General features: G+C 41.7%; 2 protein-coding genes across 2 annotated transcripts; one reads left to right on the forward strand and one right to left on the reverse strand.

Annotated features, from left to right (window-relative positions):
* Positions 1 to 14,719: 14,719 nt before the first annotated feature.
* LOC122652637 (haloacid dehalogenase-like hydrolase domain-containing protein 3) lies at positions 14,720 to 42,676 on the forward strand. Its single transcript, XM_043846429.1, has 4 exons — positions 14,720 to 14,828; positions 41,071 to 41,488; positions 41,590 to 41,796; positions 42,252 to 42,676. Exons 2-4 carry the CDS (start codon positions 41,231 to 41,233, stop codon positions 42,564 to 42,566), a joined length of 780 nt encoding a protein of 259 aa, XP_043702364.1. The 5' UTR covers positions 14,720 to 14,828; positions 41,071 to 41,230; the 3' UTR covers positions 42,567 to 42,676.
* A 24,867-nt stretch (positions 42,677 to 67,543) lies between these two features.
* Positions 67,544 to 69,434, reverse strand: LOC122650464. Its single transcript, XM_043843879.1, has one exon. It carries the CDS (start codon positions 69,425 to 69,427, stop codon positions 67,544 to 67,546), a length of 1,884 nt encoding a protein of 627 aa, XP_043699814.1. The 5' UTR covers positions 69,428 to 69,434.
* Between the last annotated feature and the right edge of the window lie 2,655 nt (positions 69,435 to 72,089).

Below are 72,089 nucleotides of genomic sequence, written 5' to 3' on the forward strand. Positions count from 1 at the left end.
TTTTTCTTGAGAATTTTGTAATAAAACTGATTTTGCATTTAATGATTGATCCCAAATTCAAGTAACAGAGTGTGATTCTTCGATTTATTATCTATTCAATTTCTTTCTCCAAATGTTTGTACTTGATGCTTTAAAATGATAGATATGACAAAAAATGGGTTCACTAAAGAACATTTATATTTTCTTCATTGCAATGGCAACAACTCTATACACCATGTTTCTATTTGGTGGTCATATGTACTTACTTGACCGAAAAGAAAAAACTTGCTGAATTAAGAAAAAAACACTGGGTATTAATCATGACCTAAACAAATTATTGAAGTGGTTCATAAATTAAACCTAGTTATCATTTGGGAAGAAGAGTCAATAAATATCTATGACAACTTATCAAAAAACAAAAAGAATCTGATTTCTAGACCATTAAAATGCAATCGCACAAGATAACCAAAATATGGGATCGAAAAAACAACAAGCAAGACAATCGCAAACATGTCATGGGTAGTAATGAACTACCAAACCAAGTTGATAATGGGACTTATCATTGGGCAGTAATGGACTATCAGACCAATTGGTCCCATAACATATCATGGGATACGTATGTTGTGCATTCGGAGGAACGGCTTCGCAATCTTCAGTGGTACGCTGCTCGTGAATGAGACCCACCAAGAAACTCCACATGGAATTGAAGAGGAGCATCTTATTGTTTTATTTGGATTCAATGTATTATTCAGGGATCAAGTACTTTATAATTATATGAACTAATTATAAATTTATAATACCACTTTAGTGTCTGTATCGTATCAGCGCGTACATTAATAAACTTAGGTCAATAACCATAAGAACCATTTTCAGTGATTTTTTGGTGAATGTAATTCATAGATTGTGTTTAAAATATGAAAAATGGGCAATCTGCAAAAAATCAGACTTAAAAAACCTTATTTTGTGGTCGAAACCTTGGTTTTCCCATCAGTGGGGAAAAATCCAAGGTTTCAACCGAGATATGGTCAAAACCGAGACGAACTCGATTTATGGCTGATCGAAACCTTGTCGAAACCCAAGTTTTAGAACATTGGGTTTAACGTAATGAAACACACCATAACACCTAGCTTAGAGTAAGGTTAAATGTTAAAAGGGAATGTTCAAACTGAGAAGATTGCCCCTAAAGAGCGATAGCACAAGATGAGTGCATGAAATTGGATTTAAATGTCAAAGTATGATTTAACAACATCAAATACATCCAAAAATGAAACTTTTTTTTATGGAGATGTTGTGTTAATGCTTTAGCTGTAAATCAGTTACTTTTTATTAGATCAATCACCCATAACGCTAAATGCCCCATTTGTCTGTTGGATGAGGAATCCATTGTGCATGCTTTGTTTCGGCGCTCTTTTGCCTCTTCATGTTGGTTGGCTTCCCCTTTCCGTTTGGACACATCTTCCTTTCAAGGTAATGATTTTAAATATTGGATTTGCTTCTTGTTTGATAAGTATAGGGATGTTCCAGACCAACGCGACTGTTATATCCAATGGTCATCTCTTCTTTGACAAATCTAGAAAACCCAAAATAAGGTAGTAATTAACTTTGAAAATCTGAACCTTGCTGCCACCATCAAAGCTTTTAATCATACTGTAAAAGAAGGTAGACTGGGTATAAGCCGATTTCTTAATCCTTATTTGCCCGATAATAATCCTTCTTCTTACTACTTGTCTTTTGACTTCAGTCTGCCTGTTTCTTCTCCAACTTTTGTACTGGCTTTCACTGATGGGGCATGGAACAAAAAGTCAATGAAAGGTGGAAGGGGGGTAATTCTGTTCGATGGAGTTAAGAGTTTCATTGCGGCTAAATGCAAGGCTGGTTCGAATATCTCAGCAGCGTCTATGGAGGTAGAAAGTGTTTGTGATGCTTTACTACTAGCTAGCAGCCTGAAAAACCTGGTTTTATTCTCAGATTGCCAGGCCCTTGTCAACTCTCTTAACGGGATCCCATCCTCCCTTGATTGGGCTGCTCTCTCCATTGTGGAGGACATTTTATCTATTTCCTCAAGCTTTATAAACTTTGAGTTTCGTTTTATCCCTAGATCTTTGAATAAGGAATGTCATTTCCTTGCAACAGGAGCTTCTAAATTTGTTTTATCTAGAACCTGGTGGTCTAATCTACCTTCTTTTCTTGTAAATATGACTTTTCTCAGCGGGAGATCCTCCGCTGATTTTCTTTAATATAAGTTTAGTCTCTTGTCCAAAAAAAAAAAAAATACATGCTAATAACTTATTGAAAATGCTCACGGGGATCACACAATGAAAAATGTTAAAATTACTAAAATGCCATTGCTAGGCCAGGAATGCAAGCATGCATGGGTATGAGCCTATGATCCAAGAAAACCATTCAAAATGATTCCTGAGATTTTTTTTTGGTAATCGATTCCTAAGAATTTGAAATACTAAAATGGAGGATATTAAGGTCATAAAATTGAATCTAAATTGAATCATTGTAAAATAACCAAAATGCCCCTATAGGGCATCAATGCATGGGATATGCCAAGAACCCTATCAAGATGTAGTTTTTGCTTTGAAACATGGTTATAGATGTTAAAACATGAAAATAAAGTAATAAAACTCCTCCCAGAACTTGGGCAAAAAGACTGAGTGTAAAATGACCAAAATATCCATAAAGAGTAAAATGGTAAATATGTAAAAAACATACACTTTGGGAATCAAGGAAAAATATTTAAAATGTCCACATGTGATTTTAAACACATCCTAGTACTGAAATATGCAAAGTTCTAATGATGGAAGACCCAATTTATCCTATACTTAGCAAGATTACCAAAATGCCTTCAAAGGATAAAAATGCACTTTATGAAAAGGATCTTGAATGCGCATGCACGCATGTGAAAATTTTATAAAAATGTGCATAATCACCTCTCTTTCTAATATACATCATATGTAGAGGGAAAAGTGATTACCTACCTCAAACACATCATGATATGTACATTATGGCATGTATACCCTACTTATGAAAAGTAAATAAGTAAATAAAGAATCACATGACATGATTTGGAGTTATATTAGTATGGCAAACAGTAAATCATAACATAATACATGATCATAAACAGAAAACATGCTTTTTTCTAATTTTTTTTTTGGATTTTTTGGAATTAAAATTGATAAATGACATATATGTCTTAAAGGGATGGGGAACATACAAAATATGACATAAACACATAATTAGAGGCAAACTAAGCTTAAAATGCTAAGAAACAGTAAACGGTATACTATATATATATATATATATATATCTTTTTTTGTACTTTTGAGTGCAAAAGACCAAAATGGTAAATTCTTATTTGGTTTGAACGATTTTTAAAGCTTTTATTTTTTAAAACAAATCCCAGATAAATATATTAAAGCATGCTCTATCAAATATACCCAAAAGACTGAACCGATTTTGGATTTTTGAACCCTTATTTTCAAAATTACTAAAATGCCTTTGGGGGTAAATATGTCACAACATAAAAAATTTGGACTTCAGTATTTTCAGAAAACATCAAAGATACAATGTACCATCATCACGTATTATTTTTTCAGATTTTTTTTGGACACTAGTATTTTTAAGGTAAAACACTAGTTAAGTACCGACATAAAAGAAAAATGTAAAATAAATATAAAAATAAACCAAAAAAAAAAAAACCGAAATTTACCCTCGATGGGAGGCTCTCAGATCAATGTGTGCATGTCCCATTTTCTGGAATTCATTGTCGGGGTCACCGAATCGTAGCTCAAGTGACAAAGATCCAAACGGCAAGATGTATATCGTAGGGGTATTTGGGGAATTTTTAAAAAAATCAAAGAAAGGGAGTATGAAGGTGGTGTAAATTGCATTTGAAAGAGTGGATGAAGAACTCCAAGCGTGCACATTTCATATCCAATGGCCAACCTCTTATCCCTCACCTGAGAGGGTTTATATAGCCAAAAATCAACTCAAAATCCGTTTTTTTAGCCCAAAACTGGGCTGCCGAGGCATGGGTTGGGCTTCTAACGTGGAAATATGGGCTGGGCTGATCAAATTCCAGGGGCGAGGGTTCAAGGCACGGGCCGTCCATGCAGGGTATGGGCCAGCCTGCGTGTGAGGTTTAGGCGTGGCGCACCCTATACCCTTCTATCAGCAGCATCTTTTTTATTTTATTTTTACGCCTTTTTTTTTTAACTGGTCTAAAATTCAAATACTAATATCTTTTAATTAGTGTGATCGATTTTGATGCGCCACAAATTGCCGCAAAGCTTTCTCTGAGTACTTTCCATCCTATGGTGACTATGGTCAGATTTAAAAAAAAAACAGCATGGAAATTGAAGAATCTGCGAAAGCGACATTTCACATTGATCAAGGTCTAAACAGTTTCAGCGTTCCATCATGCGAGTAAATGTCTAATTTCGCCTATTTTGGGTTGATGGGTATCTCATTCTACTGATTTTTATGGAATTCCTTTTCGATTATTTGGCTTGGGTTCTTTTTTCAAAAAAATTTAAGAATTTTTTTGCCGAAGAGTTTTCTTTTTCCAGATTTTTTGCCCTAAGCAAGGTGTAGGTTGTATTTTTTATCAGTCGTGTCAAAATGTAGAGTCATTCCTTTGACTTTTGTCCACTACGTGCCTTCAATCAAAGGAAGAATTATGTAGACATAGCATTTTTGACATTGTGACTCGCTCGACAACCTAATGACAAAAATTACTATTTTACCCCTGACCTAATTCTACCCTCAAACCCTACAAGATAGAGCCAAAACCCTTAGGATAAACAAAATGATCATTTTGCCCCTGCTGCTTTTCTTGGTATTCGAAGCCCTTGATTTAGGCTAAAATTCTTCAGCTGGCCTTTCTTTACTACTTTAAGTAGACATGTGAATTTTTCGCAAAAAATTGATATTGTTTGGACCTCAATCGGTGCAAAACATTATTTTGATGGATTCCTTGATTTTCCTATCACTTGTGGATAAAATATGGCCATCAAAGATGTTATGTGTTAGATTTAAAATATATTTTATTTTATTTTAAGTTTCAAAATTTTTTGATTGCTTTGTTATGGTGTGGGACCCATGTGATCAAAGAAATAATTCCAAAGGTTGTAACATTCTATGGGTACCCTAAAGTCTATTCATGGTCACTATCATGAGTGGGAATGTGGGTCAAGGATATTGAATGAGATTGATTTCTCAATTCATGGCCATAGGTGATGTCTCTCCCTTTATGGGTATTAAGGCCTTTATGGTCCTTAGTGGAGAATGACCATTTTATGGGTTTTTAAGGCCTTTATGGTCTTAGTGGAGAATGAATGAATTTTAAGGTCATTCATGACCCTTAGTGGGGAATGACCATGAATTTGAAATTAACCTCCAATTCATGTCCATATTCATGCCCATAAATCTTATTCTTCAATTTGGTCATAAGTGGATAGTTATTCTTGAGAATTCCAAGGGAATGCAAGGATTGGTCTTGGGCCTATATAAACCCAACCAATTGCTTTGTAAGAGACATCTTTGGATACATGTTCATGCCCATACTTAGCAATCACTAGGAGTATTATTCTCTCTCTCTTTCTTTTCTTCTAAGTGTGTTAGAGGGTTGCTGTGTTGAAGCTCTTGGCTCCTTCAAGGGACTAGAAGGACTGCTTCATCTTCTAGTTGGAGGTTGTTTTATCTTGGGGTAGTGGTGCAGAACACTCATTGGCAGTAGGAGGCATCAATTACCTTAAAGGCAGCACCACAAGTGTGACTCAACCTCAAGCTTGTTCAAGTTGTTGCGGGTGTGGTTCTACATCAAATTCAAGTTTTAGTCTTCTCATTTCAGCCAAAGGTCAAGCCTAGTTTCTACTGCTTAATCTATTGTATTGCAATTCGTGTTGTTTCAATTATTTGTAAGGAATTGTAATACAATTACCCAACAAGTTTAAGGTAATTGATATTATAAGATCTCATGGCTGATCTTGGAGACGTAAGCAACAAGGGTGATGCTTCAAATAACAACACCGCTGATGGAGCTGCCAATGAAGGAAATCCTTCAAACACAAGTATTGAAGGAGCAATCAACAATCAAGAAGGCGGAGTTCCTGTTAGCCGCAATGGTAAGGAGATTCCTCTTTTTCCTACCGTTGACTCAATTCCCACCAATGTTATCCCGTCGGTGACGGAGCTTATCCCGGATTTGGGTAAGATGAGGATTATCTCTGAATTTGACAAGATCGAACAGTTTGGAGGTCAAAACTTCAAACGATGGAGGCAAATGATGTTGTTTGCATTAGCCCAAATTGGGGTGGTATTTGCCTTGACTGAACCCATGCCGGAAAAAAGTAATGATCCTGAAAAGGAGGGCAAAAGGGTGGCTTGGATTCAAGCGGATTACCAGTGCAAGAATCGAATTTTGAATGCATTATCAAATAACCTATACCATGTGTATAGTTCTTTGGAGTATGCATGTTCGATTTGGAATACGTTGGTAAAAAAGTACTCTCTTGAGGATGCTGGTTCAAGGAAGTACTTGGTGGCTAACTTTCTAAACTTTGCTATGAAAGATAGTGACACCGTCTCAAGCCAAATTGATCAATTTCAAATTTTGGTTGGAAAGCTAGCAAAGGAAAAGATGGTTCTACCGGAAGAATTTGTGACCGGTGCCTTGATTGAAAAGCTTCCATCTTCTTGGGATGCATTTAAAGCGTCTATGAAACATAAGAAGACGGAGTTGACTCTAGACCAATTGATTGTAAGGATCAAAATTGAGGAGAAGAACCGGCACAAGGACAAGGGTGAAAAAGACCTTGGGGAAAGACGCCTAAAAGCGAGCTTGGTAGAGACCAACAAACAAAACAAGAAAAGGAAGAATCATCAAGACAATGATGAGCCTTCTTTCAAGAAGAAGAAACTTACTTGTTTTGTGTGTGGTAAGCTAGGACACTTCAAAAAAGATTGTCGGTTCAGGAAGAAAAATTCTGAAAAGGTGAACCTAGTTGAAGACAACGTCTTTATTGCTATGGTTACGGAAGCAAATTTGATTGAAAAATCAAAAGATTGGGTATTGGATACCGGTGCCACAAGACATATTTGTGGTGATCTGAAAATGTTTTCCTCTTATTCCATGAATACAGAGGATGAAAAGGTATTTATGGGGAATTCCCAAAGTGCTCCTGTTATGGGAAAAGGAAAAGTGACTTTGAAACTCACTTCAGGGAAGACTATGGTTCTCACCAATGTTCTTCATGTGTCGGATATTAGGCGCAATTTAATTTCAGTTCCTTTGCTTAATAAAGTAGGAATGAAATTGGCTTTTGAAAGTGATAAGGCGGTTATCACTAAAAACAATGTTTTTGTGGGGAAGGGATACCTTAGTGAGGGGTTGTTTATACTAAGTGTTGGAAATATTGTAATTGAGAAAACTAGTACTTCTTCTGCTTACATGATTGTCTCTTCTAACTTTTTTGATTTGTGGCATGGTAGGTTGGGTCATAGTAGTGTGAAATATATCACCAAACTATGCAAGTTAGGCATGATCACCGATAAGGTGGAATCCCCTGTAAACAAGTGCATAACTTGTGTAGAGGCAAAGTTAACCAAAAAACCTCACAAGACTATGGATAGGAAGAGTAATCTCTTGGAATTAATCCATAGTGACTTATGTGACTACAAGTCATATGAGTCTAGGGGAGGAAACAACTATGTCATAACTTTCATAGATGACCACTCTAGATATACCATGGTGTATTTACTCAAATCAAAGGATGAGGCCGGAAAGGCGTTCATATCTTACAAAATGAAAGTTGAAAATCAACTTGGTAAGAAGGTTAAGAGACTTAGAATTGATAGAGGGGCTGAGTACTTTAACCTTGATAAGTTTTGTGAGGAAAATAAAATTATCCATGAAACAACCGCTCCATACCAACCGGAATCAAATGGGGTTGCCGAAAGGAAAAATAGGTCTCTTAAAGAGATGATGAACTCTATGTTATTGAGTTCAGGTGTACCACTTGATATGTGGGGGGAAGCCATGCTATCGGCATGTTATCTATCAAATAGAATCCCACATAGCAAGACTGGTATGGTTCCATTTGAAAAATGGTTTGGTAGGAAACCAAGTCTAAAACATCTGCGGGTTTGGGGTTGTTTGGCTAAGGTGTTGTTACCGGATTCCAAGAAAAGAAAATTGGGACAAAAAACATGTGATTGTGTGTTTTTGGGTTATGCTACAAATAGTACGGCATACCGGTTCATGGTGATCAAAGCTATGGATGATGTTATTGAACCAAATAGCATCATAGAATCAAGAGACGTTGAGTTTTTTGAAAATTTATTTCCCTTTAAGTCCATATTACCTATAAGTAAGGATAGTCAATTGACTAATGGGGAAATGGAGTCAAATGAAAGGGTTACCAATCAAGAATTGAGTAATGATGACGAAAGTCGGCCTAGGATGAGCAAGCGACTCAAAAGACCCAAATATACAGATGATGAGTGGCTTGTCTATTTAGTAGACAAGGATCCTCTTACATATAAAGAGGCTATTACATCACTGGATGCCGTCTTTTGGAAAGAGGCAATCAAGAGTGAACTAGATTCAATCTTGGCGAATAACACTTGGGAATTGGTGGATTTACCATTCGGCTCCAAAACTTTGGAAACCAAGTGGATATTTCGAAAAAAATTAAAAAGTGATGGGTCACTTGATCGTTTCAAGGCCAGACTTGTTGTCAAAGGTTTTAGGCAAAAGCCTAATATTGATTACTTTGACACATTTGCCCCGGTGTCTAGAATTGCCACGATAAGGGTTATGTTGGCAATGACGTCAATATATAACCTGGTCATCCATCAAATGGATGTGAAAACGACATTTCTTAATGGGGACTTAAAGGAGGAAATTTACATAAAGCAACCAGAAGGTTGTGTTGAAATTGGCCAAGAGCGAAAGATTTGCAAACTTCGGAAATCCTTATATGGATTGAAGCAAGCACCGAAGCAATGGCATGAAAAATTGGACAAGGTTCTAATTTCTAATGGATTCGTTGTAAATGACGCTGAAAGATGCTTATATAGCAGGTTTCATGGTGGTAGGAGTGTATTCATACTACTATATGTAGATGATATGCTCATAATGGGAACAAACTTGGAAATGGTTAATCAAGCTAAGAAACTTTTGATGTCTAGTTTCGACACAAAAGACTTAGGAGAGGCTGATATGATCCTTGGGATCAAAATCACCAAGCAAGGAAATCATATTTCATTATCCCAAGCCCGATATGCAGAAAATATACTTAAAAGGTATGGGTACCATGAAGTTTCAGCGGTTAAAACACCTTTTGATATGGGGTGTCACTTGAAAAGGAACCTAGGTGAACCAGTGAATCAAAAAAGATATGCTCAAATTATTGGTTCAGTCACATATCTAATGAATTGTACGCGTCCAGATATTGCCCTTGAGGTAGGAAAGTTGAGTCAACATACTCACAATCCAAGTAAGAAACATTGGAGCGCAGTTGATAGGTTATTAAGGTACCTAAAAGGCACTATAAACTATAGTTTACACTATAGTGGTAAACCAGCAGTTTTGGAAGGGTATTGTGATGCAAATTGGATTTCGGATACAAACGAGTCCTTAGCTACTAGTGGATATGTGTTTACACTAGCAGGCGGTGCAATCTCATGGAAGTCCACAAAGCAATCTTGTGGGACAGGCTCTACCATGGAAGCTGAGTTCATAGCCTTGGAAAAGGCAGGAACGGAAGCCGAATGGCTTAGAAATTTAATGGCGGGTATTCCATTGTGGCAAAAATAGGCGCCATCGGTATCACTACATTGTGATAACCAAGCGGCTATACATCTAGCCAAGAACCGGATATACAATGGTAAGAGGAGGCACATACGCCTCAGACACAACCTTGTGAGACAGTACATAGATGAAGGAATGATAGCTATCGATTATGTGAAGTCAGAAAGTAACCAAGCTGACATGTTCACAAAGCCTATGTTTGTCAAGAACTTGTGTAATGCATCTACAGGAATGGGGTTAATGCCTAATCCATAGGTCATGTGATGGACACCCTACCTATGTGAAGAGGCTAAATGCCTGAATTAGGTTCAAGGGGTACAAACGAAATCACTGATTGACCGGTTTTGTACTACTACTTGTATAAATATTCATTTCAAGCTGTAGATGGTGAAAGTAGTACTACCACAAAGAAAGAGGTTGAGCGATAAAGATCTTAATTAGTCTAATCCCAGGAAATGTGGGGGTGTGTCAGTTGTGGTGCACACTAGGGACTAACCTAAGTGAATGTAGGGGGTGTGGCCGCCGCCGATGAGAACTTATAGGCGAGTTCTCTAAAACATTCACGAGTTCAAGATAAGGGATATGGCCGGTTCAAAAGTCCAAAGTGATTTTATGATGGGTAGCACAAGAGTCGACCTATGGGATATGGTTGATGGGACGGCCAGCTACACCAATGAGAAAAGGTTCAAGGAGTCTGACTCCACCTCTACTCTGTAGCGCGGTTCATTAGACCTAGTGTAGGTTTAAGTCCGGAAGACACCTACAACGATGTGTCCTATAGTGTCTAATTCAGTCACAGCATGTGTGTCTCGTGTCGTTTTAAAACTTGTGGGGGATTGTTAGATTTAAAATATATTTTATTTTATTTTAAGTTTCAAAATTTTTTGATTGCTTTGTTATGGTGTGGGACCCATGTGATCAAAGAAGTAATTCCAAAGGTTGTAACATTCTATGGGTACCCTAAAGTCTATTCATGGTCACTATCATGAGTGGGAAGGTGGGTCAAGGATATTGAATGAGATTGATTTCTCAATTCATGGCCATAGGTGATGTCTCTCCCTTTATGGGTATTAAGGCCTTTATGGTCCTTAGTGGAGAATGACCATTTTATGGGTTTTTAAGGCCTTTATGGTCTTAGTGGAGAATGAATGAATTTTAAGGTCATTCATGACCCTTAGTGGGGAATGACCATGAATTTGAAATTAACCTCCAATTCATGTCCATATTCATGCCCATAAATCTTATTCTTCAATTTGGTCATAAGTGGATAGTTATTCTTGAGAATTCCAAGGGAATGCAAGGATTGGTCTTGGGCCTATATAAACCCAACCAATTGCTTTGTAAGAGACATCTTTGGATACATGTTCATGCCCATACTTAGCAATCACTAGGAGTATTATTCTCTCTCTCTTTCTTTTCTTCTAAGTGTGTTAGAGGGTTGCTGTGTTGAAGCTCTTGGCTCCTTCAAGGGACTAGAAGGACTGCTTCATCTTCTAGTTGGAGGTTGTTTTATCTTGGGGTAGTGGTGCAGAACACTCCTTGGCAGTAGGAGGCATCAATTACCTTAAAGGCAGCACCACAAGTGTGACTCAACCTCAAGCTTGTTCAAGTTGTTGCGGGTGTGGTTCTACATCAAATTCAAGTTTTAGTCTTCTCATTTCAGCCAAAGGTCAAGCCTAGTTTCTACTGCTTAATCTATTGTATTGCAATTCGTGTTGTTTCAATTATTTGTAAGGAATTGTAATACAATTACCCAACATTATGAACCATCACATTCCCCATGTGTGCAGGATGGAGAGATCCTCATCATGTACACCTACAGTCATGCATGGCAATTAGAGGTTTAGTATTCATTGCAATCAATTTCTAGAGAAGCATAAGCAAGAGGACTATTTACCATGGTTTGAGGAGTCGGCATCAAATCATATATTTCAATCAAATCCGATTGGAATTGATCAATCTTGATTCTTCGAATCAACCAAGTCATACTAGATTTCTAGGGTTTAGGCTGATTCTCGAATTATTCTAGCTAAGTCGAAATATTAATCCATTGAAGCTGTTACTTGGAACCATGCTTTTCACAACCATGGTATTTCCACAAGAATTGGAGTCGAGGGACATGTGTTTTGAAGGAGATGCATCAAGGTTGTGTCTGATTGGGAGGTAAATGATTGTAACACAAAACTTAAATGAAAACTTTGGTAATCAAAACCAATGATGATTGTGTAAATATCTTGCAAATTTAGTTATTATATTTTAATTTATTTTGTAAAATTCCTTTGGATTTCAAAAGAAAAATAAATATTGCATGTGGAAAATTTTGATTACCAAATATGAAATATGGTATGAGTTTTAAGTAGGTTACACATCCATAATAGAAAAAAGGGAAATGGGATCCCGCACCTCCATTGGTGTCATCCACTAGTTTACGGCACATAGGTGATATGCCTATTCCTCTCCCTATAGAAAAATATGATTACCAAATATGAAATATGATAAGAGTTTTAAGTAGGTCACACATTAATAAGTACAAAACCTCCCTCTTTAGACCAATTCCATTTCCCTCCTTTTGTTTTATTTCCAACCCACTTTTAATTTGGTTAGAGAAAGTCAGCATATGCTGTAAAGCTTTTTGTGTTTAGAAAAGGAATGCTAATTAATTGATGGCGAGTGGGTGGGTTTACTTGTTTGTCCACTTTTTAGACTGTTATGTATGTCTGGAATTCTTGGACCTGTTTCGAAGAATGACTCACTTCGGGTTTTTTTGGTAGCGACCCAAATGGAAATTTTTTTGAGATCTGTGATGATAGCAAAGGGCTTGACCCGACCCGATGGATCTACCCGGATCCAATGAAAGAGTATTTATGTTCCTTACCCGCTTTGTTGTAAAGAGAGAGGAAGATTTTGGGGTTTTCGTTCTAGGGTTTCTGAGAGAGAGGAGCAACACCGATTTGGGTGTTCTTGAGAGTTTCCATTGTAATTTTTCTCCGATTTGCATAGTGAATTATTTTCGTCTTCGCCAGTGTATGTAGCACACCATACTGGTGTGTGAACCACGTTATATCTTTGTGTTCTTTTGCTTGGTTCTTATTTCTTATCGTGATTTTGTTGGTGTTTGCTATAACATAGACCAATTCCATTTCCCTCCTTTTGTTTTACTTCCAAGCCACTCTTAATTTGGTTAGAGAAAGTCAACATATGCTGTAAAGCTTTTTGTGTTTATAAAAGGAATGCTAATTAATTGATGGTGAGTGGGTGGGTTTACTTGTTTGTCCTGCCATGTGGAAATGGTCTAAATAAGCCACATAATTACAATACTAAATTTAATCATTTACCCTCTAGTGTACTTCTTTGTATGTCTATGCACTCCTAGTCTCATGCGAGCAATTCGGGTGGAGAGGTCGACGCCTAGCAGGTGTGACATCCAATGGTGTTGAGTTCATGAAAAAAAAACTGGATGAATGAGTTTGGACCATTGGATGAAGCGTCTGCCAAGTGTCGACCTCTCCACCAAACTGTACCATTGGGGAATTGGAGAGGATTTAAATTTTTTTTCATGCTTTGTTTTACCATGTGATCAATCTTATCGAAATTTGACATTGTAAGCTTGAGACATTGAGATGTATTTGTCATAAATTTCAGCATCAGTCTTAGAGTGTAAAAATTGAGTGGAATCAGGGTCCGGTCCCTATCGATTAACGGATTCTGGGTATTTTAAAACCATGAACCCAGCGCCCACCCACGGTTTGTGCATGTGGGTTGCCTCCAAACCGCTCCCGTTACAAGACCCATCACATGTTGTGTGTGACATGATGATACCTAATCCTTAAATCCTGACCCTTCAAAGGGTATCGATCAGATATCCCTACCTGATAATAAAAGGAACAACAGCCATCGTTTGATGTGTTTCGCAATCCAATGAGCCATCATCGTACCTTTAAAAGAAGCATGGTTTGAGGTATCGAATCGGATCGGCTGATTTTGGCCGGATTGGATTGGTATCGGTTGAGACCGATCCCGATACCCAGCTTTAGAGACAGGGGTAAAAATATAAAAAAAGTAAATATTTTTTTTTATAAGAAAACAGAAACAAAAGTGTCATATTTGCACGAGTTTGGACAATCCCAATCCGTTTCGACCGATCCAATTCCGATCCGATCCAATTTAAAGAAGAGTTTGGTGAAAGATTTTGTTTTTTTTTCTTTTTGGTAAGCGAGTTTGGTGAAAGATTAATAGCCTTAAAAGGTGAGAAATGGAATCCAAAACTTAAAAAGCCAAAAAGATAATTTGCCTTCCCCAAAATAGGCGTGCCAGTGCCGCTATTCCGTTCCTTTCGTTTCCTGAATCTCAATACCGCTGCAGGCGTCCATGGTTTCTTACACCCTTTCGGTGCTTTTCCGAATCCTTGTGTTCTCTCTACACGCCCCCACTTGGTGTACACGTGTTCTCCATGTCAGTCCCCACAAATCGCTGAAGTTCCAAACTTTACAAAGTTTTTGCCATGTCAGGTATGGATTTTAGCCACGTCATCTTCCACGTGTATTTGAAGAGTCGTGCAAGAGCCGTCCAGAAAATCATATTCGGCAAGTTTATGACGGGAAATGCGACTCCGGGCAGGTGGGTGAAGGAAAAGCGCCCCCATGTTTTAATGTGTATGGTTTCTCGTTTCAGCTGTTTCCCGAATCTGACTACAGAAAATGTAGAATCGGCTTCATGGAAAAAGCTCCCATCATGTTTAAATAAGTTAGAAATTAAGCAAGATTCTGGTTTCTGAACAAGAGGATCAAGGAAGGATGCAAGAACGTTTCTGAATTCTCTCCTGCGTTTTTAAAAGCTACTCTGGGCTTAATTACTCTAGCTTTTAGGATCAATGGGTTCACAGGAACTAATGTCAAACGGCGATTTCGTCAGTGAAGCAACTTAGTTTCCCCAGCGATTTGCTTATGCGTAGCTTTCTATTTCTAGTTGATTCCCCACTCCCAACCAATTTGAATGGAGCTGGAAGCCAACACAACAACTGACATTGGTTTGTGTTCTTTCTTTCACTGAAATTTCGATCAATCTCCGTGATTCATATTTCTTTCTTTGGTTTCATCGATGTCTTACTTATGGTTCTTTTATCCTGTGTGTTTCTGGTTTGATTATATGATTATATCCTCTGAAGTCTGATCATGCGTTGTTTGAATTGTTGCTTTTCTTTGCTGTAATTTTTGTTTTATTTTTGGAATAAGCAAATGTATATGCTAAATAGAACAACTACGAAACAGAGAATCCACATTATTCTATATCCCTCCCTCCCTTGTTTTCTTAGAGTCGGTCATTTATAGTGAAAATAGTCTTCGCCGATGATTTCTTGCTGTAGTTTCTGAGAAGGCCTGGAGTCTAGCTAAATAGTTGGTAAATGGGGGCGTTATTGACCTCGTTGAGAAAGTTTTGCCTGCCGTTTGATCCGTTCCCGTTTGAAGAATTCCCCCGGTGACCTCATTTATAGTTTTGCTTTTTCCGAAGTTCTTGGTTCAAGAAATCTGAAGTCAAATGATTCCTCATTTTTACTGTTTGCAAATGTTGGTCTCTTGGTGTTTATGATTGGTGAGTGAGATTTCATTATATGATCAAGCCATCAAGGGAGTTTGTGCGACTCCATTTATTCAACATCTATGAGTAATCGGGATGGGTAAGATGCATTTCATTAATCGTTTTCTGTGCATGATAGGGTGCATTTTACTGCTAAATAACAGGGCTGTGGTTCTTTATTGGGTAGAAAGAAGTGAGTTTGAAAATAACCCACATTAAATTGCATAGATCTTCTTGAAAGCAAACATTTCTTGTAGATGCTTCCTTTTGCTCATATATTTTATACTACATTTCTGATTTGAGTGAAAATAAATCCATGAGAAAGAAGGGGATCACAACAATAACTGGTTGCAGTTAGAAAGCTTTTACATTTCCTTAACATTTTTCTTGACTGTTTGCTTGCTTATATCTATACATACTAGCAAATTTGCAAGTATAGGAGTTTGTTAGGTGGTTAAAAGAGAAACTGTCTAGAATAAATTAAATGCATTCCAATTAATAATAATGAATTTGATTTGCAAAATGTATCAATTAACATACTTATTTTGATATTATGATTCATACGTGATATCAGTTCAAGCATATACTAAATTAAGTTTAACAAAAGAGAGAACAACCATTAGATCAACAATATAACTAATGGGGGATTCCTATATCATAATCATGACTTTTTACTTCGATATGAAATAATATAACAATAACTGTTGCAAAATGATTGAACATCCCTAGTCATTGCTATTTGTTTCGATAATGAAATAATATAGCAATAACCCTTGCAAAAGGATAAAAGAATCCTTTAATGGTAAAAGAGCACCTCTTGTGCTTATATTTGGAAGATACCAAAATAATAAAAAAAGACCCTAAGGACAAAATTATAAATTGCAATTGAAACATTTTCGTAATTTGGTCTACAATCAAATGCGATAAATAAAACTGCCTGTATTCTTGTCTCTCATCTGGTCAGCATAGAATCTGTACTTTCGGATCTTACTTGTCTTTTCTTTCATTTTCATTTGGTTCACATTAGGCACCTGGGCTCTCTTGTACCTCTCCTCTTAAGTCAAAGAACAGGGATCCAATGATTATTAAATTCTCTAAAGTAGCAACGAAGAATAATAATTGTTAGAATGTCCTAATTTATTGAATCTAGGGTGGAAAAACTCCCTAGAATATGTTTACAATACAAATTAAGAGAATGAAGGTGTTGCAAATTGTGCAATGATTTTAGTAATGTATTACTAATTTTTTAAGAACAATAATTGGTCCAAATTCATGTCACATAAGATATTGCCCTATTGACCTGATAACGTAAAGAACAAGAAAACAATCAAGAAAACAACATATTATGAAGACCTTAAGGAGGAAAACTGAATTAAACAAAAATTGGAATATACATTGGATAAAGTTTAAATTAAGGGTCCTTCTAGGCATCACTATGCCTAGTGAAGTTGTTCACTTTCACTATGACTTTTTACCCTCATAAATGCTTTTTCTGAGTTGGAGTGAAGTGGCAATTCTTGTAAAATCACTTTTAAAGGATCACTGTACCAAATCCCTTTCCTCTTTTCTCTCTGTCTCTGACTTCTTGTCTCCCCTCCCTCGTTCCGTCCTCTGCTTGCATCTCTCTCTCTCTCTCCCCCACAGCACCCCTTCCCTGCCACCTGTTGTGTCCCCTGCCCCGACCCACCCTACATAGAAAATATCCTTGTGAGGGAGTCTGGGAAGTTGTAGGATTACCATAGGTGAGAGAAATTTTCCCATGTTTTTAAGGATGTTCCATTTGTTCAAGTAAACTGGAGTGTGGAATTAACCCATAGCCAGGGTAACGGGGCAAGACCACCTAAGCAAACAGGTCATTGGGAAGGCAGTAGGTATGGAGTCACTTAACAGCTCCTACCTACTGCCAAGTTTCTGTGGTGCTTGTCTCTGAATTTGTTATTCTGCTATTTTAATATAGCTTAATGTTCTTGATTAAGTTGTGCTATTGCAACCATCAGGTTGCTGGTTCAAAACATGGAAACAGCCTCTCCGCAAAGTGGGGTAAGGCTGCGTACATTTGCCCCTCCCAGACCCTGCAGTAGCAGGAGCCTTGTTCACTGGGATGCTCTTTTTTTTAATGTTCTTGATGACCAAAAGCATAGGAAGACTTGATGGTCGGACAAGATATAACCAATTTAGAAATGTTAAGGCTCCTTCCTAGATTAGCCCTTCGAGCCAACTTACACCCGCATTTTTCTCCGTTACAACATTTATTCATTATTCTCTGCAATTATGACCATAGATATTGGAGTCTTGGTTTTTGTTTTGAAACATTAATCCCTGAAACCAATGACAAGTGTGGGGCGGGACAGGGCAGCGGGTGCAACAAGTTGTGGGGGAAGGGGGTGCTGCAGGGAGTAGAAGAGACAGAGAGAGGGCGGGGGAGGGGGAGGGATGGCAGTGGGAGAGCCAGAGGGTAGAGAGAGAGGAAAGAGATTTGGTACAATGATCATGCAGCAATAGCAAAAACTATATTGGTCTTCATTCTCTACACTTTGTTTAACAAGTGATTGAAATATTCTTGTATATTGCGTGTGTTGTAGGGCTGCATAAGCCAACGCATACACAATGTACAGATTGCAAAGGAAGTCACTTAACATGAAAAATAAAAAATAAGTAGAAAGAAGCCTGAAGCCTTGATTTCACCAATCCTTCTCTGTTAATGGATTTACCTTGTAAAATGAGAATCAGAACATAGAAGGATCAGCAATTGGAAACAACATATGAAGATCTTTATGTAGGTTTGGACAAATAAAACCACAAAAGAATAAGAGATAGAAACAACCAAGCTTCCATTGTCACGAAGATTGTATTAAGGAAGGATATTTCACCTTAATCTCATACCTATTTGAAGCATGGTACAAAATTTCACGATATATCGCCGAAATTTCGGTAATTTCGACACTACCGAGACGAGATGGGCTTCCGAAATGAAAAAAGTTCAAATTTCGTAGAAATTTCAGTATATTTTGGTATATTTCGTAGAAATACTGTGTATTGAGCAGTATATTTCGGTAAATTTTGGTATGTTTCGGTAAATTTCGTAGAAATACTTTGTGTATTGAGAATTGAACTATTGACTACTATGAAGTTTATAAGTTATGACTTATGTACTTATAACTTTATGAGTTTAAACTAAAGGCTACATTTGACTTTATTTTTGTTTCATTACTTTGTTTAAATTTCTTATTATGTCTTTTAGTACTTAAACAATATGTATTTAACTATTTTATACATCAGGGTCCGACCGTATATAGTTAATCAAGGGTGCAAACCCAAAACACCCCTTTGAGTTCATTGTTTTTGCAATATGAAGGTTTAAATGTGTTTATTTAGCTTAAATAAGGGTGTACATGAAGTATCAGGCCTTAATATGGCCAAAAACCCATCGAGATGGAGTGCCGAAATATGGCAGAAAAAATACCATATTTCGGCGAAATTTCGGTATATTTCAGATATCTCGGTAGGCCCGAGATACTGATATATCGCAAGATATTGAACTATGATTTGAAAACATTAATGAGTAGTGAAGAATGTTACGAATGTAAATAAAAAGTTCAACTCAAAAAATGAGAAAGATTGTGTAGAATTTATTAGAGAAAGCAACTCCATGGATTTAAGATGTTGTACTAGGGAAAGAGAACTTTTAGAAGAAAAGTGATAGGAATGTCTACAAAGAATTCTACTCTAGTGAGAAAGAGTTATATTTTTCATATTTAAAGTAAGCCATATAGGAAGCCAAGAAAATATAGTGGGATGTAAAATAGATGTGGAAAAAAAACTAAATACGTAGATAGAAGTGGGAATGAGAGGTACTGGATATGGTGTGTGTGCGTGCATGTGTGTAAGGGAAGGTAGTATCTTAGGCGTCAAAGCGTCCCCTAGGCGTCGCCTAGGTGCCGCTTAGGCGTCCAGGCTGAAATTCTGGGCTCCAGCAAGCTGTTGCCTTATTGTTCAGAGCACTTTGGCGTCAGTAACACATGCTCACCCCTACGACTCTACCTCCCCATCCCGATAAGGAGAAAACAACAATAGAAACACTGCCGCTGCCACCACTAACGCCATAGCAGCAGTAGCAGCAGCGTAACAAGTAGAAGAAGATGAAGATGGAAGGAGGGGGGAGGAGGAAGAACAAGAAGATAGAAGAATTAATAGTGTCAGCCACAACAATTGCCACCGACGAAGAGAAGTTGCAGTGGCCACCGCCACCGCCACGCCATCATCATGATCATAAAAGAAAAAAAAAAGAAGAAGAAAAAGGAGGGAGCGTACCTGTTTGAGTTCCAGTGTTGCTGTCACTCCCTTTAACGTTGTTGAAGCTTCGTCGAGAACAGGCAGCCACAGAGCTGCGATTCTTTCAACGTTGTGCATAGAGCATGTTTCCAGGAGGACGAGTTGTTTTTGCTCCGCTATTCCCCCTGGTCCCCTGCTTCTAGGATCCATCAACATCGAGAATGCCCTCAACTCCCCCCTTCTTTAATAATATATTTGTTTATCTTATTTTATTTTAATTCGCTCAAACCCCCTTCTTTAATTCGTATTTGTGGTAGAATCCATCGAGAATGCCCTCAACCCTCTTTCTTTAATAAGATATTTGTTTTGATGCAGGACAAACCCTAGGAGCTAAGGAATCCTGCAATAGGACAGGATCACAGGTGTAACACCCTAGTAAGGACTTAATGCAAGGGCTGGAATTTGCACAACACCACATTCAACATTAGACATAAATAACAGAATTTACTAATGACAGTTATCAACATAAATCAAATGAATAAACACCATAGGTCTTAGGAATCAATTCTAGCAACATATATGGCTAGTTCCACAAAGCTAGGTAAGAAGATTCATGGCATTGCATTCAAAGATTCAGTAGACATGCATGACGGTCCACATAAGATAATAAGCCATTAATTAGAAGCTCTAGGAATATATTATATTGCCAAAACAATACAGCCAATGTAAAATAAAACTGTTTCAGGTTTGAAAAGAGTGGGAAATCATGCAAACAGGATTAAAATAAAAATTCTGTTTCAAGATTTAAAGAAGGGATGGGTTGTAGAGGTTGGTTTGGGGGTTAAGGTTTCAAGATAAAACCCTGGGAATGGGACTGGGGTGGCTAGAGATAGGGTTAGGATGGGAACAAGGATTTTCGGTTGAGAGGGAGATGGAGGGGAATGGCAATAATGGGCTGGAGTGTTTCAGCTGCAAGGGACAGAAGGGGGTAAGGGGATTCACGACAGCAGCGGGGGGCGGGGGGGAGGGAAAGAAGTCACGACTGCAGGGAAGGGGAGGGAAAGGGATTTCGGTAGCAGGGGAATAAAGGGAGAGGAGAAAGGAGAGCCGTGGGGAAAGGGGAAGAAAGAAAGAGAAAGTGATAAGAGAGAAGGAGTCGTACCTTGAGTGAGGGAGAAGGAGAACCGTGGACAGGGGGAGGGAGAGAGAGCTTCACGCAGAAACTTCATTCTTCATTCCTTTTATTCGATTCAATGTCTCAATACAACTTAGATAAAGACTAAACATGTAAATACCTGAAATACCCCTAACCTAATTAAAACCAAAAGAAACAACCAAAGTACCCAAAGTGCCCTCACATAAGTTATAAAGGCTGAAACTAAAGTGCAGAATTAAACAAATAAAAATACGAAAATGCCCTTCACTTATTCAACCTAAATACTAAAAAGAAAATGACATAAATAGCCCTAGATTTCTAAACAGCCCCGTGCTAGCCTGTAGCCTCAGAAATCATCATCGATCCACAACAACTGGTTCCGTGGAAGTAGTCTCCTACGCCTCTGGTAGTGGTGCACAAAGGGCCTTTGGTAATGGTGCAACATGATGTCCCCATCAATCCTGCCCGCTCGCGAAGAATTCACCTCTGGTGAATGAAAACTCTGGGAGAGCTTAAGGAGGTTGGGATCAATGCTCTGGAAGTCATCAAATGGAATCCAAGAATTGTTGCTCGCCGGTCTTCCGCTCCACTATACAAGGAACTCTCGTCTCCCCCCTTGGGTGGTGGATATGACTCTCTCATCAAGTACATCTTCAATCTCTTTAGGCCTGGTGATGCAGAACTATCACCAAACTGAGCTTCTTTTATTAGGAATAAGTCTAGGGTTGGGATATATATTTATGTTGGGCCTTTGATCCCAAGGGTTTTCTATGTAATATGCCACTTTAATAGGCCTGGAATAGGGGTATATAGGTTGCATACGGGATTAGCCCAATACTTAGTCTTATTTTTATGTTTTTAATTGAACCGGTTTAAAATTGGTTGCATCCAATTGGTTCAATTGGGTCAATTTAAGTTATTTAGTTAGATGTCTTTTAAGTTTTAACTTAAGTTAGTAGGGTTAAATAGGTCTTTTACTGTTTTAAGTTGTACTAGGTTTTGGCTGTTAGCCTATTTTATAAATAGTCAAATCGTGGGAGGCTCCCCCACAGATTATTTGAATTAAAAAATAGAATTTGCTGTTGCCGATTGCTGCTGCTGTTGCTCCTTGGAGTGTTTGCCTTGTGGTTCTATCAAGGAAGAAAGGCAGGTGGATCTCCTGTGACTCCTTGTGCAGTGACGGCCGGGAGGATCCTTATCTGAAGGTGGTTCTATCCTTCAACCAGTCAAAGCTTGCTGCCAGTGGAATCTCCAGTAAGTTAGACACCCAATTTCTTCTTCTAACCCTCTAATCCTGTCCCTCAATCGACCTCCTTTATTTTTGGTCTGAATCCCATAAACCCTAACTCCATTAAACCGTAGATCTTACTGCCCAGCCATATTTAACCATTAGAATTACTTCAAATTCAAACCATAGCCTCTCCTTAACAGCCCCTATACTCGACCCAAGCTGCTGCCCCTATTTGTCTTTTAAAACCCTAAATTTGACTAATTTCTAAAACCCAAAACCCGAAATCTTAACCTTAAAATTCTGGAATTTGAATTTTTATTCAAATCTTGTTCAAACCTACATTAATAGCTTCTCCTAGACCTGCCCATCAATACCCTATAAGATTCATCTCCATATTCATAAACCTAACCCTAGAAAAGTGGCAGGTAGGGTAGGGCTATGCTGGAATGTCGAAAGGGGAGTCGTCCAATGCATCTGGGTTTGGTGAAGGTGTGGTATCTGGGCCATGATAGGGAGCAAGGTCTTCAACATGAATATATTACTAATCCCCATATCAGCTGGAAAATCAATCACATATGCACTGGCACCAATCCTCTTGATTACCTTGAATGGGCCTGCCCCACGAGCATGGAGCTTGCTCGCTCTTCCTCTAACAGACCTAGCTGGATGGATCCGGACCATTACCATGTCGCCTTCTTTGAACTCCTACAGCCAACGGTGAACATCTGCATAAGATTTATACTGATCATTGCTAGTAGCAATCCGTTGTCTTATCTCTGCATGCAAATCATGTAAGCGCTGTGCAAAAGACTCGGCTGACTCGCTAACTCTAGAACTGACTAGTGCAGGGGTAAGATCTATGGGTGCTTTAGGCTGTATGCCGAAGCATATTTTAAAGGGAGACAGACTAGTCGACCGGTTCTTGGACATGTTATAGGCAAACTCAGCATGAGACAGGACACGATCCCAAGTACCTAGACTCTCACCTACGAGACATCGAAGAAGGTTACCAAGACTCCTATTAACAACCTCAGTCTGACCATCGGTCTGACGGTGGAATGCAGACGAAGACTAGAGCTTAGTACCCAACATGTGCCACAGAGTTTGCCAAAAGTGGCTAGTGAACTTGACATCTCTGTCAGACGCTATAGTGAGAGGGAGCCCATGATATTTGAAGACATTATGAAAGAAGAATCTTGCCACCGCAGAAGCATCAGATGTCTTCGAGCATGGAATGAAATGGGCCATCTTTGAGAATCGATCTACGAGCACAAAGATCGAGTCATTGCCTCTCGCAGTTTTGGGCAGACCGAGCACGAAATCCATGCTAAGGTCCTGCCATGGGGCATGGGGCACAGGTAAAGGAGTGTAAAGGCCCGTGATCTGTTTCTGTTGTTTCGCAGTCTGACAAGTACGACACTGGCGAACAACTCTTGCCATATCTCTTTGTAGGCCAGGCCAATAGAATCGGTCCTCAACAAGGGGAATGGTCTTGTCTTGACCAAAATGGCCAGTAACTCCCCCGCTATGCAATTCCCAGATCAGATTATCCCTCAGTGAAGTCCTGGGAATGCAAAGGCGGCTCCCTTTGAACAGGAACCCGTCCCTCAGAATATAATCAAGATGAGGCACCGGAGGGTCCTCGCTGAGGGAAGTAAAAACTCCTCCAAAATCAGGACAAGTAGGGTACTGGTTCTTCATCCGATCAAAACCAACAACTTGCACACTCAGACTGTACAGGAGGGACTTCACACGGCCAGATGCATTGTAAAGCTTTAGTAAAGCATTGACTGGACTCAAGGCATCGACGACTTTGTTCTCCACCCCAGGCTTGTGCCTAAGCACAAAAGTATACTTCTGTAGAAATTCAACCCACTTGGCATGTCTGGGGTTTAGTTTCTTTTGGGAGCTCAGATATCGTAGGGCTTAATGATCGGAAAGTAGGATGAATACCTGTGGTAGCAAATAGTATCGCCAATAGCGTAAAGCGTGGACTATTGCATAAAATTCCTTGTCTTACACCTAGTATCGTTGCTTGGCTTCATTCAGTTTCTCACTGAAGTAAGCAATGGGGTGTGCTTCTTGACTAGGGACACCTCCTATTCCGACCCCTGATGCATCACAGGTTACTTAAAAAACCTTGGAGAAATCAGGTAAACGCAGGACTGGGGATTCTATAATTGATTTCTTAATCTCCTAGAAGTCCAATGAAGCACTCTTAGTCCTCTTGAACTCCCCTTTTTTGATGCAATCTGTAATGGGAGCCATGATGGAACTAAACCTGTAAATGAACTGCCTATAGAAAGTGGCTAAACCATGGAAACTTCGTACCTCATGAATGCTTGTTGGTTCAGGCCACTTTACTATCGCCTTAACTTTCTCGGGGTCGGCTGACACTCCATTTGCCGGTATGACAAAACCCAAGAAAATCACCTAGTCGCTCAGAAAGGTACATTTCTTAAGATTAGCATAAAGCTTCTCCTTCAGAAGGATTTGGAAAACCTGACTCAGTTGATCAAGGTGAGCTTCCTTGGTCTTGCTGTAGATAAGAATATCATCGAAGTAGACCACAAGAAACTTCCCCATGAATGGTCGCAACACCTCCGTCATAATCCTCATGAAGGTACTGGGGGCGTTTGACAGACCAAATGGCATGACTAGCCATTCATAAAGACCGTCATTTGTTTTAAAGGCGGTCTTCCACTCATCCCCCGGTCTAAGCCTAATCTGGTGGTACCCACTCTTCAAGTCAATCTTGGAAAAGATCGTAGCGCCGACCATCATATCAAGCATGTTGTCAAGCCTAGGTATGGGAAACCTATACTTAACGGTAATTTTATTGATGGCCCTGCTATCCACACACATACGCCACGTACTATCTTTCTTTGGCGTGAGCAAGACGGGCACCGCATATGGGCTAAGACTCTCTCGAATGAAGCCCTTTTGGAGCAGCTCATCTACTTGCCTTTTTAGTTCGGCATACTCCTTGGGGTTCATACGGTAGTGAGGTAAATTTGGCAGGGAGGAGCCTGGCACTAGATCGATAGCGTGCTGAATGTCACGCATAGTTGGTAACTCGTCCGGTAACTCCTCAGGGAACAGCTGCTCAAATTTCCTCAACAGAGGTTGTACTTCTTTAGGTGACTCAGTGAGTAGGTGTGATAAATCTGTATTACTCTGTATGGCAACCAAAGTATAAACACCCCCTTTGATTCTTTGCACTCATTTTTAAATTGCTTCTGACTTAAGATGTTGAGTGTCTTCTTGGGGGTTTGTTTGGAAGTACTACCTTTATTCTCTGGAGCTTTCATCTCCTTAGGGGTGTTAGGGTTTAATCGAATTTTCTTCCTGTTGACTTTGAACACACAGGTGTTGGACCTTCCATAATTAGTGAAATCTCTATTATATAGCCAAGGTCTCCCTAGGATGATATGGGCGACATCCATATCTAGGACATCACACCATACTCTGTTCTCATAGCCTGCAGAGTGTAAGGGGACTAAACACCTCAATGTAATGGGAATAGTGGACTGATCAACCCACGCAATCTTATAAGGCTTTGGGTGAGCCTCAGGTTTAAGCCCCATTCTGGACACAACATTTTGGGCAACCACATTCATGTAGCTCCCATTGTCGATGGCGACACGACACTTTTTACCCTGGTGGCAAGTATAGGTAATGAAAATATTGGTTCGCCGCCAGTCATCGCTGCCCTTGGGTTGTGAGACCATGCAACGCACAACACCCATACGAAAGGTGTCAACTACCTCAAGCTGATCGTCGGGTAGGGTCTGTGGGACCATGCATCGCACAACTCCTAACCTAGAGGTGTCGGTCTCCTCATCAACCTCCTCATCAGAAATGAACTCATTGGGATTATGATCGTCTAGTCACCATCCTGATCATCACCCTGACCATATTCCTCAAGATTCCCCGCATAGAGATTACGGGTGGGCACTCTCTAGCAGCGTGTCTTATACCTTGACACATAAAACACCGTATTTGACCTCCTGCTGATGGTTTTGCTCCCAAGATACCCTTGTCTTTGTTGTCAAACTATTTTGATGGGTTATTGGGAGGTTTAGAGGGGTTTGTAGAAGACTGTGGAGGTCTCCTGAAGCTCGAGTCTCCTGTCGAGAAACTCTTCTTCAGGTGAAAGGATCTCATGGACTTTTCAATCTCTAAAGCTGTTCTAAAGGCTTGGGGAACACCACGCACCAAGTGGGGTGCCATGTGTAATTGGATCTCCGAATGGAGTCCAGTCAAGAACCTAGACAATGTCTGCTCCCAATCCTCACGGGTATTGCTCCTAATCTTTACTCATTGAATTTAGCCATGTACTCCGTCACAGATAGCTTACCTTGCCTCAAGGAATTCATGTAATTTAGGAGTTGCAGCCTATAGGTAATAGGCATGAACTCCCCTTTGAGCCTTTCCTACATCTCAACCCAAGTAGACACCGGCTCCAGACCTTGATCATGTTCCCGGTAATCAAGTTCAATCCAAAAGTCCCGTGCGGCTCCCGTTAACTTCATCTTAGCAAACCTGAAACGGATTTCTTCAGACATACCATAAAAATCAAAGTACCGGTCCATTTACCTGATCTAGTCAAGCAGGACTTTGGCATCGATCTGGCCATCGTAGGAGGGTGCATCTACCTTCACCAGTCTCCTGACATCGAATCCTCTATCATATGGCTCAAAGTTTTCATCATCCCTGTGTGGGGCATAGTTTCTCTGAGCACGATGCCCACGGGGAGCATGACCTCTACCCCTGCCTCTACCATGACCATTTCCTAGTACAGGAACCTCTAATCTGCCTTAAGCCTCAGAGTAGGCATCATCATGTTCATCGTGGTTTGGCTGCCTGTCGGTGCGTGGGACTGATGTTTCCACAACAGTAAGCCTCTTCGTAAGGATGTGGAGGTTCTGCTCGAGGGTACGGAGGTTATCGGTTTGAGATTCTCTGCTCGCACGTAGCTTGGCTTGAATGTCCCTAATTAGTGCTTCAAAGTTGGGGGGCCATAGGTTGATATGACCTACCACTCCGAGTGGTCATGCACGGGAAGACATGGGAGATCCTAAGACACTTTGTTCCGAGAAAGAAATAAAAGAAAGCTAGACTTCTAAACCATGCTCTGATACCAGGTTGATGCAGGACAAACCCTAGGAGCTAAGGAATCCCGCAATAGGACAGGATCACAGGTGTAACACCCTAGTAAGGACGGAATTTACTAATGGCAATTATCAACATAAATCAAATGAATAAACACCATAGGTCTTAGGAATCAATTCTAGCAACATCTATGGTTAGTTCCACAAAGCTAGGTAAGAAGATTCATAGCATTGCATTCAAAGATTCAGTAGGCATGCGTGACAGTCCACATAAGATAATAAGCCACTAATTAGAAGCACTAGGAATATATGTAATGCCAAAACAATACAGCCAATGTAAAATAAAACTGTTTCAGGTCTGAAAAGAGTGGGAAATCATGCAAACATGATTAAAATAAAAATTCTGTTTCAAGGTTTAAAGAAGGGATGGGTTGTAGAGGTTGGTTTGGGTGTTAAGGTTTCAAGATAAAACCCTGGGAATGGGACTGGGGTGGCTAGAGATAGGGTTAGGATGGGAACAAGGATTTTCGGTTGAGAGGGAGATGGAGGGGAATGGCAATAATGGGCTGGAGTGTTTCAGCCGCAAGGGACTGAGGGGGGAAAGGGGATTCACGACAGTAGTAGGGGGGGGGGGGGAAAGGGAATCACGAACAGCAGCAGGGGGGGGGAAGAAGTCACGACAGCAGGGAAGGGGAGGGAAAGGGATTTTGGTAGCAGGGGAATGAAGGGAGAGGAGAAAGGAGAGCTGTGGGGAAAGGGGAAGAAAGAAAGAGAAAGAGATAAGAGAGAGAGGGAGTCGTACCTTGAGTGAGGGAGAAGGAGAACCGTAGACAGGGGAGGGAGAGAGAGCTTCACGCAGAAACTTCATTCTTCATTCCTTTTATTCGATTCAATGTCTCAATACAACTTAAATAAAGTCTAAACATGTAAATACCTGAAATACCCCTAACCTAATTGAAACCAAAAGAAACAACCAAAGTACCCAAAGTAACCTCACATAAGTTATAAAGGCTGAAACTAAAGTGCAGAATTAAACAAATAAAAATACGAAAATGCCCTTCACTTATTCAACCTAAATACTAAAAAGAAAATGACAAAAATAGCCCTAGATGGTCTAAACAGCCCCGTGCTAGCTTGTAGCTTCTGAAATCATCATCGAACCACAACAATTGGTTCCGTGGAAGTAGTCTCCTACGCCTTTGGTAGTGGTGCACAAAGGGCCTCTGGTAATGGTGCGGCATGATGTCCTCATCATGTTTATCTTATTTTAATATAGTTATATTTTATTTTATTATAACCAAAAGGATCAAGAGTATAAGTAAGGCTTCTAAAGTCTTTTTGGACATTTTAAGATTGAGATGATGACAAATCTTATGAGAATACCTTAATAAATACTAAAGTGCAGGCACCTTGGCTCCTAAGCGCTTAGCTGGCCCTCGAATGCCTTGGATTGCCTAGCGCTTTGACAACTATGGTTAGATTGTGTTGAATAATGTAAACCAGAATACCGTGGGGGTATTCTGGTCACTTTGTTGTTTATTTTATGTTTCTTATGTTTTTATGCACTGCTTAGCTATGTCGGCTATGGCAGGGGTATAATTGTCACTATAATGTAATTTTTGAAGTTATAAATATATGGCTTGGCTGATCACATCGATCATTCAAGCATTCTCCATATTTCTGGTTTTGTTAACATGGTATCAGAGCCATCTTCTCTGATCTAGGTTTTCAAAACCTCCCCCCTCCATTTTTTCTTCTCTTCCACCCTTCTCTATCGATTTTCTTTTCTCTTCTTCTTCCTACTCCTTTGGTTCTCTCCATTCTTTAAGGGCATCACTAATGAGGTGATCACATTATGATCTAGTTGCTGCCCTCCATCCCACCTCACCATATATGCCATAATTAAAGTTCGATAGCTGCTGTTTTTATTACCTGCGATTTTTTGGATTGCTCCTCTTTTTTGGAAATCAACCCTATTGACTTGGGAGATTGATTGTTCACCTTTGGAGCACTGCCGGCAGACCTCTGGACAGCATCTATCATCACTACTTCATCAGTTATTGAAGCTCTTCAAGTTCCAGCCTTCTTCTCCCTTACATCGATCTCAACTGTCAGGGTTTTGAAAAACCCTGACACTATATCGATCTTAGGGTTTGGGGAGATTTTTTGAGGGAAGATTCCCTTGTTATATTGCTGCATTCGACCTATTTTTCAGCCACATCTGCTGCAGTTTTTGAAGATCATATTTCTTCAAATTTTTTGGATCGATCTTTACTTGGTTGAATCATGGCTGACTCCGAGATGACTACTGCTACTTCAGGAGGAGATGGTCAGACTAGGAATGACTTTCTTCCCTATGCTGCTACCATTAAGCTTGATGGTACAAACTATTTAATTTGGGCCAGATCATTATCCTTGACCGTGGCTGGTAGGGGACTCACTGGCCATCTTACTGGCACCACCAAACAGCCTACTGAAGAAGGTGCTGCTCGTACTAAATGGCTGCCAACGATGCTATGGTGATGTCCTTTGTTCTGAATTCTATGACCACTGACCTCTCTAGTCAGTATCTCCTCCTTGACACTGCTACTTAGATATCGACTGCTGTCAAGGGAACTTATGGTCGTTCAGGTAGTGGTGCTCAGGTTTATGAAATCCGGAAGACACTCCGAAACACTACTCAGAAGGAGAGGTTTGTCACTAAATACTATGCTGCCCTCAAGTGTTTATGGCAGCAATTGGATCACTATGCTCAGTTTCAGCCTACTACTACTGCTGACATTACTGCCTATCACTCTTATGTGGATCAGTTTCGGGTCTATGATTTTCTGGCTGGCCTCAATGATGATTATGATCCTATTCGGGTGCAAGTTCTTGGTCGGGTTCCTTTCCCCACTTTAGAGGAGACCTTTTCTTATGTTCACAGTGAAGAGACACATAGGGCTGCTATAATGATTACTCCCAAAGTTGAGAGATCAGCCTTACAGGCTACTGGCTCCACACCAGATCCTTCTTCTGACAGTGTTGCTGCTACTGCTACAACCAAAGAGCCTGTGAAGTGTGATCATTGCCATAAACCATATCACACTAAGGCTTAGTGTTGGAAATTACATGGGAAGCCTGTTGATTTTGAGGCCAGACGTGGTCGTGCTAAGTCTAAAAACAAAGCCAATCACACTGAAAGTGTCGCTCCAGCTCCCACTGCTGACATTGGTTTCTCCCAGGAAGAACTTCAAGCTCTCCGGCGTTTGTTGAACACATCTGCTGCCTCTACTATATCTACTGCCAATTCAGGTTCCTTCTTTGCCCGTGCAGGTATTTCCTTTGCTGGTCATTGTGCATCAGTAGTCTTCACTCCTTGGATTATAGACTCCGGTGCTACTGATCACATGACAGGTTCTTCCAGCCTCTTTAATACTTATTTTCCTGCTTCTGGCAAAGATAAAGTTAAAATTGCTGATGGGTCCCTCTCCTCCATCTCAGGGAAAGGTTCCCTTGGATGTTCTCCTTCTTTTACACTGTCATCAGTGTTGCATATTCTCAAGTTTACCACTAATCTTCTTTCCATTAGTAGTATCACCAAATCTCTAAATTATAAAGCAACATTTTTTCCCACTCATCGTGTTTTTCAGGAACTGGAATCGGGGAAGACGATTGGATCGGGTAAAGGGCATGGCAGATTGTACCTGCTTGATGGAGACCCTGCATCCACCCAGGCTTTACCTTCTAGGCTCTGTCACCCGGCATCTTTCTCTTCTGAATTACACAAATGGCACTCTAGACTAGGACATCCCCCTTTAGGTACTTTATCCACTTTATTTCCAGCATTAGTTAAAGATTGTAATAAGGAAGATTTTTTTTGTGAGCCTTGTGTCTTGGCTAAATGGACACGTTTAAATTATGCCATTTCTAATAAAAGAATCTTCCTTATTTCATGTTGTTCATACTGATGTGTGGGGTCCTAGTAGAAAAGTTTTTCTTTCTGGTTATCGGTGGTATGTAACTTTTATTGACTGCTATTCTAGGTTCACTTGGGTCTATCTTATGCACAAAAAAAATGAAGGTTTTTCATGTTTTCAGCATTTTCACCAGCTGGTTAAGACCCAATTTAAAGCCACTCTTCAAATTTTAAGGAGTGACAATGGGACAGAGTATATGGAAGGTCAGTTCCAAAAATACCTTGCTGCCCATGGAATCCTCCATCAGACCAACTGTGTTGATACTCCAGCCCAAAATGGTGTAGCTGAGAGGAAAAACCGCCACCTCTTGGAGGTAGCTAGAGCTCTTCTGTTTGCTCGCAATGTCCCTTCCCTTTATTGGGGGGATGCTGTCCTTACTGTAGCCTATTTAATTAATAAGCTGCCCAGTTGGGTTCTTCATTCTAGACCCCCTGTTGAGCTCTTACTTGGCTCTTCTTCCTTTATTGTTCCCCCTAAGGTATTTGGCTGCGTTTGTTATGCCAAGGATACAAGGTCCCCTGGTAAACTTGAATCACGTAGTCTCCGCTGCATTTTCTTAGGTTACTCTGCTACACAGAAGGGGTACAAATGTTATTACCCTCCATCCTGCCGGACTTTGGTCAGCATGGATGTCGTTTTTCATGAGAGTGTTTCGTATTATGTGTCCCCACCTCTTCAGGGGGAGAGTGTTAGTGAAGATGTGCTGACTATAGACTCTCCACCTCCACTCCAGTCTGTTTACAATGAGTCTGTACCAGTTCGGCCTGCTCCTAGTACTCCCCCTGAGTCAGGGGGAGAGGTCCCTATACAGGGGGAGACTATCTCTATTCAGGGGGAGCAACTACCCCAGTCCTGATTCCTGTCCAGAGGACTATTAGTGAATTTCAGAGGAGGATTGATGACACTACTGTGAAGACCTATGCAAGGAAACATAAGCAGGTTCAATCAACTGTTGATCCAGTACCCATCCAATTGCCGAACCCGGATCCAGAACCTGCCTCTCCACCTGGTAATGTTCCTTCTCCTGAGTTACCTATTGCTCTTCGCAAAGGTGTCAAGACTTGCACTCAGCATCCCATATCTCATGTTGTTTCTTATGACTCCCTTTCCCCATCCTTTCGTGCTTTTGTTTCTTCACTTTCTTCTGTTCGTATTCCTAACAATTGGCAAGAAGCTCTATCAGATGGAAAGTGGAAGGCAGCAATGATGGAAGAAATGGAGGCCTTGAAAAAAAATAATACATGGGAGCTTGTGGTTCTTCCACCTGGGAAGAAAACTGTTGGATGTAAATAGGTGTTTGTGGTGAAACAGAAGGTGGATGGCACTGTAGATAGGTGTAAGGCACGACTCGTGGCCAAGGGGTTCACTCAGACATACAACATTGATTATCAGACCTTTGCACCTGTTGCGAAGCTAAATACTGTTCGTGTGTTATTACTTATTATCCTATGCAGTCAACCTTGGATGAGATTTGCAACAGCTAGATGTAAAAAATGCCTTCCTAAATGGAGCACTGGATGAGGAGGTGTATATGGACATTCCACTAGGGTTCTCTTGTGACAAAAACCAAGGAAAAGTGTGTAGACTGAAGCGTGCACTATATGGGCTGAAGCAGTCACCTTGAGCATGGTTTGGCTGGTTTCACAAGGCCATGATTTCTGTGGGCTATAAGCAGAGTAATGCTAATCACACACTCTTTATAAAGAGGGTTGGTGAAAAACTCACTGTTCTTATAGTCTACGTTGATGTTACTGGCAATGATGGTTATGAGATTAGATTGTTGAAGACCTACCTTGGACAAGAATTTGAGATTAAAGATCGAGGGAAACTAAGATACTTTCTTGGGATTGAGGTGGCCAGATCTTCTAAAGGTATTTTTCTCTCCCAAAGGAAGTATGTCCTAGACTTACTGGCTGAAACCGGGTTGTTAGGCTACCATCCTTCAGATACTCCTATGGATCCTACTGTTCGGCTCAAGGAAAAAGAGGATGAGCTTGTTGATAAAGGCCGGTACCAAAGACTTGTAGGGAAGCTGATTTATCTCTCACACACTCGTCCTGACATTGCTGTTGCCATGAGTACTGTGAATCTGTTTATGCATGATCCCTACTCTTCTCATATGGAGGCTGTTCTTCGTATCTTGCACTATCTGAAGTCAGCTCCTGGAAAAGGCATTCTTCTGTCTGCACATGGTCACCTACGGATAGAGGCATGCACTGATGATGATTGGGTAGGTTCAGCGGATCGCAAGTCTATCTCTGGGTATTGCTCCTTTGTAGGTGGAAAATCTTGTCACGTGGTGTAGCAAGAAGCAGAATGTAGTTGCTCATTCTAGTGCCGAAGCTGAGTTTCGAGCTATGGCACAAGGTATTTGTGAGTTACTCTGGCTCAAAGGTTGCTACAAGATCTTGGTGTCCCTATTCGTCCTCCTATGATGTTGTACTGTGACAACAAGGCTGCAATCAGCATAGCACACAACCTAGTATAGCATGATCGTACCAAGCATGTTGAGGTGGATAGGCATTTCATCAAGGAGAAGTTAGAAGATGGGCTGATTTGTATTCCCTTTGTGACATCTGCTGATCAACTTGCTGATATCTTCACCAAGGGATTGCCTGGGAAATTATTTCATCCTAATCTAGTCAAGTTGGGCATGATCGACATCTTTGCTCCAACTTGAGGGGGAGTGTTGAATAATGTAAACCAGAATACCGTGGGGTTATTCTGGTCACTTTGGTGTTTTATTTTATGTTTCTTATGTTCTTATGTACTGCCTAGCTATGTCGGCTATGGCAGGGGTATAATTGTCACTATTATGTAATTTTTGAAGTTATAAATATATGGCTTGGTTGATCACATCGATCATTCAAGCATTCTCCATATTTCTGGTTTTGTTAACAGATTGGAATCTATATAAGTGGAAAGACGTTGACGAAATATAAGATAGTGATTAGGGATATTTAGATTGGAATCCATTTTGGAGCTCATGAAGAATGTGGGTTTAATGTATATGGAAACAAAATATAACCTTATATTCAAGTTGGAACTCATGATGAACCTGATGCTTGCAATTAGAAAAGTAGACCAATGAAAAGCATAATATGTGGAAAACAAAAAGCTGTCCAGTCAACTTGTATATGCTAATTTTCATTTTACTTACATCTATCATTGGAAAAAAAATATTCATGCTAGAATAGGAGCATATAGAAGAGATTGATTATAAATAAGAATTGGGGGACATGAGGGAGATTTACGGAGTATGAATCAAGGTGAAGCAACACACCTAATTCCTTAGGAGCCTTTCTAGTCTTGCTCTAGTCCAACACTCTCATCTCTAATATTTGAAACAGAAAACCAACATCAATGGTTAGATCATAAGATATATATCATCATCAAGCTAGAAAGAAATCATTCATTATATTTTTTATTGGTAGGCTTGCATATAAAAATGAGTACAGAAGAAAAGTAAAAGAGATTTAAAGGGAAATTAGAAATGGAGGAATCTCCAATAAAAATTAAAGCTTCTTTATCTCAACTTCCTAAAGATTGTTAGAGAGGAGAGGGTGGGGGATGTGTATGGCGAGAGGAAGATTCCATGGGAGGGATTGATTTTAGAGCATCAAACTTCTAATCTCATAGCCCGAAAACGCCCATGAAGGTATCACATATACAGTAGAGAGCATCTAGATGTTTTATTCCAAGAGGAAACTTGGAGAAGGTTATCGGGCAGAAAAGGAGCCTCGAATACTGCACAACATGAAATCACCACTAAGGAATGAGGGAGGGGGGAGTAGTAGGGAGAGAGTGAGAAGGGGGAGAGAAATGAGAGAGAGGGAGGAGGGAGGGAGAGTAATGTGAGAGAGGGTGAGTAGGGGGAGAAGGGGAGAGAGGGAGAGAGGAGTAACATGAGTGTGTATGTGAGAGAGGGAGGACGGGGAGGGAGAGTCCTGCGAGAGAGGGAGAGAAACGTGTGTGAGAGAGAGGGGGGATGGGGAGGGAGCGTCACTTGGGAGAGGGAGAGTAACGTGTGTGTGAGAGAGATAGAGGGATGAGGAGAGAAGGGAAGTAAGTGGATGAGAGGGATATAGGAAGGAATATATATGTATTTTTATAAAAGCTGGAAGTTATTTTTGTCAAGTGAAAAGTCTGCCACAAAAAGGGAGTTCGTACTGTTTATATGGTAATACAACAACTCAGCCTTATCCTAGATAAATAGGGCCGGCTACATGGATCCTTGCCCTCCAATCATCTCAATTCGAGTCATACTTGATACAAGGCCTAAGCTATCCATGTGGTTCGTCACTTCTCCTAGGGTCATTTTAGGTCTGCCTAAAGCTCTTTTAGTTCCTTCATTCTGAATCAAATCACTCCTTCGTACTAGAGCATCCAAATGCCTTTGTTGAACATGGCCATGCCACCTCAAATGACTTTCTCATAGCTTATCATGTATCCGAGCTACTCCCAAGTCAGGTCTAATATGATCATTCCTTACTTTATCCTTCCTAATTGTGCCCCCCTCATCCATCTCGACATCCTCATCTCTGCTACACTGAGTTTATCTATATGATGCTTCTAAATTGCCCAACATTCCGCGCCATACATTATAGCCGGTTGTATGATTGTCCTATAAAAATTTTCTTCAAGTTTTAAAGGAATACGTGGATTCACACAATACTCCGGACGTACATCTCCACTTTATTGATCCTATTTTAATTCTCTGTGAAAAATCATTCTTTATATCACATTCTTTGTTTATAATTGATCCCACATAGCTAAAATAATCACTTTGTGGAATCTCCCTCTCATCAATTTTCACCACCTCATGATCCGTCCTAGTGTAACTAAAGTCACACACCATATACTCTGTCTTCGTTCTACTTATCTTAAAACCTTTTAATTCTAAAGTTGATTTCCATAACTCCAACTTCGCGTCAATCCTTGCTTTTGTCGCATCCATCAAAACAATACAAACAACAACCATAACCTTATCCCAACTAAATGGGGTCGGCTACATGGATCCGATAGAGGCTATGACAGTAAAAGAAATAAGAGAAGTAAAAAGAAGAAGAACAGAAAATAAGTAAAGGAAAAAGTCAAAGCTGTAAGGAAACTCATCTTGAATATCTTTGGTTAAATCAACCATGATAAGCCCAAACAAATAAGGGCTTAAAGCTGATCTTTGATACAACCCAATTGTAATTGGGAATTCACTACCTTGATCCCCAACAGTTTTTACACTAGTCTCCGCACCATCATACATATCTTCAATTATGTCCACATATTTACTTGAAACATTTCTCTTCTCTAGTACTTGCCAGATTAACTCTTTAGTGATTCTGTCATAATCTTTTTTAGGAGACTCATGGAAAGATTTAGAGATTGCAAGAAGGATCTCTATTTATAATATATAAATATATATATATATAATTTCGTGTGTTTATGTGTGTGTATGCATGTGCATGAGACCCTTTTTGGAAGCCATTAACTAATTTTTTGTAATTTTTGGTTGCCGACAATAGGAACTCTGATCTTTACCAGTGCATTATATGTTCGGGCAAGATTATTGTAATCACTTCTCAATCCCAGATTCCCTGCCTTGCTTGCAAACTCTGCTAGTGTGGTCATAAGAGTTGATATATGAAAGAGTAAGGTAATCAAGAGACTTGTATGAGTTGTATTCCTTGCCCAAACATGTTGTATCTAGAGATGATAGCCCAACATTTCTCTTGAAAATAATACAATGACAACTCTATGCTAAATAGAAGATTATATATCTTCCGCTTGGTATCAGATCATAGTGTGGTATAACTACATAATGGCATATGTAATATGGTTCCTACTTCATACAAAATATGCATCTATTGTATATCAGTTCAACTGGTGAAGCTTGAAGTTTGATTAGGTGCTCAAGGGATGTAAGACTTGCACAGCCATATTGAATAACATGACTGAGGTTCTGATAGGTGTAAGACGTTCCTTTGAAGGTCTAGGAGCCACATTGGGAGTAACTGTACTTTTCTTTTTTAATAAATCCAGAACTGACAGAGCAAAGGAGCAAATGGTTGGTAAAAGGATTTTTGTTTTGCCAATCCTGCTGACTCACTAAACAGATTTTAAGGCGAACTGATGTAGATCAAAACCTGAAGAAGAATAGGCCAAAACACTGTTCACGATACTGTTCACGCGAACAGTGTCACATCCCCTTTATTTTGGTTTGATGAGAATATTTCTTGAAAAAATTATGGGGGCAGTCTTTTAAGTATTACTTATTCAAGTCCTTAAGTGAAGGGCAATTTTGTCATTCTTCTAAAGCTAATAAGTTGAACTGATGGGGACCAAAAGCAGGAGATTTCGGCTGCAACAATTAAGTCATCCAAGTGGGTCCCACAAGGGAGATTTGAAGAATTAAGAAGATTTAGAAGATTTTATTGAGTTTCTATTTTTATTTCAGTCCTAGTTAGAGTAGTTTCTAATTCTTAAGATTTAGTCCATGCTTAGTTTCTATTTTTGTCTTTTCTTGGGAAGCAAGTTTTTGCCCCTTTTTAATTGTAAGGCTGTTCTCAGCCACCCGGCGATTTGAATAGTTGAATGAAAAATTACTTTGCAGCAAAAGATTCTCTTGTCCAATGGCTGTGACATGAAGGGCTGGGGGCCTGGCTGAGAGAGCCAAAATCCTAGGGCTGAGAGAGCCTGGCTGGTGAGAGCCGAATCTCCTTATCCCCTTCTCTCTTCTTCTCCTATCCTCTACTACTTCTCTTATTTGATTCCCTACTGTTCCTGTTGTTGTGAGACTGCAATCAAGTGCTGCAACCTGCTACTACATCTGTGAAGATCTAGAGAGCAGCCTAGAAAAACAACTGAATCTGCTGTTGCTGTCCAGAGGCATAGAAGGTCACTTTCCTCACTTGAGACTGCATCAGTTCCTTATTCACTGCTGCTGATTCGAAGATCCTAATCTCAACACCCTTCCTCCCAACTAGGGTGAGATTTGCTGCTGTTACACACCATTAATAGATCCTTACCGTGTTGATCCTGGCTGCAATCGGTCTCTCACTGGCTTCTCCCTGGTTCGAGATTGACTTTTGCATTATTTGGTATCAAAGCCATACAATGGCCAGCAGGGAGGATAGTGTTAGGGAGCTGAAGAGGTTAATAGGTGACATGATTGATCTTAAGAAAGAAGTCCAAGAGCTTAAAGCTGATGTTTGTCCTGGCTACTGTCCACCTCCTATGAATGCTACTATGACATTGGAAGAAATTCTGCAGATGTTGGACCAATGTCTCAATGGTCCTACCAAGGAGGTCTATGTCGAAGTTGTCAAGGTACCAGAGACAATAAATTCAGCCATTGCGGGTATGGAAGCTAACCCCGATGTAAAGATTTGCGAGCCTCAGTTCGATGATTATTGGTCAGCCCTTGATGGTGACAACGATGATGACCTCTTGGATTATGATACTGAAGAGACAGCCGAGGTGATTATGGTCCCCCAACAAGAAGAACCTGTTGAGATCACCAATGCACAAGAGTTTGAAAAGGAGGAGTTCAAGCCCGCAACGGAAGATAATTCCACTCTTATGAAAATCAAGGATATCTCTGCTTATAAATCGGATCACATAGAGTTCATCCTTCCACCTGAATTCTTCCAAGAACGAGGGCCACGTCTACAAGATTTCATTCCAGACATCAAGGAACCGCCAGAGTTCTACGGCTTGAAGTTGGATGTGCACAACACAACACTCCTTCCTATTCAATTCAAAATTCGAGGTCGAATTTTTTCTAAGAAGGGGAGAGTTGATGTAGATCAAAACCTGAAGAAGAATAGGCCAAAACACTGTTCACGATACTGTTCACGCGAACAGTGTCACATCCCCTTTATTTTGGTTTGATGAGAATATTTCTTGAAAAAATTATGGGGGCAGATTAGTCTTTTAAGTATTACTTATTCAAGTCCTTAAGTGAAGGGCAATTTTGTCATTCTTCTAAAGCTAATAAGTTGAACTGATGGGGACCACAAGCTGGAGATTTCGGCTGCAACAATTAAGTCATCCAAGTGGGTCCCACAAGGGAGATTTGAAGAATTAAGAAGATTTAGAAGATTTTATTATGTTTTTATTTTTATTTCAGTCCTAGTTAGAGTAGTTTCTAATTCTTAAGATTTAGTCAATACTTAGTTTTTATTTCTGTCTTTTCTTGGGAAGCAAGTTTTTGCTCCTTTTTAATTGTAAGGCTGTTCTCAGCCACCCGACGATTTGAATAGTTGAATGAAAAAATTGCTTTGAAGCAAAAGATTCTCTTGTCCAATGGCTGTGACATGAAGGGCTGGGGGCCTGGCTGAGAGAGTCTGGCTGGTGAGAGCCGAATCTCCTTATCCCCTTCTCTCTTCTTTTCCTATCCTCTACTACTTCTCTTATTTGATTCCCTACTGTTCCTGCTGTTGTGAGACTCAAGGTACTAAAACTCGGAACTCGGTACCAACTCGGTCCCTTGAAAAATCGAGTCAAGTCGAAATCTCGCCGAGTTGGTGAATTTTTTTTTTCAACTCGGAGCCTCAACTCGGTGGGTTTTAGACCTAGTTTGGGTTTGAAACTTGGTATTAAGCCTATTTTAGGCCATTTAAACACAATGACACTATCAGATTTTGCAAAAACAAAGTCCAAATAGAAGTTATGTACCGGTCAAACTTAATTTGGTGTGCAAGAATGCTGTCAAAATCGCTCTGAATGAAAATATTTTCTTGGGCATCAAAACAAATGAATATTTTACCGCACTTTTGGTTTTTAGCAATGTTTTACCATATTATGATTTATGGAATTTTTAGATTTGAAAAAAACCCCTGCATTAGAAAGTTGAAAATTGCACCTACCGCCGAAAATCCAGTTTTTGTTCTTGAATTGGGGAGTTGACTTTTTTTCCTTTTGGAATTTTATTTTTTAATTATTTTTATTGGATTCAAATAGGGGGATATTTGCTTATTTATGAATAATATCTTAAGTAATATTTCATTTACTTGAATGATATTAGGCATAAATAAGTGTCTATCTTAGTTCCTGGCCTAAATAAGTGTTTGTATACCAAGGTTTGCATAGATAGGTGTCTGTATACCAAGATTTTCCACCAAGATCTCGAGATTTGGCACTCATATAAAGGAGTTTGGGTCGAGATTCTCGAGATCTCGGTCAAGTTGTTGCACTTTTGCAACTCGTGTGCCAACTCGTCTCGGTTTCTCAAAAAACCAAGAAACTCGCCGAGATCTCGAACTATGGTGAGACTGCAATCAAGTGCTGCAACCTGCTACTACATCTGTGAAGATCTAGAGAGCATCCTAAAAAAACAACTGAATCTGCTGTTGCTGTCCAGAGGCAAAGAAGGTCACTTTCCTCACTTGCGACTGCATCAGTTCCTTATTCACTGCTGCTGATTCGAAGATCCTAATCTCAGCACCCTTCCTCCCAACTAGGGTGAGATTTGCTGCTGTTACACACCATTAATAGATCCTTACCGTGTTGATCCTGGCTGCAATCGGTCTCTCGCTGGTTTCTCCCTGGTTCGAGATTGACTTTTGCATTAGGAACAGTAAGAAAAGAATGAGATAATTCACCCATCAATTGAGGTGTCAATCTTCTCAATATGCATTTTACTTTCTCTTTTACTGCATATTGAAAAATGACCTAGCTTCATGATGAACTGAGAATTGATGAAGCAAAGGGGCATTTGCAACTTGCAAGAATCCTATCTGCGATGAGTGAGATATTTTGTTGCACCTGTAGTTGTCTTTAATGTTGATTTGCAGTGGGACTAAGATGTTTGTTACCTTCTTTGTCCACTAAAGGCATAATATTGTTATTGATGTAATTTACTTCCTTGCCATACTTGAACTTACTGATATATGCACTAGCTTGCTTCTGATCGATTTCTGCTGAAAAATAACCTCGTATGTCTCATATTTGGAGTTGTGAAGTAGGCTTATGAAAGCATCTCCTGGATCTATTTATGTAGCTCAGCTAACCAGAAGACCTGACTGTGTTGTAAGAATCTCCTTCGACATTTATCATAAGAGAGATATAATCACTGGAGAAATATTTTAAATCATTCCAAGAAGCAGCAGGAGTGTTTTTCCAAAAATGGCGTTACTGTCAAAGTTACGCTGCATCACTGTAGATGTCACCGGCACACTTCTGGCTTACAAAGGGGAACTTGGCGATTACTACTGCATGGCAGCCAAAGCTGTTGGATTGCCTTGTCCAGATTACAAGCGCATGCATGAGGGCTTCAAAGCGGCATACACTGACATGACAAAAAAATATCCTTGCTTTGGTCATGCAGCAAAAATGCCGAACATTGTCTGGTGGAAAACATGTGTGAAAGATTCCTTCATCAGGGTAAGATATTTGACAATCCCCTGGATCATTGTGCTCAGGTATTTTCTTATCAGACCCTTTCTCAGCATATCTATGAAATTGAGATCTGGTTTTGCTGACAGGCAGGGTATGATTATGATGAGGAGACATTTGAGAAGGTTTTCAGGCGCATATTTTCAGTTTTTGGATCCTCTGCACCTTATACTGTCTTCCAGGACTCCCAGCCATTCCTAAGATGGGCACGTGAACAAGGGATCATTGTTGGGATTGTCAGCAATGCTGAATATCGGTATCAGGATGTCATTCTTCCCGCATTGGGTCTGAACAAGGTAATAGGATGTGGTTTTGCAACACATTAGGTCTTCTGAAATCAACTGTGTCAATTTGAGTCAGTTATATTTCAAGTTCAACTTGACCCAAACTTGATATAGGTTTGAGAGTTGACAGATTCTTGAAATGATTCATTGAGTGAATGTGAAAACCTGATCAACTTGAAAATATCATTTAGTTAAACTGAATAATTAAGAAATTTCTTTGGCATGGATTTTTGCTTTTATATCCCTTCTGTCAGTGATTTAAAGGCTTAAAAAACCTTCTGTCCCATCTATGTGTAACTTTTTCCAATGGCTAAGCACCATCATGTTCAAGAATAGCATGTGATTAACCTGCCTTCCTACTTGAGTTTAGGGCTTAAGAATACTGATACAGCAGTTAGCTCTTATTCATGCCTTCCTGTCATTGCGGTATCCTGAGAAGTTTCATTTGTATGGTATTTGCTCATCAGGGATCAGAGTGGGACTTTGGTGTGTTTTCTGGTCTTGAAGGTGTGGAAAAGCCAGACCCGAGAATCTATGAAATTGCACTGGAAAAAGCAGGAAATATTGCACCAGAAGAGGCCTTGCACATTGGGGACAGCATGCGTAAGGATTATCTTCCAGCAAAGAGTGTGGGAATGCATGCATTGCTGCTGGATAGATTTAAGTCAACTGATGCTGACAGTTGGAGGAAATCTGGTGCCATTGTGCTTCCTGACTTAGTGGCTGCACAAGCTTGGCTTACATCAGAGGAGAAACCTCATTGCGAGTCTCTCTATCCTTAAGATGGTACATCTTTGAAGGATGAACTCAAGATCACAAATACTAGTCAGTGTCTTGCTCCAAAATGTTCACAAAAAGTTACCTTAAATAGTAGTTCTCCATCCCCGTACACTTAGTCTGGCAAACTCTGCTGAATTCTAGTCGGTGTCTTGTTTCAAAATGTTCACAAAAAGTAAACTTAAATAGTATTTCTCCATCCCCATACACAAAGTCTGGCAAACTCTGCTGGTGATTTTTGATTTTACTTGGTGTTGCATTTATTTTCAGTTTCATGTTTTTGTATTTTGCATTGCACTTTGGAGCTTGCCTTTGTACATTTTGATTCAATACAAAAGACATCTTATACATAGATCCTACAACAACAATAAACACAACCTTATCCCAATGTAATGGGGTCGGCTACATGGATCCAAACAAAACAAAATAGAGAAAACAGAGATACACTCAAAAAAAGAGGGAGAAAGATTGGAGAAGATGGATGGGGAAAAAGATGAGGAAAGACAGAGGAAAAGGTCAAATGGAAGATTGGAAATAAATAGAAAGATGAAAGATGGTAAGAGGCAAAAGGCACAACCCAACATGTCAGGATAATCTCAACTAAATGGGGTCTGCGACATAAATCCTTTCTCTCCAATAGGCTTTGTCCGGGTTCATACTTGGGACCAAACCTAGACGATGCATGTCCTTCCTCACCACTTCTCCTATGGTCATTTTAGGTCTGCCCCTAGCTCTTTTAGCTCATTCAATTGAAATCATATCACTCCTTACTGGGGCATCCTTAGGTCTCCGTTGAATTTGATCATACCACCTTAAACGATTCTATCGGAGCTTGCCCTTGGTCGGGGCAACTCCCAAGTCCGCTCTTATATGTTCATTCCGTACTATATCCTTTCTTGTTTTTCCATACATTCAACGTAACATCCTCCTCTCTGCTACACAAAGCTTATCAATATGACATTTCTTAACTGTCCAACATTCTGCCTCATACATCATGGCCTGGCGAACAACAGTCCTATAGAATTTTCCTTTAAGTTTTAGAGGAATACGTCGATCACACAACACTCTAGACCATAGTTATCAAGGCGTCGCCATGGCGTCCAGGCGAAAATATGGGAGCAAGGCGGTGGAGCGCCTTATGATATGTAAGAAAGGCGATCGCCTTGGTGACCAAGGCGTCTCCTAGGCGACCAAGGCGACGCCTTAGGACGCCTTGTGACCAAGGCGGTCGCTTTTTGTTGTTAAATTTATTTTATGTATTTACTTTTTTATTCTCTTTCCTAACTTATTATTTGAAAGTGTATATAGAGTATCTACACTGAGATGCATTTGATCAATACTATAAAAACCCCATTTATTTATTTTTATTGTTTTATTCTATTTACTAACTTTTCATTGGCTTGTGTATGTATTATCTAAACTGAGATACATGTTATTAATGATATAAAAGACTTTTTCTTCTTCTTTTTCAACTAAAGTCCAAAACTGAAACCCTCGACTTTTCATCTTCGTTATTTGGGTTTGGGAGAAAAAATCTGCGATGAAGGAACAACTCCAAGTCTCCATCAATTCCGGCATTGGTCTTCTCCTGCCAGCCGCTTTGATTTCGACGTAGCTTCCTCCGACTACCACGTGTCCAGCAAGGTAAGTAACCTTCTACTCTTCTTCTTCTTCTCTTCTATTTTTCTTATTCTGCTGCTGCGCCTCCATGTCCCATTGTCCCCTCGATTTTTCATTTTTTTTTCTTATGCTGGTGCTGCTGCTCCTCCAGCCTCTACCCCCATCGGCGATTCCTACCTTTGGGCCTACTGCCTAGGCCTATTGATAATCGATTTTTTTTCTGTTTCTTCTCATCCTCCTTCTTCTTTACAATTTTTTTTCTTCCTTCTCCTTCCTTGTGACGCACTATGTTCTTGTCTTTCTTTTTTTTTTTTTTTTTTCCATCCTTATTTCTTTTGCCTATAATAAATTGAATGATATATCTTCATCCTGAGACAATGTAGACCTGTGAATACATATCATAGACGTCATTTTGTTATTTTGTCGAAATCATCATGATATGATAGTGTGGCTTCTCCATCCCCACCAGCAATTCTTATGCTATTGTTCCTACCTTAGGGCCTACTGCCTAGGCACTCATTTTGGCATCATAGAGGTAAGTATTAGCAACCCTTTATTCTTTATATTTAATAATTTATAATGTTGTTCCACATTTCTATGCTATATTTCTATGATAATATGATGAACTTAGTTTGTTAATTTGTTTTTTTGATGAATATCTTGCATTGGTTTGAATCATTAATATTTATTTAGCAGAGTAGAATTATATAATTTTTAATATGCTATTTGTACCAAAGAAAATGGTTATATAAGAAAAAGAATACTAGAACGCCTTGTTCGCAGAGGCGACGCCTTGTGTCCGCCTTATCGCCAAGGTGCTTAGGAAAGCCCTCAAACACCGTGGTCGCCTTGCCGCCTTGATTACTATGCTCTAGACACACTTCTCCACTTCATCCACCCACTTTAATTCTCTGTGAAACATCATCCTCTATGTCACCTTCTTTATTTATGATTGATCCTAGGTATCCCACATCTTATACATAAAACCCTAACATGTGGAAAATACACACATAAACAAATACATAGAGAGAAGTTCTTTTAAGTCGGGGATAAAGGAGGGTTTTCAAATTTTTTTTTTCTTTTGAAAATGACTTACCAATTTACCATTATGTCATTTTGAAGAGTCATTTGTTTCGCACTCTTTTGAGTACACATGTGTAATGATAGGTCTTACTCTTACTAAAAAGAAAAAAATGTGTTAAACTAAGGGTAAAAAAATAAGATTACAGATTATTTGACACCTTTAAGGGGTGAATAAGATGCAGAATTGCAGACATGTATTTATGGATATATATAACCTGCTTTAAAGATGAACAAATGCATCTGAGGGAGAGTTTGTTTGTTTGTGTGTGTGTCCTATACTCTATACTGTATCAAAGGGCACTTAGAGAATAACTGGTAGCTCTATGGATGAAGGAAAAAGAGAGTTTTGCAGAAATGTGGTCCTGTGCAATGAAGACCAAAGACAAAAATGGCATGGAGTTGGCAAGTTGAAAGGCTCTTAAGGGGGATGCAAAGAAGCATATTGGACTTGGCTTGTAATGGCAGGATTCATTTAGTGGGCCTAAAATGATCCGGACAAGCCTTTGGTGATGTGATGGTGATGATTATCTCAAAGCTCTGTTTGTTTTGATGTAAATTGGGCCATAGTGAAAAAACAAAGAAGAAAAAAGAGAGTAAAATATTCAATTGTAGAGTTTGCTATATTGGAAGTAAAGGCTGGAACATAAATTCCCATGGTGAGGACCATTATTTTTGTGTAAAATAATGGAGGAAGGTCGCTGCCTGGTTGCGTGGCCACTGTGCCAGCGCAAGGCCAACCAGAGGTTGGGGTAGTCATTTCATGACCTTGTGTCTGGGCTTAGGCATTCAACCAGAGGTTGGGGTGCTCATTTCTTGACCCTGTCTGTGTCTGGGCTTAGGGGGTGCTGCCCGGTAGTGTTCTTTTTCCCAATAAATAATGAAATAATGAAATATTTCTTTAACTTATTTTGCTTCTGGGCATTTTTACGTTGAAACAAGGAGAGCCTTATATGTTTATTTATTTTTCAGAATCCTTAATACCCTTGCAATGTGTCTAATGTGGATAAGAAAGAGCGTTTCAGTGCACGAGGCTCCTGCAGTGCACAAGGTTTCCACTATTGCAAGGTCTGGTAGGGGCAAATGTACCCAGCCTTAACCCCTCTTCATAGGAGAGGCTGTTTCCAAGTTTCAAACTCACAACCAACAGGTTGCAATGACGCAACTTAACCATTGTGCCAATGCTCGCACACTAAATAGGAAAACACCTCTTGGCCCCCAACAACCAACAGGTATGTATAGTGTGGATGATTCATGCAAATAGGTAAACCCCCCCCCCCCCCTCCTCCCCAACACAAAAAAAAAAAAAAAAAAAAAAAAGAAAAGAAAAGAAAGCAACAACTTATTTATGCTTGAGATGGTGTCTCCAGTTATGAACTAGCAGTGACAAGTGCAGGCTTATTGATTGTTGAGAAGACCTGTATCATTCTCTTTTCATTTGACAAGTTAGAGTTAACAGAAATTAGATGCCTTGAATTCTATCGGACTATACCTATATTCTCAACAACAAGAGTTTCCCCTGAAACGAAATATGGGAATACTATTGTAAGTTTAAAATTTGGATGCTTTCTTGGTTTCATTTTGAGCTTTTAAGTGTCTCAATTTGTTATATGTTTGGGAAGCCATGGTCTGTGAAGCTTAGCCAGCTCTGGAACTCTACAGAAATGTTCCAGATGTCCTTCCATTGTTCCTGTAGGAGCCATTTATGTTGCTTTCATGCATATCCATTTTGGGCTCTTTTTTTTTTTTTTTTTCTAAATAGTAATTATTGGCTGTTGAATGGATCTGATACATAATTACACAATATTAGATTGTCATTGATTTTGACCTGGTGTTGGTTGTTTACTTAATGGAAAAACCAGAAGTGGTGTTTTGGAATGTTTCACATTCTTGTCAGATGAACCTGTTTCTGTTTATTTTATTGACAGGTTCTGATAATTAATGATGATGCCTTTTAGACATTCTCATAAACATATTATGGGCGTTAATTTGCCACTTCAGATATGGCCTTTAGGTTGATATGATTTCTTTAACAGTGTTTGTGTGTTGAACCCGTGGAGTCATCAACTGGGACTAGGCTTTATATGGAAATTTCCCCCAGAAGTTTATCATAACCTCTTCTTTTTTTTTTTAACAAAGAGAAGCTTCTGGTAATGATAATATGTTCTGGCCAATCTCTTAATTTGATTGTGGGTGATCATAACCTGTTAGTGACAGAAGATTCAAGTAGGGAAGAAAAGTTTAGGGTAAATTACAGATCACCCCCTGGTTTTCAATCGAAACTTAGATCACCCCCTGGTTTTTGAAAAAACTTAAATCATCCCCTGGTTTAGACCCCAAAATACCAAATTAGTCCCTGACGTTAGTTTTATGCTGTTAAATGATGATGTCACCTAATTAAATAAATTTAAATCCTTAAACTATCCTTGACTGATTTACGATTTTACCCTTGTAACTAAAAACCCCAAATTCATCATCTTCCCCTCACATGACCTGCAACTCAATCTCAAGCAAAGTGCGCCAGAAAGAAGTAAAAAAAAAACAAAACCGAGAGGCAGTGAGGAAGAACACACAATAAGCAAGGCTTTGCCTCAAACATTTCTTTTGGTCGTCTCTTCAAATTCTCAAACCATTTAAACTGGTAACATATCTTCTTTGATAGATCGTCCCCATTTATTTTTCTTCCATAAATTTCTTTAGCCCTTCTTCGATTTCAAGTGTTCTCTATCGTGCCTCGGATGTAATCTGAAGGTACATTTTCCTTGTTTTATTTTCTGGGTTTTATTGCAGAGATTACTTTGTAGATTTTAATCAAACAATCCATCCTAAGAACAAATATGGACAAGGGTTCCTGAGTCCTGACCTGTCGAAGCTAATGAAGCTGCAGAGTACAATGATGAGCAAAATGACCAGAAAGCAACTGAAAACCCTCCGTCGATTTACTTAGAAGATCCACAATGTTTAATTTCCTCTTGAAGAATCTTCTCCCAATCGGGAGGACCGTGCGAGATTCAACAACGCAACCCTCTATTTCTCAGATTCATCTTCTCAAAAAGCTCCATAGATCAAAACCCTCTATTTCTCAGATTCATCTCCTCAAAACCCTCTTAATCAACCAACAAAGCCACTGGGACAGCCGGATGAACACATTCGATACAACAAACCAACCCTGATATTGGCTACTCAATTCATCTGGCGAACCTTCTAGCAGACGAGTAGGGCCGATAGGAAGAGTGTGTTCTTAATTGTGAAGACCATGGATAGAGTAGCCTAAGCCGACATTGATTTTAGGGTAAATTACAAATGGATCAAAATGGTAAAATTTACAACTCCAACATTGACGATAATCAGGCTAAATTTTGATGCTCAATCTTGTATGTTGACAACCCCTCCATTCAACCCGATTTGCTTTAATCAATAAAATGCCCCATTTTCGTTTCACACTGTAAGAAGGGAAATAGTGATATCGTGACGATAATGTTGGAGTTTGAGCAGAGATATTTTGGGGGATGAACAGAGTGAGCACCTCTATACTTGACAAACAGAGACCTGCAAGCGATTGGGTTATACTCTTGTGAGTGTCTGTGTTGGGTGTGTGGGTTGTGTTTAATGGTACATAGCCATAGATCAGTCCCTCAGATCAGTTGCACTCACAATACAGCGGCACCATCTCCATCTCCGGCGGCTTCTTTGAGAGTGGGTGACAGACGGAAGAGATTATCGTAAAAGAGGAGAGAGATGAAAAGTGAAAATGAAAAAAAAATAAAAATGAAAAGTCAAATTTGAGGTTAAATATGTCAATTCAATTTTAAGTTAGATTTTAATTAACACCGTTACTATAGAGGGGGATGTTTGAGTTTTTTCAAAAATCAAGGGGTTATCTAAGTTTTGATTGAAAATCAGGGGGTGATCTGTAATTTACCCAAAAGTTTATATGGGTATAAGCCACTTTGGAGGTGTTGTCATCTTAAATTTCTTTAAAAATAGAGTTCGTTGAAACAGTGCAGGCTTTAACTGGGATTAGGTTCCAACTGGAATGTTGCAGAAGAAATTCATTAAGACATTCACTTTTATCCAGGCTACCTTCTGGTTACATGATTGTTTTCACCCAGTAGTGGCCTCTGATTTTGTTGTGGGTTTTCTTTTTTCTCTAAAGGGGTGGAATTGGGGGGGACTTCTTAGCAGCGCCGCTTGCTTAAAGCCAATTGACCTCTGGTTTTTGTTGTGGGTTTTTTTTTTCTCTGAAGGGGTGGAATGGAGAGGGGGAGGGGGGTGGGTGGGTTCAGTGTTAATGGATGGACTTCTTAGCAGCACCGCCTGCTTAAAGCCATTGACCTAATGCAACTTCTAATTACATGATTATGTCCACCAAATAGTGGCTGTTGTTGTCATTGTTGTGGAATTCTTTTTCCATATCAGGGAAGGGGGGAGGGGGTTGGTTCAGTGTTGGTGGTGGACTACATAGCAGCGCAACCTGCTTTAAAGCTATTGACTTAGAAAGTTCCAGAAATCATGGTCATCAAATTCTTAGTGGTGCATTTTATTCTTTTGATTAACCAAAGAGCAATCCATAACCAAGATGTTACAGATTAAAAGTTATATTTCTCTAAAATATTTATAAAATTTGATTTAGGGCAAGAGATCTCTACTTGGTCGTTACGTAAGTGTCTGGGTTAATGGGTGAGCACGCCTGGGTATCTACCCAGGGGGAAGAGGTGTCATCTCACAGTGCCCTGTGAGGGGGGCGTAGGAAACAGCACCAAGTAGAGATCTTTTTCCCTTTGATTCATGAAAAACCTCACATCAATATAGTGATTAATACTGTCAACTATCAGTTAGGAAAATAATTTTGTATTTCCTTAATCCCTATTTTATAGGGCTCTCAATGCTAAAAGATCCAAATTTAATATGCTTGTATTGAAAATTTGAGTGGCATCCCCCACATGTTATGTGAGGTTAGCAAAGTCTTGGTAGTTTGTGGGTGGACTCCTTTGCTTTAAATCTGTTGACTTAGGAAGTTCTAGAAATCATGGTCAACAAATCCTTGGTGGTGAAATGTTAGAAAATATAAGATAATGGGTAATAGTATAAGATTTATCTATTTTGTATGACAATTTGTACGTCATCGAAATATCTTTGTAGAAGTTGAAGTAGGGATTGAGAATACCAATATACACCCTCTTGTATCACTTGCGTCAAGAAAGCTTTGATGCACGTACAGTGGAGTTGAATCATATTAAAATACCCTCCTTAAGGGTATTTGAATGCCCCGAATTTGTGCATACCAGGTTGAGCATACATTCTCACCTCTAAGATAAAACAACTCTCAATCATACAAGGCAGCATTTTAAATGTGATTACAATCAGGCAGTATCCGAAGGTCATACTCACAAACTCATTGATATAGACACACTACAATAGAGAGGAAACAAAATTTAGAACTGCTTTTAAACAAAAATGTTCTCTCTTTATATACAAGAGGAAGGGACACAACCGAGGGCTGTTTTCAACACACCCAACAAAAAACTAAACCTATTTTGAATCTTTAATCTTAAAACATTTAATAAAATCCCAACATGTAATTCTCTTGGTTAACCAAAGACCAATACAAAACGAGGGTGCTTTAGAATGAAAGTTATATTTCTCTAAAATCCCCTTGAAATTTGATTTATGAAAAACCTCACATAAACGTAGCGATTTAGACGGTCAATCAGTGGTCAGAAAAATATTTTTTATTTCCTTCATTCCTATCTTTTTTTTACGAGATGGTGTGAGATCGACTCTGGTGGTTAACGTCATTGGAGAGGAACTCAACTATGAAAAAAATAATTTTTTATATTTTCTTAATCCCTTTTTACAGGGCTTCCAATGCTAAAGAAAATCCCATTGATTACTATTCTTGTATTGAGAATTTGAGCAGCATCCTCTATATGTTATGTGCGAGGTGAGCAAAGTCCTTTGGTAGTTTTGTGCATGGGCTGCTTTAGTAGCGCGCAATGAGAAATTATCCTCTCAGATTATCTGTCTGGTACAGTTTCTTAGTGCCTCTAATAAGAGGGGGGTGGACCCCACCTGGACAATGTGTTCGGACAGGGGATAAGGTGGTCATTTTTGCCCCCCCAATGAGAGGAACCGGACGAACTGCTGAGCAAAGAACCTGAGAGGATAAAGATCCCACGTAGCCTACTTTAAAGCAATTGAACTAGAAAGTTCTACAAATCATGGTCAAATCCTTGGTTGTGTTATTCTCTTGATTAACCTAGGATCAATCCATAACCAATATTCTACATAATGAAAGCTATATTACTCTAATACCCTCTTGAAATTTTAATTATCAAAAAACCACACATAAATATATTTAATGTGTTTGTGTTGAAAATGTGAGCGGCATTGCGCATATGTTAGAAATCTTGGTCATCAAATCCTTAGTGGTGTTATTCTCTTGGTTAATAAATTTTTTTTATTTCATTTCCTTCAAAATTTTTTTTTTTTTTTTTTTGGGTTAGCAAAAAGATCTCATATGATGCGCTTGTATTGAAAATGCAAGCGGCATCCCCCATATGTTATGTGAGGTTACCAAAGTCCTTTCATAGGTGGACCACTAAGCAAAGAAAATTATCTCTTGTGATTCTCTGTTCGGTACAATTCCCTAGTGCTTCTAATAAGGAGGGTTGGATCCCACCCGGGCAAGGGGTAAGGTGATCATTTTCGTCTCTTATGAGAGGAATTGCAAAAACTGTATCCGAAAGAGAATCACCAGGGATAAAGATCCACTTAGCAGTATAGCCTGCTTTAAAGTCATTGACCTAGGACCTAGGAAGTTCTAGAAATAATAGTCACCAAAATCCTTGATTGGGTTGTTCTATTGCTTAACCAAAGATAAATCCATAAATAACCACACATTAGTGTGATTCATATGGTCAATCACTTGTCAGAAAAATAAGTTTTTATTTACTTAACCTTTTTTTTTTTTTTGGTTGGTTCTGAATGCTAAAAGATCCTACAGTGTGTTGGTATTGAAAATGTAAACGACCTTCCCCATTTGTTATGTGAGATTATAGCAAAGTCCTTTGGTGGGTGGAAGTGGTCCACTTAGCAGTGAACGAACGAAGCCTGTTTTAAAAGCCATTGATTGACAGAGGAAGTTCTAGAAATCATGGATTCATGGTCACCAAATCTTTGGTGATGTTATTCTCTTGATTAATCTTCGAATACCAATCTAAAACTAGAATAATACGCGCGCTATGGATTCTATGTTTGTCTCTTCTTCAATTATGTCTGGTGATGAGGCATAAAACACCCCACCTATCAGAGGCTGCCACGTGGCCGACCCGACCTCCATCCGAGAACCGAGTTGGGCTGAGCAGGAAATTGGGCCGACCCCATATCCGATAAGTCACCTGACAAAGCCTGGTTTGTGCGAGCTTTCCGGCGACTGAGGCCGAGATTATACGGGTCAGCCAGGGACTCCTAGCCGACCTCATGGCCGAGACCAACCTCCTCTCGGGCCGACCTCCATGGCCGACCCCACGGGCCAACCTCGTAGGCCGAGCCCTCCTCCATTGAGGCTCCCACAGCACCCCACCGGGGATCTCCGGGCCACGTCAGCACATCCCGAGAATCACGGGATAAGGACCGAGCCACGATCCCAGCGCAACACAGAATCACACTCTACATGGACTCTTACCTTAATAAGAGTCCGACCCCGAAAATAACTCTCCACTCCGCTCTACGCGAGAGAACCTTCCGAAAGAAGGACTCCTACCATACTAGGACTCTCCCAACCGTCTCATCTCCTCCTTACTCTATAAATACCCAGGTATGGAGCTCTATTCCACATCTTGCTTTTTAATACGCAGTTACGCTGTCGCGTTGAAGACCTGACTTGAGCATCGGAGAGTCCTAGGCCGGAGCCACACCGGCCCTCTTGCGCTCATTGGTTGGTTTTTGCAGGTTCATCCACGGGCGAACCAACTACCGGAGGTTTTCACACGCAACAGATTTTGGCGCCGTCTGTGGGAACGACATCAGCAAGCATCGTCGTTTCTGCCAATTCTTAGAACAATAATAATGGTGCATACGAGGTCAGGGCAACACGGCTCTACTTCCCGTACGGAGGAGCCGCAACCCGTTGTGCCGACGAGACGATCACCGCCCCCCGAAGCCACTCGGCAGGGGATAAACAGAAGGCCCCCTAGGGCAGGTGGTGCGCAGCCCATCACGGGCACCATTCCACCTCCAGAGAGCGGGAATGGGGGAGGTGCACTAACCACGGCCGCGGCTAGCCGGGTACAGGTCGAGCCAAGTTTGGACGGGAATGACTTACCTGCACCGCCACCCTTGCCGGAGAGTTTGGACCCAGAAGCCCCGGCAAATAATCGACAGGTTATGGATTTGCAGCTGCAGATGCTCCACACCAACGAGATGCTGTGCGCCTTCATGAACCAGATGGCCCGAGGCGGGCTGATGGGTCAGCTGTCGGCCGCGCTCCCTCCAGCTCTGGCCCGCGCTGAAAGAAACTTGCAGCAAAATGGTGGCCGGCGTAGGGCCGAGCCGAGTCGGGCTGCGTCCTCGCATCCGTCTCGTCAGAAGACTCCACCTCCGCGCCCCAGTAGAGGCGCTCGACGGGGTGAACAAGAACATCGCCAAAGCCCGCGAACAGGGCATGAAATTGAACCAGCCAGCTCTGTAGCAAGGAGGTCGGTATTTTCTGGACGGATCGGAGAGGACGAACCGCCGAGGATATTCCGAGAACAAAGGAAAGACCCGGTTGAAAGGCGCGCACCGAGACACGGAGAAGGATCGCGTCATACTCCCCGGCGTCCGAGCTCACCTCCCCGAGAAGAACAACAGGGGAGTCCCCGAGGGTCCAACTTCCAAGAAGAAAAAAGAACAAGGAAGGACGGTGAACACCGAGCTGACCAGAATGGCGTAATACAGCGGGAGGACCGATCCTATCAACCCCGGGCCGAGAACCCGGTTGGCCAAGCACCTGAAACCGAGCTGGAGAAGCGGCTACGAGACTTGGCCGAGCAGGTGGAGGGGTTGAAGAAACAGGCGACCCCGGACGCCTACTCTTTGGTCGGGCGTCACCCTTATCCTCCCGAGATCATGACCGCGCCGCTACCACACGGTTTCAAACCTCCCCCGTTTGACAGGTATGACGGGACGACCGACCCGACAGATCACATCAACTACTTTAATGCGATGATGACCATGTACGGGGGGACCGAGATCGTTTCTTGCCGAGCCTTCCCTGCATCCCTCAAGGGCGCGGCGACCTCATGGTTTTCCTGGTTGCCGCCGAATTCCATAAAAGCTTCGCTCAACTCGCCGAGCCTTTATCACGCGCTTCCGAGTAGTATGAAACATAAGAAGACCACGGTCAACCTCCTTAGCGTGAAGCAAAGGCCCGACGAGTCGATCCGAGCATTCGTCTCCCGCTTCAACAAGGAATCCTTAGATATCAAGGATTTGGATGAGGCCACGGCCCATACGGCTATGAGCAACGGATTGGCCGACATGGACCTTATCAAGGACTTGGCCCGGAAGCCGACAAGAAACCTGGCCGAGCTCTTGGAGAGGTGCAACGAGTTCGCAAATATGGCCGAGGTCCTCCAAGCCCGGAAGGGTAACGAAGGTCGTACCGACAAGAAAAGGCCGACAACAGACGACCGAAGAGAAGACAAAAGGCCAAGGACGAATCGCCGAGCTGACAGGTCGGATCGAGCTCGGAGCCCCGACTACACGCCATTGAATGCATCTCGCAAGGAGATCCTGATGCAAATACAAGATGGGGGGTACATCCGTCGACCCCGACCGATGCAAGCGGGGTCATCTCGGAATCCCAACAAATATTGCCAATTCCATAAGGACATCGGTCATGACACCGAAGATTGTTATCAGCTGAAAAGAGAAATCGAAGAGCTGATAAAAGCGGGCCACTTGAAGAGATATGTCAAAGGAGGCCGAGAAGATCGTGGAGGTCGGTGGCCGGATGACCGAGATCAGAGAAGAGCCGAGCCTAAGGCCGAAACCAGGCGAGTTGAAAGAGACGATGACAAGGTCCGAGCCGAGAATAAGGAGGATGGATCTGGGCCGAGCAATAACAAGGGAGCCCCCATATACACTATCCTCGGGGGGCCCGGGCAAGAGAGTACTCGAAAGGCTAAGGCAAACGCTCGCTTCGTCGGAGTAGCCGAGATGCCCGCCAAGAAACACAAGCCGGCGGTGACGATTTCCTTCACGGAAGCCGACCTCGAAGGTATAAGTTTACCTCATGACGATGCTTTAGTGGTGCAGGTAGAAATTGCGAACAGACCCGTACACCGTGTATTGGTCGATACCGGCGCATCCGTGGACCTTATGTCATTGGAAGCGTACCGACAATTCGGCTTCGGCGATGAAGCGCTTAAGCCCGAAGGAACCTCGCTTCACGGGTTCTCGGGAGCGGCCGCGACTATCAAGGGCTCGATCGATCTACTAGTCACAATTGGGCAAGCTCCCTGCCAGGCAACGATCCCAGTCAAATTCATGGTGGTACGGTCGGTAGTGGCTTTCAACGCCATACTCGGCCGTCCGTCATTGACCGCCCTCCAAGCCATCATCTCCCCGACTCACTTGAAGATGAAGTTCCCCACCGAGAACGGTGTCGGCGAGGTCCGAGGCGACCAAAAAAAGGCACGAGAGTGCTACGCTACCTTCGTCAAGCAAAATAAGGGTAATGTTCGAGGAATGGCCATGTGCGTCGAACATCTCCCCGAGGATCAGCGGGATGAGCTTATCGAGAGGAGAGGGCGACCCGTGGAAGACTTGACCCCACTTCATCTCAGCGAAGATGACCCAACCAAGGTGGTCCAGCTCGGATCACTACTAAATAAAGATCAAAGAAGGCGGCTCGGAGTTTTCTTAAAAGCGAACGCCGATGTCTTCGCCTGGTCGGCCGCTGACATGTCGGGCATACCCAGACATATAGCAGAACACCGACTCCATGTGGATCCGAGTCGGAAACCAATCCGGCAGAAGAGAAGAAACTACGCACTTGATCGGCAAACTGCAATCAAAGAAGAGGTGGAGAAGCTTCGCCGATCAGGATTCATCCGAGAAGAGAAATTCCCGACCTGGTTGGCTAACGTCGTCATGGTCCCTAAACCGAACGGGAAGTGGAGAATGTGTGTCGACTACACCGACCTCAACAAGGCCTGCCCAAAAGACGAGTACCCACTACCTCGGATCGACCTCTTGATCGACGCCACGGCAGGTCACGAGATGCTGAGTTTCATGGATGCGTTCTCCGGCTACAACCAAATCATGATGCATGAGGAGGACGAGTCATACACGGCCTTCCGAACTGACCAAGAGAATTTTTGGTACAAGGTCATGCCGTTCGGATTGAAGAATGCCGGAGCAACATACCAGCGCCTCGTGAACTATATATTCCACGAGCAGATCGGAAAGAACATGGAAGTCTACGTGGACGACATGTTGGTGAAAAGTTTGAAGGTCGAGCACCACTTGGCCGACTTGGAAGAAGCCTTCGGCGTATTGAGGAAAAATCAGATGAAGCTGAACCCCGCCAAGTGTGCATTCGGCGTGACCTCGGGAAAGTTCCTCGGCTTCATGGTCTCTGTCAGAGGCATCGAAGCCAATCCGGCAAAAATCAGAGCCATCCAAGAGATGAGTCCTCCAAGGACGATCCGAGAAGTACAAAGGCTAAACGGACGTGTGGCGGCATTGGCGCGATTCATGTCGAGATCGGGCGACAAGTGCCTACCGTTCTTTAAGGCCCTAAAGAATATCCGGAACCCAAAAGATTTTATCTGGTCATCCGAATGCCAAGAAGCTTTTGAAGAGCTGAAGAAATATTTGGAGAACCCGCCTCTGCTCAGCCGACCTGAACCAAAAGAGGAACTTCAAGTGTACTTAGCCGCCACTCCCGTAGCGGTCAGTGCGGTGTTGATCAGGGAAGAGAGTCGAACTCAAAGGCCGATATACTATATCAGCCACGTTCTTGTTGATGCCGAGACAAGGTATTCCGGGTTCAAGAAAGTAGCATTCGCCCTAATCACGGCTGCAAGAAAACTAAGGCCGTACTTCCAAGCCCATCCGATTGTGGTACTGACCGACCAGCCACTCAAAAAGATATTACACAAACCCGACGTTTCGGGACGGCTAATTTCCTGGGCAGTTGAGCTAAGTGAATACGATATAAGCTATCGACCGAGGACGGCGATAAAAGGACAAGCCCTGGCCGACTTCATCGCCGAATGCACCGGGCCCGAGCATGAGGTTGGAGAAGAAAAGACAGTCGAGGAGGTCGGGGCTACGGCCGACCCTACTTGGACCATGAACGTTGACGGCTCAAGCAATTCCGGAGGAAGCGGGGCCGGCCTAATACTTGTAAGCCCCGAAGGCTTTCTGGTCCAATATGCCCTAAGGTTCAAGTTTCCCGCCTCAAACAATGAGGCTGAATATGAAGCTCTTCTAGCTGGACTTCGAGTCAGCAAAGCTATGGGCATAAAGCGGTTGAAGGTGCGAGGAGACTCCCAACTCGTGGTTAACCAGGTCAACGGAGACTACGAGGCAAAAGACGAAAGGATGATAGCATACTTGGGTCGAGCCCGAGATCTGATCTCCGAGCTCTAACACTTTGAGATGACTCGAATACCGAGAGAGAAGAATGCCGCGGCGGACTCCTTATCTAGGTTGGCCGAGGCCGACCTCCAATATCTGAGCCGGTCAGTATACATAGAAATATTGGAGAAGCCATCCTTACAAGACGAAAGCATAAAGCACATTGAAGAGGATGGGCCGACCTGGTTGGACCCCATTGTCAACTACTTGGAAAATGACCTGCTCCCGGGGAATCGAGACGAAGCAAGGAAGGTCAAGATCCGATCTTCCAAGTACTCGATGATCGACGGAGTACTCTACAAAAGGGCAATCTCGGCCCCTCTTCTCCGATGTCTGGGACCGAAGGGGGCCGAGTATGCATTAGCCGAGGTGCATGAGGGAATATGCGGGAGTCACATGGGCGGCCGAGCTCTTGCATACAAGATACTTCGGCAAGGATTCTATTGGCCAAGAATGCAGGAAGAGGCCATGAAATACGTGAAGACGTGTGAGAAGTGCCAACTGTTCGCGCCAATCCCAAGCCGACCAGCAACAAAATTAACCTCAATGCTGAGCCCAATCCCATTCGCTATGTGGGGAATGGACATTCTCGGAGATTTCACCCCAGCATCGGGAAACAGAAAATACGTAGTAGTGGCGATCGATTACTTCACCAAGTGGGTCGAGGCCGAGCCCCTTGCCACCATCACTGAGAAGAACATGGAAATTTTTTTTCGAGATAAGGTCATCTACCGGTTCGGGCTACCGAAAGTTCTCATCACTGATAATGGCGCACAATTCAACAACCCGGCCTTCCGAGAATTCTGCGAGCACTTCCACATTGACTTCCGACCCATCTAGGTCGCTCACCCACAAGCAAACGGACAAGTAGAAGTGTCCAACCGAACATTGCTCGCCGGCATTAAGAGGAGATTGGATGAGGCCAATGGGAGATGGGTGGAAGAACTCCCAAGCGTCCTATGGGATATCGGACGACTGTAAGAACTCCAACCGGGGAGAGTCCATTTCGCCTCGCTTATGGGACCGAAGCCCTCGCACCGGTTGAAGTTATGGCTTCATCATACCGAGTGCTCAACTTCGATGAAAAGACCTATGAAGATGGGCTGCGAGCCAATTTGGACTTCCTCGATGAAGTCCGAGAAAATGCCCTACTCCGAAACGCGACGTACCAACAGAAGACGGCAAGCTACTATGATTCAAGAGTCAAAGAGCGGCATTTTCGTCAAGGGGACCTTGTTCTCAGGAAACTCAGCGCATCTCAGCCGAGGCAACAAGGAAAATTAGCACCAAACTGGGAAGGCCCGTACATAGTCTCCAAGCAAATTCGCCCTGACACATATCGCTTGCAGACTCCGGGGGGCAAGAAGGTACCGAGACCTTGGAACTCGGAAAATCTGAAAAAGTTTTTTCAATAATTGAACATGTTTGTCAGTTCCGACATTTGATTCAATAAAATCTTTTCTCCAACACTCAACGTATTGGCAAGCTCCCAAGGCGAAGTCATAAGACCGGTCCTCATAGACCAGGCCGACATCAAAGACCGACCCTCATAGGTCGGCAGCCGAGTCATAAGACCGGTCCTCATAGACCAGGCCGACATCAAAGATCGACCCTCATAGGTCGGCAGCCAAGTCATAAGACCGGTCCTCATAGACCAGGCCGACATCAAAGACCGACCCTCATAGGTCGGCATCCAAGTCATAAGACCGGTCCTCATAGACCAGGCCGACATCAAAGACCGACCCTCATAGGTCGGCAGCCAAGTCACAAGACCGGTCCTCATAGGCCAGGCCGACATCGAAGACAGACCCTCATAGGTCGGCAGTCAATGCGTAAGACCTGTCCACATAGACATGGCCGACCTCTCAAGGGCCGACATTCCTATTTGGCCGAGCCTAACAAAGTACTAAACCACGCTAAGGCATTAGGCTCGGCCAAGAAGGATATTCGGCCACGAGTGCGCTTATATGATAGCCTCTCCAATCGGACCGAAGGGAAAGGCGAATTAACAACCAAAGCGAAGATCGCATTGACCGCCGACAACGTTGATCATGGATAAAAAAGAGACGAGTTCCTAAGCTCGGCTAGTGAAACGACTCGGCAGCTTCTACACAAACAAAACAGAATACGCAAGGAAAAGAATGCTGAGGGCGCCGAGTTCAAATACTTAGACAAATTTTGATAAAAATAAATTGTTTTATTCATTGTAAGCCGACTGATCGGCACGGTTACAAAAGAGGCAGCTCGGCCCCACACATACAAAAAAAAAAAAAAAATAAAAAAAAATAAAAAATTTACATCTCCGCCTCCTCGGCGTGGGACTTGGAGGCACCCTCGGAGGCATCCATGGTGTTGGGCTCGGCAGCAGGGTCCTGAGGTCCAGCTCCCAGAGGGACGGCGTCGGCTGAAGCAGGAGCCTCCAGGGGCTGAGCTTGGGTGACCTCGGCCCCCTCCTCATCTCCCATCTCCCCTGCAAAAGTAGTCGCATCATCGTCAAAGCGGGAGAGATTGAGATCAGGATACGCTGCCTTGATCTCGGCCAAAAGCTCAGCTCGGCCTGCTTCAAAACCTTCGGCGAAGGGAGGCTTCCTGATCTCGTGGCAGATATCGGCGTACTCCTCCGATTGGAGATAGTCGCTAATCGCCGCGCTCCGAGCCGTGGCCAGATCTTCCTTGGCCTTCTCCTTCAACTCGGCGAGCCGAGCCTGCAGAGCCCGGACCTTCTCCCTCTGCCTGGCCACCTCGGCCTGAGAGCTCTCCACTTCGGCCTCAGCAGCGGTGAGCTTCTCTTGGGTCTCCCAACGCCTCTGAACGGCATCCTGGGCGTCCTGATAAGCCTTCTTGCACTGGACGTCCAAGGAATAGTTCTCGGTCAGGAGCCGCTCGAAGCGGAGCATGGTCTCCACTGCTTTGGCGAACCCCTACAAAAAGGCATGAGAACAAAAAATCAGGATAAACTACACATATCGGATCATAGGCAAGAGCCGACAAGGAAACTTACCATGTTGAAGTCTTGAAAAAGGGTGGAGAGGAGCTCAGGGTCGGACAGCGCCTCCAGCTTCTCCTTGTCGGCTGGGAGCCGACTGGCATCCAGCCACTCCTTGGCGTGTGCGACCGACGTCAAGGCCGAGTCCCCTCTGAAGAGGCGCCAGGTCGGCCTCACAGGGACGTTGTTGGCCGAAGCCCTCCCCAGGACGTATCGGGAGATGTTGGTGGGGGAGGCCACGGGCGGAAGGCCGCCACTTGTCAGGTTAACCGAGAGCTTTTGGCGTTTAATGTCTCTCGGCGGGCTCCTCTCGCCTTTTCGGCCTTTCCCCTTCCTCGGAGACCCGGCTTGCCCCGTGTTCTTCTCGGCCTCCAGACCGACCACCGCGTCCGATGGTCCTGGCATCACCCCCTTTCCCTTGGAGGCCTTGGAGGACTCGCCCCGGGGTCTCTTCTCGGCATTCTTCTTCTTCCTGTCCGCAATAATCTCGGCCCTCAGCCGAGCTGTGCCCATTGGAGGAATGTGGCCGACCACTGCAAGAGAAAACCGAAAACATAGGAAACAAGTCAGAAAAGGAAAAGAAAACCAAGTTAAGTAAAGGGGTCGGCTCGGATAACTGAGATGAGCTCGGCAAGTGTTCCTACCAGGGGTCATATGCCAACTCTGAAGAAACCCCTCGTCCTAAAGCTGGAGAACATCGAAGGGCGGACGCTGGGGGATCAGGTCGAGCGAGGTCATCTCGTTCTCGGTCAAGGGTAGTACCTATTGACATAATTCAGATTCATCTCCTTCCACTCGGTTCGGAGAGGGCTGTTGGGAATGGAAGCGAAGAAAAAACGGGGCTTCCAGTACTTGTTGAAGGTCGGCGTGCCGACCAGAAACTTATGACCGCCTAGAGCCGCGCTCTTCCCTGATCGGCGGCAGAAATAATACCACCCCTTCTCGGGAGACTTCTTCAGGAAGAAGAGCCGAGAGAAGAGCGCCACGCTAGCACCTCGGCCCATCTCGCAGAACAGGGCGTAGAAGCCATAGACGGCCAGCTAGGAGTTCGGCACCAGCTGACCTGGAGACAGTGGAAGTGGTCCAGATCTGGTCCACCAGCCGAGAACGGGAGCCGAAACGCATACTTGAAGGGCGTCTCGTCGCATGAGCCACCTCGCCGGGCTCGATGAAGCGGGCCATCTCCCGGGATTAGAAACTAGGAGCTGAATGTCCTCGGGGATGGCGTAGGTCGTCCTCAGATAGTCGAGGTCGGCCTCCGTAATTGTGCTCGGAACGGTGCCGACACTGCCTTCCTCGGGCTCAGGGGCGTCGGTGGACGAGCTTACCGAGCCAACCCCCATCTCGGACGAATCTCCCTCACTTGATTCCTCATCTGATGAGGACGACCCAGAGTTCTAGACCCGATCTGCGGCTGTGGATTGGGCCGCGTGGTCAAACTCCATGGGTAATGGGGGCTCGGCCACCTCGGCCTGACGAAGCTCCACTACGTCGGGCTCGTCTGAGGTCGAGCCCAACAGGTCTATGGTGGGAGAGCGGACGGGGAGTTCTCGGCTCGGACTCGAGCCCTCTGCCGCCCTGGCGAGCAGTTCGCCCATAGGACTACTACCAACTGACATACTGGGCGGAGAAGACTTACTGGTTGAAGTAGAGTTGAGCTGGAACGAAATGACGGCCGAGTCGATCACGAACGAAGCTTCAGCCAAGTCGATCACGAGCAGGCAAACGATGAGATCTGCCGAGCTGACGGTTCCAAACTTGCCGAGAAGTCAATAACTTAGAGCAGTGAAGAATGAATAGTTAGGAGTCTCCTATTTATAATCCTTGGGTTTCACTGATCCAACGGCCGACCAGAGCTCAGCATGATCCAACGGCCCAGATCAAAGGACGTTTCGAATTCCCGAGCCCGCCATAATGACTCTGCTGACGTGGCACGGACACCCAACCGTCAGATCGTGCAGCGTGAAATCCGCAGCAATAAATAATCTCGGCCCAACCGCAAGAATCTTCCCGACAAGCGCCCAGGAAATTTCACTCATCAGCGCCGAGCCGACACCTGATGAGTGGGGGGACCTGTGATGAGGCATAAAACACCCCACCTATCAGAGGCTGCCACGTGGCCGACCCGACCTCCATCCGAGAACCGAGTTGGGCCGACCAGGAAATTGGGCCGACCCCATATCCGATAAGTCACCTGACAAACCCTGGTTTGTGCGAGCTTTTCGGCGACTGAGGCCGAGATTATACGGGTCAGCCAGGGACTCCTAGCCGACCTCATGGCCGAGACCAACCTCCTCTCGGGCCGACCTCCATGGCCGACCCCACGGGCCGACCTCGTAGGCCGAGCCCTCCTCCATTGAGGCTCCCACAAGACCCCACCGGGGATCTCGGCCACGTCAAGACATCCCGAGAATCACGGGATAAGGACCGAGCCACGATCCCAAAGAATACGTAATCACACTCTACATGGACTCTTACCTTAATAAGAGTTCGACCCCGAAAATAACTCTCCACTCCGCTCTACGCGAGAGAACCTTCCGAAAGAAGGACTCCTACCATACTAGGACTCTCCCAACCGTCTCATCTCCTCCTTACTCTATAAATACCCAGGTATGGAGCTCTATTCCACATCTTGCTTTTTAATACGCAGTTACGCTGTCGCGTTGAAGACCTGACTTGAGCATCGGAGAGTCCTAGGCCGGAGCCACACCGGCCCTCTTGCGCTCATTGGTTGGTTTTTGCAGGTTCATCCACGGGCGAACCAACTACCGGAGGTTTTCACACGCAACATCTGGAAAGGTATTCTTAGAAAAAATTGATCTAATCTTACAATTATTCTTCCTTTTGATAGAGAATAAAAGCAGATCTTGAAATCTTTAGCGACAATTCAATTTGTGATATCTTTAGTATGCTAGCTTTTAGTGCGTGATTCTTTATATTTGGTGGAAAAGAAATAAAAGAAGATAGATTTCGTCTTTGGGATTTATTAAGTAAATCTAGGACGTCATTACATTTGAGATTAGAAATAAAATTCTCTATAATATTTTTGTTGCGTGCTGAGATACTATTAGAAATAGACATCTAAATATCTAATCTATTGTTGGGAACTTCCCATTATTTGTCCCCCCTTAGGTTTGTTATATCATTCTTGTTCTTTGTTTCTTTCCCCTCTATATTATCTTGTTTTATTCATATAAATCAATTAGTTGTTAGGAAAATAAGTTTTATTTCCTTAACCCCCTATTTTACCGGCATCCCTATCTGTTTATGTGAGATTAGCAAATTCTTTTGATTCATGTCTTCACAATCTCACATCTAGGTTAACTGAAGATGAATCTTTCTCTAAAACACCTACTTGAACATTTCACTTTATGATCTTGGTGATATGGATCGGGTATCTGTCAATTCGAAAATTGATACGATATTGGCCTTGATTCTCTTTTAAAACTGGATTTGTTTTTTGATCATTTTACCTCTTGTCCGTATCATATCACTGATATTGTATCGACATGATATTGGGATCTGGCATTTGTAAAATCGATATTTATCATCTGATACGATACGATTCGATAAGATACGATACAATACCTTAAACCATACATCCAAGTGTAAATGTCAAAAGAAAATTAACCAATAAAACAAGCCATGATTGATTGATTTAGAATACCTTTCCACTTGTCACTTGTCCTATTGTGGGCTGTGCTGTCAGACTCCAAAAAAAATTTCCAAGGAGGAAAGGGGGAATCCAGAGGAATGGAGACTGACATTACCGATTCGTTGAAAATCTGTTAAAAATCCAAGATGGCGGGCCAAGTACACCACTGCCGCTTAGAATATCTTGTAATAGTTTTAGGTTAAGTTTTCCTTCACTCTTCTAAAGAATCTCTTCTCCACAGGTGATGTGATCATTGATCGGGTCAAGTTTAAACTTGTTTTTTGTGGTTTAACAAAAAAGGGTGGGAGGAGAGAAGGGGAGAGATATTCAAATAGCTTGTTTGGGTTTGTTTTGACTGGCTTTCATGAATACTTTTGGACAAGTTTGGCCGGTGTTTGTCTAGTCCAATTTTTTTTTCTAAGGAAGTAAAGAGTCAAGAGTGAAGATATACCACTGATATCCTCATCATATATGTATTGAGTTCAGTTTCTCTACACGTACCAACAGGTGAACGTACATGTGAGAGTTAATCACCTGTCATATTTTTGCCATTTACAAGGGAAAGAGGGGTTTTTATGAAAATAAAATTAAAATGTGATTGGCTAGGTCCCTGCCGGCCCAGTTCCCCAATGTCTCTAAATGGGGGCGGTGCAATGACCACCCTACCCATACATGGATACTCAGCCCCGATGGGATCCACCCTCTATTAGAGGTATTGGGGAACCGACTGGACAGGGAACTAGAGGAGATAATTTTCTCACTTCAACCACCTACTCACAAATTGAACCACCAATAATGCTTGGTTTGCCCGGGGCAGAGAGAGAGAGAGAGAGAGAGAGAGAGGTTGGTATCTACAACGACACGTCATGGTAGCAGAAGATGACACAAATGTTTCTACTCTCAGCCAACATTAATGACATGAATGATGCAAAACAAGGTAGATCGAGAAGATGGAAAAAAGAACTGATTAACGACATGATCACGCACAGCTGTTCAAATTGACTTGGAATAGAAATATTTTTTTGATTAATATATCAATAGGTTAAAAACGAATCTATCCGCCTACGGCAATGTAGGGATCAATAAGAGCATACACAAAAGCATCAATAGGAACAAGATTTCCATCTTTCAAGGGAGTGGGGCTATCATTTTGCCTCATCCTATGTTCACTTTCTGTATCATCATTTTCACCTCCTTCCAACACCCTCACCAGTATTTTAAAATCAAAACATTGAGTTATGAGACAGTCCCGGCCATAAGAGTTAGAGAAGGGAGAAAGAAAGGTGCACCTAAAAGGTGCAGCATCACTAGATTGGTAACACAAAACAAATGAGAGGTGCTTGTAATGTTTTGTTTTTTATTTTAGTGAAAATTGAGTGGTACTGAGTTGAGATCCACGTGTGTGCTTCAAGTGCAAACACTCGTCCTTTTTGTTTTCATAAATGTTTCTTTTTTTCGCTAAAAGGTTCAGTTGTATTAAAGAATAAAAGATACATGCATGATTGGATAAATCCAGACATATATGAATAAAAATTGGACTCTCCCATCTTCAGCATTGCCATCATTTCTCAATGGAATTGAATTATATAAATATTGAGTAAATAGAGAGTTGAAATGTAATAACTTTAATTCGATCCAGTGAATTTTTATGTGCAACTAGTATTTTACAAATGTTTTATATCTACCCCTATAATATGAAATTGATATGATTTTAGTTTCCATTGTAAAATATATGTGAATAGAAGACCAACACTTTGGGTGCATCAAATAGTTAAAAATAAAATATGAATCATTTAGAGTATTAAAATCTCGGTCTACATTGAGTATCTATCAATATTTCCTACTTACTATGATATGGGAAATCCACCATAAGAGATGACACTCCTTGCTTCGCTGCCTCCTTATCTAGATAATTTGTGATTGGATTTACTTCCCTATGATAGTGTGTGTGTGTGTGTGTTTTTTTTTATGCAATGGATGTCAAAAATACTTGAAGGAAAATCCAATCTTGCTAGCATCACAAATCATGGAATCACTCTAGTTAAAATAGAGACAACCAAAGTTGATGAGTATCTTTATCCTCTCAAGTGCGGTGCATTGCCCAACGCACCTCAGTTGTGCATCCGATGATGCACTAGACAATGTACCTTTACGGTTCATTCTCTCAATCTCATGGTCACCGTCGGATGCTCAAGTGTGATGCATTGTTCTCCTTCCAACTGATGCACCTTAGTTGTGCATCCGATAATGCACTAGGCAATGTACCTTTAAAGTTTATTCTCTCAATCTCATGGTCACCATCGGATGCTTCAAGTGTGATGCATTAGACAGTGCACTGCACTTGAGAAGATAAAAATTCGAACTGTTGAGTCACAATCAATCCACCGAAATACACTTGTTCACCCTTCAAATGACAATAAATGAGATGGGTATTAACACATGAAGCGTCCGTGTGAACATACGTGGAGAGGATCTGACCTTATGATACCCCAACACCCCTATTTAATGAGATAGATGGGAGTATGGAACTCCAATAAATTACAATAGTCAATATTCTCTCTCTCTAGAACCGAACATTTGATTTTAATATAAAAATAAATAAGTAGCTGTTCAATGCTTATCGATCCCCACCCACTTGTCCTACTTGCACAATTAGACGACCCTTGACTTTGTTCAGTCAGTCAGTCAGTGTTCGCTAGAGAATGGACCCCACATTCACAGAACTAAATTCGTAAATTAAGCATACAGTCAGGGACAATTTTGTCATCTTGTTAAAATTTGGAAGATTTTTAATTACTAAAAAAGACCAAGCACATGTAAGGTAAACTTAACTGTAATCTGTAGTATTAGATCAAATGTGTGTACTTTCAGTTCAAACTCTTCACATCATGACCTTCTTTTGGATTATCCAATTAGTTAAATTCTACATATAATAGAAAATTAAGTTTGAAGATTACCCCCCAAACTCACGTCTAATTACATTCCCACCCACTTACTGTAACTCTACTCTACTCTATCCTCCTTCCATCTCCATTCACTTCCCCCTCTTTCTCTGTCTTTGAGACAATTGAAGAAGAAGAAATCTCGCCACCTTTCCCGTTAGAAGCCAGAGCCATCTCGGTCTCGCCGGCCTCCGCCGCCTCCGCCGCCTCCGCCGCCTCCCTGAACTTACTGTAAATGTCACTCTGGTAGAACTTCCTTGTCCTCAACACAAGAATAAAGGACACAGCACACCCAAACAATGTCACCGCCGTTATTATAAGGAAAGAGAGCTTGTAACAATCCACACCTGTGCAGGTCAATCCTTTCCCAACCACCCTAGTCTTCCCCAACGCCGCCAACTGTCTCCTCGCCTCTTTATCATATAAGTGCCCTGCAAGCTTCACGTTCAGAATGTATAATCCAATTGGGCTCGCCACCGACCCAAAATTGTACAAAGTTGAGTAATATTTTAGCCCAAATAGCTCCGATATTATGGCGAAGAGTAGCGGCCACTGTGCCCCGAAACAGAATCCGATAATCACAGATGCGAAGTATAGACCATTGGGAACTCCAAAGGCGATCAAGAGGTGGCCGGCGCAGGAGATGAAGAGGACTAGTGTGAGCATAAGGGTACGTGGGAATTTGTATTTTTTTAGAACTATTTCCGACACGAAACCCGCCACCACTCTTCCGAGATAGTTCCATATACTCACTAGTGACACAAAAGTGCTTGTATTCCGAGCTGGGTAACCGAGTGAGAGACCGATTTGTCCGAGATTGTCGATGGCCGTCAATGTTCCTCCAACCCCACATGTCGTGGCTATGAAGAGAATTAACATGTCCATACTAAATAGAGCTTGTAAAATTGTGTAGTCTTCACCCCTATCAGGTGCCTTGCATATGTTACCACAGCAAGACACCGCCGGCTTTGTTGATGGTGATGGTGCTGATGATGGTGGTGGTGGCAACGCTACTATCGCCGCCGCCGCCGCCGCCGTCGTTGGCTTCTCAATCTTAATTTTCAACTCCGGCGAAGAAGAAGAAGAGTAAGGCTGGAGAGCTTGCATCTTCTTCTTCCACGTGATAATCTCTTCCTTAAAAACGACGGTGAGGGGGACGAAGAGCAAGACAACAACAGTGGTAGCACTCAAACTGTACCCAACTCGGTTATCCATCGCCGGAAATTGCTTCTCTACAATAATTATGATCATGAGGAAACCAGCAAGGCAGAGTGAGATGTAAAGGAAATTATAAAACACTTTCAGCTCGTTGGATTGTCGAATCACTTTCATGATTCGAATGGTTCGAACGAAAGCGAAAGAAATAACAGCAGGAAGCCAACCAATGAGAAGGATGAGAGATTTTGGATCATCTCCATAGACGGCATGGTAGATTTGAGTCATAATAGCACCACTGAGACCCACAAAACCTTTTAAAAGCCCTAAAACCACACCTCGGCTTTCAGGGAAGTTTTTAACACAGGTGACCAGAGCTCCAGTGTTAGCGAAAGATTGGGAATTGGCACCGAGACAGATGTAGAGACACATCTGCCAAACTTGGGGTCTTGGAATGGTACCTTTCACGGAAAGCCATATCATGAAGTAGCCAAAGAAATTCATGACGGCGCCGATGACTAGCACCACCCACGGTGGTGTGACTTCGTTGATTAAGCCGGAGAGAACACCGACGTTGGCACCCACATCTTTGAAAAAGCTTAATAAATTGAGAGTGGTTTGATCGTAATCAAGAGATGTTTTGATCTCGTTGGAGTAGAGACCAAACATGTAAGTTGCACCAGCTGCAGACATAATCAAGAAAGATGCGAACACCATGAACCATCTTCCTGACAGAACTTGGTTTGTTAGGCTCCTCATGTCTCTCCATGACCCTCCCATATCTCCTGCTGCCATAGCTAAATCTTTCTTACTTGCAGGAGAGTTGGAATTCAATTCAATTGGGTTTAACAACTTCTCATTGCTGAGAGGGAGTATTTATAGATGACGATATATAGCACTAGCTGTAAAATGGGTAATAGTAGAGAAAGACTTGAATGGTTGACTAAGAGGTGGTGCAAAGTGCAAGTTTTTGCCACCCATGTGTAGAAACCATGAGGGACATGTGGAGTACAGTAGCTCATAGGAAAAACCCTAGTCCCTTCATAGTGCTAGCTACCACTTAATGTAATTACGAGTAAACTAATTTATCCATTTTTTTAAAGAATTAATTAATAATAAGTGTAATAATAGAATGCTACCCGGTCGTTCACCTCCCACGTTGGACGACTAGGATTTTCCACCTTTACATGAAAACAATACGGTAATTTCCAGGCGTCCAAGGTGCTTTGTATGTCTAGGTGCATGAACCATGCAACAAGCATAGAATCTTTATCCTCTCAAGTGTGGTGCATTGCCAGCCAGTGCACCTCGCTTGTTCATCTAACGGTGCACTGGGCAGTTCACCTTTAAAGTTCAATCTCTCAGTCACATAGGGGAAATTATCTCCTCCAGTTCCTTGCCCGACCCAATTCTCTAGTGCATCTAATAAGGGGGAAGGGGGTGAAGCCCCACCTGGCCGGGCAAAGTGTTTAGGTAGCGGTAGGGTGGTCATTGCGCCCGAGCCCCCATTGTTAAAGAGGCACTAGGGAACTGGGTTGGGTAGAGAACTAGAGAGGTTAAAGATCCTTCACATGACTATCGTCAAATGCACAAGTGAGGTGTATTGAGCAGTGCACCGCACTTGAAGAGGATAAAAATTCAAAAGCAGACCGGGTAGGAGTGTTCTATCTTTTCCCTTAATAATAATAAACTACTAAGTTCCATCATTCAAAGGGAATCAAGTCATCTTGATGTAACTAGTGCTTTAAGGGGCAAAATTTGAGTTTCACGTGATATTCAAGGTTGTGAATTGTGATAACAATTTCTGGGAATTAATTCTAAAAGGCCATCCATGTGCTTAATTTAGGTTTCAGTCTCTCTCATGTTATCCCTTTGGAATCTCAATAAATTGGGACTGTTTTGTTTATTTTTTTCGGATTCCATTTTTTCAAAAAAGGGTCTCAAGTTATGATCTTTTGATATTTTTATAAGTTTTAAAATGATTATGCGAAGAAAATAAAAAAAGTCAGCATGATGAACGGCGGACGTTCAACAAGTTTATACGTAAAAAAAATATACAAGTTGAGTGCGTGTCTGGTGGCTAACTTCTCTCCATGAATTACATTTTATAGTAAAAATATAGAATTTAAGAAATGAAAATGTAAATCTCATAGTCAAAGATTAATCACAAGTTAGGAAATTAATTAGTTTTAATGTATTTATGTTCCCTACTTTACGGAATTCTATTTCATGCCCAACATATCCCATGTAACGTTTTAGGATAGAGATGTGAGCAATGTGTGAGGTTGGATGATCTTATCATTAAAAACAAAATTTTGTATCTGTGAGCTTAGTAAATCTTAGTGAGAATATATATATATATATGTTGGAATTTGATATTATAGAATCCAACTTGAACAAGTGAAGACAAATGGGACATTAAAATAGCCCCCAATGGAGGTGACTTTAATCTTCTTTAAGGGTAGGGAGATATTGGGTGATAATCTTATAATGGGCAAGTGGTAGTTACTCTCTATCAACCGACTATAGGATTCAATTCCCAATTATATTAGGAGTCCTAAAGTCCGATACACGATTTCTAAATCCTATGTATTTTCACTATAAGGTTGTGTATATTAAAAGAGAATAAAAAAAAAGAAAAAAAAAGAGTATAGATAGATCGAAAAAACCATTAACAAGCAACAAAATCAACTAGAACGACCCTTAACTACAACATTGCCATCAGCAGGAAAGAGGACTAGTAAGTGAACAAGAAGACATAGGGGAAAAAAAACCAAAACTTAGTGCACCCGAACTCTAGGTCTTCCATGAGCATCAACTTTGAGTTCCTCTACAATTATGCTTCAAGAGATAGAGTCCTAGTACGTATAGGAATCCAAGTTTTGTACATATTTATACCTCTACAATCGTAGAGCAGTTCAATGAATGAAAATAAATTTTTTAAGAGTTGTTGTGTTATCAGAGCAATTTCTCTTTTGGTTCCAACGAGCCTAATCATCCTGGCTTATGCAATTCTGCCCTCACCATTCAACTGGATTTCTTAGCTACTCGGTTTTCTCAGCTGGATTTATAAATTTCTCTTTCAAGTATTGCTCACGATGCAAAAAACACAACTTAACAGAAAGATAAACAATTGAACAACTATTATACAAAGATATACATTATTCAGTACAATACCTACACCCATGGTGATATTAGAGCAGTCTTCATTAGCAATGGAGAAAAAGGTTACAAGCTCTCTTCGTCACACCTCCCTGTGTTCACAAAGAATTCCTTGTAACCTTAACAATTCATTGATTACCAATTTAAAGGGAAAAGTTTACCACAAAAAAATTTAAAGGAAAAATAAAGAGTATAATTTTCTGAAATTATCAAAGGCAATCCACAACGCAAACAACATATTACAAGACACCAACCCTCAACACTTCCAACATATAGATGGAAGAAATAATGATTT

The sequence above is a fragment of the Telopea speciosissima genome, chromosome 2 (assembly GCF_018873765.1).
Source record: "Telopea speciosissima isolate NSW1024214 ecotype Mountain lineage chromosome 2, Tspe_v1, whole genome shotgun sequence".
Lineage (NCBI taxonomy): Eukaryota > Viridiplantae > Streptophyta > Magnoliopsida > Proteales > Proteaceae > Telopea > Telopea speciosissima.

Bases quoted from the DNA above. Each gene is read 5' to 3' on its own strand.
- LOC122652637 (XM_043846429.1), top strand. From the start codon at position 41,231: ATGGCGTTACTGTCAAAGTTACGCTGCATCACTGTAGATGTCACCGGC. The intron at 41,489-41,589 runs GTAAGATATTTG...TTTTGCTGACAG, and splicing joins TGAAAGATTCCTTCATCAGG to GCAGGGTATGATTATGATGA. The intron at 41,797-42,251 runs GTAATAGGATGT...TTTGCTCATCAG, and splicing joins CCGCATTGGGTCTGAACAAG to GGATCAGAGTGGGACTTTGG.
- LOC122650464 (XM_043843879.1), bottom strand. From the start codon at position 69,427: ATGGCAGCAGGAGATATGGGAGGGTCATGGAGAGACATGAGGAGCCTA.